Source organism: Chrysoperla carnea, chromosome 3 (genome assembly GCF_905475395.1).
Source record: "Chrysoperla carnea chromosome 3, inChrCarn1.1, whole genome shotgun sequence".
In the NCBI taxonomy this organism is placed as follows: domain Eukaryota; kingdom Metazoa; phylum Arthropoda; class Insecta; order Neuroptera; family Chrysopidae; genus Chrysoperla; species Chrysoperla carnea.
In genome coordinates, this window is record NC_058339.1 from 47,562,799 (window position 1) to 47,634,887 (window position 72,089).

General features: G+C 28.3%; 1 protein-coding gene across 1 annotated transcript; it reads right to left on the minus strand.

The window, feature by feature from the left end:
* Positions 1-35,780: 35,780 nt before the first annotated feature.
* Positions 35,781-40,209, minus strand: LOC123294763 (facilitated trehalose transporter Tret1-like). Its single transcript, XM_044875901.1, has 3 exons — positions 40,035-40,209; positions 37,602-37,863; positions 35,781-37,334 (listed from the first exon to the last, which is right to left on the minus strand). The coding sequence occupies exons 1-3, from the start codon at positions 40,180-40,182 to the stop codon at positions 36,266-36,268; spliced, it is 1,479 nt and encodes a 492-aa protein (XP_044731836.1). The 5' UTR covers positions 40,183-40,209; the 3' UTR covers positions 35,781-36,265.
* Positions 40,210-72,089: the final 31,880 nt, after the last annotated feature.

A 72,089-nucleotide genomic window follows, 5' to 3' on the forward strand; every position in this document is an offset into this window, starting at 1 on the left:
TTTAGGGTGATTTGAAATATCCTATACTTAAAATTTTAAATTAGTTTATAAATATTAGTTTGAAAACACAAAATAAAATCCGCACATTTTTAGTGATGATTCTCTTCGCCTTGTTGATGTCGCATGCGTGTTAATACTTTTCATTGTAACTGTGAGTCGGGTCGGGAACTGTAAGTGTTTGAACTCGAATTACAAGTTCACAGGAACAAAATTTCCTCAAATCAGTCTCAGGCTCTGAAAATAAATGCTTTCATGTGTACCGCCTGGACTGCCAACAAAACCTTAAAACAGACTGTAACCTAATTTTTAAGAGCAGTTGGGTAAAAATTGTGCAAAGAAGCAAATTTTTGATGTATACTTTTTTTAACCTAAAACTTAAAAGTTATTCATTGAAGTTAGATCAATAGTTTGAACTATTTATGAAACAGATTTTACTGCCTCAAACAGCTTAAATAATGACAATAATTTTAAAGCTAATATTTTCAACACAGCTTATAAAATGAATGTAACAATGAAAAGATATTGTCATCAATTTATTTCATCTTGATAGTTAAATTAACTATTATCCTAATGTAAGCGCATTAAAGGTATTAAATTTAGTAGAGATACTCTAAAACATTGAGATGGTACGTACTGGCATTTAGTGGCGGCTACTGCTTTGTGACATTTGACAACAACATTTAAATGTAAGCAACCAAAACTAAACTCCACTCTTTACTATTCTACAATTTCAACATCTGACGGTAAGTAAACTGGGCGCTTTATTTTCATTTCTTTTGTTAGACAAGAAAATTGTATATAATCGCATAAAATGCCGATTTTCAGATTTCAACAAAACTACACACATTTTGGCTACTTTAGTCGTCATGTCTGCAAGTTTAGTTATTTGAAATATATTTTCTTAAAAACTTTGAACCTCTGTTTTTAGAACTGGCTTAACATCTACACTTCGTACCTTTCTTTTGTATACCTTGCACAATTTTTCCTACTTGAAATCGAACGTCTTCATAAAAACAAATATGTATAATATTTTTTTTAAACGTAGTTCCCATGAAATTAAAAAAATTCATAAATTCAAATATTTCTTTCATTTTGAATTCATTAACAATAATAGACCGACAGATTTTGATATACAGCTTTTGAAACCCCTTCCTAGAATCGAACGAATCAATAAAATCAATTATAGCTCTTCCTTCTCAAAGTTCCACAATCTTTTAATGATTTATTTGTGATTTATGTATGACAGTAATCTCAAAATGTTAGTTAAGTCAAAATGAATGACTTAATTCATTTTGAAAATGAATCAAGTTCAGTAAGAGCCATTTTTATAAGTAAACTAGCTGACTTCGTGAACTTCGTTTCACCTATAATTAGTTCTATTTTATTATAACATTTGATCAGCGATTATTAATCTAAATATGCACCAACAGCTCTACTCATTCATTAATAGTTAATAGCCCGCCCGCTTGGCTCATCTGCCCGCTTAGCCCACCCGCTTGGCTCACCCTCGCTTAGACCTGTATAAGAAAATTCATTAAAATCCATCAAGCCGTTTCGAAGAAATTTAAATACAAGCACCGTGACACAGAATGAAGAAAATTCAAGCTAAAGCCCCTACTGTTAGATTTGAAATAGAGCATTATCTTTACAGAAAAGTGTTCAGCGTACTGTTTAACCCAAGACCCAGTACTCAAGCTATACAGCTAAGTAATACATTTAAAACTTCATATTCAGGTAATTTTGATGCTCCAATCACAAGCACCCATTGAAATATTTCTTACCACTTTATAAATAATGTTGTGGAGTTCCTATACAGTAGTATTATTGCAACTACCATCGTCATCATCAACTAGCTAACCATCCATCCAAGTAGTATCCATCCATACACTGAACTACTACAGTCCACTGTTAAGTGTATGTATGCATGTGTGTTGATGACTGTCTCAATGGACATTCACATAGAGGAGTTAAGTTGAGAACACCATTCAAATGACCACACACGCTGACCACAAATGGTCACTGATATAATACTGTAATTGTATTATACATTAAATTGTTGGTGCATGTATAGGTGTCTGTAGGTATACATATGTATGGTATGTATGTGAGTAGACATTTGGATAAATCATTTGGGATACGACCATAAATACAGGTGACTATATTTCTTAAAAGCCATAACTGATCTAACGAAAATAACATTTACGAAAATAATCCAGCAATAACCTCAATTGCAAGACAATGATAACTTAGTTCCTCCGCGACCGTCCAGTCAAAAAGTTTTGGACTAATACTATCATTCAGTGCATTAACTGTGCTATGACTATTATACATATACCATATATTATTTTCACAAGACTGTAGTTACTCACTAACAAATCTTCTATACGTATACACACACATACTATGATATATAACTTTACCATTAGTTATTATATCCTCTCCATAAAAAAATATCGCTAAAACGAGTTATTTATTTAAGTTTTTTATCGAAACTATATGGTAAATAATTTTTATTTTTATTTATATATTTTCTAAATATAGTATTCTACATTAAATTAGTTTTTCATAGAGATGGTGGACGTCATTCATTGGTAAATAAATATAATATTTGTAAATTTGTGTATTTTTATACACTTCTCCCATGTACACGTACAAATTGCGTCACTTTTAATTGCTAATATCTCATGTATGGCATGGTAAATCATCTTCTAATTTTAACAGCAAGTGTATTATGAATTAAATATTTTATATTCTGAGTTTTGAGAAATTCTTGGAATATCACTTTCGTGTAGGTACTACCTTAAACAGATATAAGGATGTATGGGCACGGTAGTGAAGGCACAACTTAAAAAAATATATATTTTCAATTTTGATGATAAATAATATTATAACTTGATGATATAAGACGAAAAGTAAGAATAAAATTTTTCGATATATGTTGTAATTTTCAAAATATCGAAAATTGAAAATTTTGTTTAATTATTCAGCTTTCGATATTTCGAAAACCAAGGAACATATGGAAAATTTTTATTCCTATTTTTGGTCTACATTCATGAAGTTATAAAAAAATTCATAATCAAAGTTTAAAATAAGATAAAAATAATTTCAATTCTAAGCCTACCCTGTTCTTACATCCCTTATATGGACGGAGATACTTGGTTTTTTTACCAACGCAATTTAACATTGAATATATCCATCATAAAAATTATTTTCGACTTTTTTGTCAATCTTTATAAAGCCTGTATTCTTATTGCTTTTAATTTTCAATTTAAATTTTAGATTAAAAACTATAGCCAGCCCATTAAAACAATTAGATTTCTTCTTGTGATTACTATCTTTCAATTTTCTATTGCGTATTCACATGAGAAAAATGCATTGTTGAAGGATCGTAATTTTGAAATGCGTCTGCAAAATAGATCGGTGAGCTATCTGCATGTGGGTGAAAAACTAATCTGCCAAATTTGAGTACACTAATAGATTAAGATCACGTTAAATAAAACGTTTTTTAAATCATTCTCTATACAAATATAGAATTGTATAAATCCATTAATATAATCATTTATCCAATCCAATCCAATTGTATGTAATATTCAGTTACAATATACATTGTTTGATCTGATTCATATGCATTACATATGTATATAAAGTGATCAAAGAAACACATATATTACAATTATTATTGTTGTTACATATATTATCAACAATTCGAAATTTTAGATTTTAGTGTTTTTTTATTATTATTATGGGATTTGTTGGAGTATACTTCTTAAGAATCGATTTTCATATAAGGAGTCCGGAATGAAAACAATATTAAGAGTGATAATCTAGTGATCGAATGAACTTGTTATGTTTTTAGTGCGCACCTATCACTTTTTAGTAATCCGTGTATATACCTTGTATAAGTGTGTGCTGTCGACAAAGCATCTATTGTTTGGAACTAACACTAACCAGACGGAAACAGCACACAGTGTAGCTGTTGCCCACTGAAACAGAATGACTACTTAGCTACTCAGCAAACGTAGAACGAACGTTTTCGAGTTAGCACCACCAAATGATTGCTAATGAACATATACAACATAGCATGCGTTGAAGGGTTTTATTTAGTTCCTTTCACTCACTCTGAGGCGCTGTTTTATGCCATCAATTTTATGTTACGCCATATAGATCTTCTATCTATATGATATATATTTATGACTGCATAGTACGTAAAATAAACAAAGCTTTCATATCAAAATAACCCGATGGGTCAGCCCACTATATAACATTTAACGAGTAAGATCCAATTGTGCGTCGGAGTTGACACACACATTTTTTTTAGCTAACACGCAAAAACAAAACGCAAACAAGCAGGTAGACAATAATTTAGCTTAATTCCTCTATATTTCTCGTATAATAAATAACTTTATTTGAGAAAGTGACTAGTGAAGTGAGTTTGCATTTGGATCCTCGAGACCCTTGAGTTATTTTATCAGGATGCCAAGATCTTACTTGTAATATGAGCAAATTTGACCGTAACCTTTATTAACCTATAATATATAATAAGTACGGGGTCATTTTTATAAACTCTGTATAAGTACCTGACATAGCACAACTTACTTGATTAGCTAGTTTCTGTGTAAAAACCCCGAAGTAAGAAATATAAAATATCGCCTTGAAATCAGTCGATAAGTTTGGGAGTAACTCTCACAGGTAGAACTTAACCAACTTATACTCATTCTTTTTGTCGGGATTTTATACCTACATAAATTTCATGTAACAAATTAGAAAAAATTAGAATAATATTTTTTTTTTTTTTTAAATAAATAAATGTAAATTTAAAATTGTTATCAATATCACTCACTTTACCTTTTAAATCTTTAATTTATTTCTTATTTCTTGAAAATAAAATAAATCTCATTCTTGGATTGTTAGAAATGAATAATTTAAGAAAAAATGTATTTTTATCTGCTCTTAAAGAAATGAGCTGCATTGCTTTTAAAATTAATTATTATCTTTTCAATAATCTTTAACGAAGGTGACTTTTTTTTTCTTGGTTTCTTATTTAAATACTTCATTTGAATATTTATAGATTTTTTTAAACATTTTGATTAATTTAACAATTTTAATTTCGTTTTTAAAAGTAATAGAAGCTTGAGGATAACAGGATTGAATCAACCAACAAAGAAGGATTTTTTTTCTTCTGAATGCATAAATTCAAGACCCTGAAAATTTATGAAGATAATTAGTAGCGAGAGGCAAATGTTAAAAAGTTAATTTGTTTTGTTTTTTTTTTTTTGCTTATAGCTAGTCTTGTTCTCGGCCTTGGTGTTTATACTTAATTAATACTGGGGAATTTGTTACATGCACCTATTCTACTTTTCAAGAACTTTGAAGAGAAACCAGTATATCAATTCAAGAAAAAATAAAGTTTAGTCTGCCACTTTAAAATTTTCAATTTTGGATTTTAAAAGCTATAGAATATGAGGAAGAAATTTCTATCTGTGAGTCAAATGGCTGTAATAAGCTATTTGTTTGTTCCTATAAAGTTATTGAAATGAAAATGTATATTTGTTAAATTTAAATAATTGGTAACGATCCTAGCTTTCAGACGATACCATCCAATTTTATTAAAAGATACAGGGGGTGGGGAGGGTATAAAAATAGAAGACGTACTCCGAAACTTCATAATATTATCCAATCGGAGTGTCGAATAAAAACAATAGTCTATTTTACTCTAAATTTTGACAGAAGTTCTGTGATCACTTTTAACGTAAAAAGAGAAAACATTTTGTGAAAAAAAATTTTCAAGAGGCTCGCAAGACTCTTGCAAATTAGTCTTGACCTTGTTCTTAATCCATATAAGTCTCAGTATTGCCCTTGGTTTTGGTTTTGCAAGACCTAAACTCCAAGACAGGGACTGATTTTGCTCACCACTACTTACTGGGTTTGATCGAGAAGCTTATAATATATGCTCTAATAAAAGTGCTAATTTTGTTGAAATATATTTCTAAGAATTCAATTAAGCATACACCATCACAGACTATTTATATAAGTAAAACATAGTTTTATAACTTATACGTTTACATACAGTGTTTCAAAATTAAAGCTTAATAATTCACTGACAAAGAGTTTTAGTAGGTTTACATTTTTATTTACGAAAACTTTGGAATAGTAGCATAATAAAACATAAAGTCGTTTAACTGACTTAGGTCTGAGAAAACGGCTCATGAAATATGTAGGCCAGTATGAAAATTTAATTTTACTCATATTGTGTTACTTATTATAACTGTGAAAAAATTAGCCGGTTATTCACAAATTTTCAAACCCCCGTTTATGTTGGGGGTGGAGGTCACACCAAACGGCCCAATATTTTTGTAGGCCCCTATTATTCTCTGTTATAATATTCATAAAAAAATAAATGTACATACTGGTCTAGATATTTCATCAGCCGTTTTCTCAGACCTACGCCTTAAACATGTCAGCTTAACAAATATATGTTTTACTATGCTAACGTCCCAATTTACAAAGTTTTGAAAATAAAAATATTGTAGGTTACACTAAAATGAAGCCACTCCCAAAGTTTCGTGACTGTGCTAATTACGAAGTTATACCCCCTCTGTACTGTAGACTAATGTAGACTAAATAAATTTCATTTTGGGCGGTTATTTTTTCAGAAGTAAAAGATATGGAAAATTTCACTATAAATCAAAGCATTTAAGTACTTTGGGTCCTTCATCAATAAAAGGAAACAAAGGAATATTGCAATCAATGTCAAGATAATCATACAATTAGCTTTTGCATGCCAGAAAAGACTGCCAGATCAAAAATCAGAAAATCACTCTCTTTGGTAACACTTTTATATGTTATTTGACTTATTTGTTCCATATTTATTAAATTTGCTCCAAAACTAGAAAAAGTAACCTGAAAGAGGTTGTAAAGTTCTTAATTTCGGTTACCATTTGGTTATCTAAACTTGATGGGTTGATGGTATAACTTTATTGATTGGAGGGAGCTTAAAGTTTAAAACAAGCTTCATATTAAAAAAACAAATTTATCCCAAGATTGTGATCAGTAGAAAATTAATGCAAATTCTTGCTATTGATCTTAGTACTTTGCACATCTTTTAAATAAATTATATTTCAGTCTTAAAGCGAATTTTTTTTTTCATGTTTTCAGAAGTTCATGATATGAACAATTAACTATCACGAAAGTCTTTTTTATCAAGTTTAAAATTTTTTCTCATTTGATAATTTTCTGCTCCCTCCGAGGTAAAAACGAGAAAATGATGGCAACTCAAATTTATCACTATCCTTTGGTAAATAAAAGTTGTCAAATTATTACATGCACACTTGTATTTATAATTTTTTGGACACTTGGTACTTATACATAAATACATGAATAATAAACTTTTTAAATATTCAATATTGATTATGACAAATAATATAATTTATTGAAAAACGATGAAGTGGTAACTTTTTTATCCACTTTATTCTTGTGTATGCTGCCTGTCTGTCTGTCTATTATAATAATAATATATGAAAGTAGACACTTGAGAGTGAAATAAAAAAATCTATCATTCGAGACACACAGTGGTTGCACAGTTCATTCAACAGGGGTGTGGTGGTGTGTGGTTAAGTTATAACTTTTTTTTAACATCGACATTATGTGTCTGTCTGCACACTTTGAATTGATATAACAATTGATTTCTAGTTTCTCTTCTCTATACACATACAGAATTCTATGTGTTAAAAAAGTGATGAATAGTTTAGGGATGATAATATTTGGGAATCTATTGTTAAATGTTACAATATGTAATAAATTTGTTCTGAACTTACACGAGGACTCTCCGTTCATATGCCATAATACATTATATATCTTCTTGCCAATAAAAAATAATAATTATTATATATGAAAAAAAAAAGTGTGGGAACTATTTGTATGGGTTACACACCTATTATTTTTTGTCACATACGCTTTTTTTTGGAAAAACTTTCATGTAATGCAAGCGGAGCGAAGATTTAAGTTTACATTACTATTATTGATATTTTTAACGTAACGTTCGGTGATCACAAAAATCCGATGACTTGGCAGCAAGATGGTAGTGATATCGTCGAAAAATAGCATAAGTTTATATTAAATTGAAGCCTTTTTCAATAAATTGAATTTCTCTCGCATAAGGAATGACATGGTTTTCAAAATGACGCTTGATAGTTCCACCATGACGTTTGAGAAAACAATGGAAAATTACGAAGATAATGGTATACGCTTTCCTAAAAAAACCGTTCCGGGAAAAATTGATTAAAATTACTTTAGTTAAAAATATCCATGAACACTTTTCGATAGAAAAACTAAGAAGGAGTGTTGAAAATTCAATAAATTTCAAAAAAAAAATCTCATCTATTTATTCTATGGGTGAGGATAAAAACTACAGCTTTATAGCCTCCACCTCTCTTGATCTCACTTTTGCCCTACCCATCGCACTCGAAGAAATTGTTTTACACAACTAAAATATTTGCACAATTTTCAATTTTTTTAAGTGTAAAATAGTCATAATTCATTGAGTATATCAGAAAACAAGGCCATAAATTGTTTGACATTTACTATTATAAATTTTTACAGAAATCAGTAGCAGTATAATGTCAGAATGAATTCAATTGTACAGTTTCATTCAAATACATTCGCCAGTTTTTGCGTGAAAGCGTAACAAACAAACAAACAACAAACATCCTTACACTCACATTGATAATATAAAGGGATAGATTTAAAGTCATATTGGAAAGTTAAAAGACTCAATCAAGTCACTCATTGCTTCTAATTTCCCAGTGATGATTTTTCCCATAATAAAACCTACGACCACTGAATTTGTAGCTTTATCCAGAAGGCTGCATTCACACTGGGAAATTTCCTTTTTGCTAAAATATATCTAACAGCTACTTTATGATCAGTAATGAAAATTTATAAATAGTCTTTTTATAAAGTTCTTGTATTCTGCCGACAGAGAGCACAAGAAGCGTCCTTTATTGAAAAATTAAGAAAAAATAAGGGACCATATCTTGTATTTCTTTTTCAAAACATGAAAGTTATATGATGATATTATCCCTTTTTTTTTTAAATATGTCACATGGGTTTTTTTTTTATAAAGATATTTTTGAATTATGAATTGACTTGAATCACGTGCGTTGTATACGTGTATTTTTTAGTATTATTAAATCTAGACACACAATACGACGTTAATATTATTACGATTTTAAATTTTTAACCATATACAGGATGTCCTTATACGAACAACCTATTGATCGTACCAGACAAAAATTTTTGGAAAGGAATGTTTTTATAAAATTTGTATTTTTACAATTATTATCAGTGGAAAGTTTAGGTGAAGTCATAATTACCTTTTTTTTTTAAATATAAACTCAAACTTTTTATAGGAAATGCATGTTTTTTGTAAAATGCCACAGTATGTCCGAAAAGGCATTACTTTCAAATTTAATCTCAACTTGGATTGGAACTCGATTTTGAAGGTCAGTTAAAAGAATAATCTATTTCAGTACAGGTAAGAGATAGAAAACAATCTTTAAATTAGAAAATTGTACCGCATAAAAAAAAAATATTTTGGTTTGAAGCATTTGTTTAGAAAAAAAAAAGGTTTGGCAGAGTTAAATGCTAAATTTTACCGGTCTCCGTTTGTCTCTAAATTTTACGACAGTTCGTGTATATTCTGCAAAATCTCCAATTAACCGAAATTAAAAAATTTAAATATGGAGAGTTAGTTTTAGTAGATTTTTACATATAATTTCTTTGTTCATGTTTAGTTCATTTTTTTATAACGAATAATAATTTGTAAAGTTAATGTTTTCTTCTATCTCTTACCAGTAATAAAATCAAATGTAGCTTTAAGTGGCAAACAAAGTCAAGGTTCAATCCAAAGTAGATATGCCCACTTTATCCAAGAAGAACTTTTGCTTGAAACATTCTTTTTTGCATCTGTAGAAACACTTAAAAGGTGGCTAATAAATTTTTGGAAAATTCGGTATATACTACCCTAATAATATAAAATCCACTTAAAGTATAATTAATACTTAGCTACAATTTGAAAAATTACAAAGTAATCAATGCACATGTGAAATTTATTTTTTCAAAAATATTTAACCCCTTAAATTAAATTCCAGGATTGTGTAGAATAGAACACTCTGTATGTTGATACTGTAATATGCTGGCTGCTACGGATTTTTGTATTGAATTTTTGTTATCGTTGTGATGCTATTGTTCAATAAATTTTTGTAATTTAATTCCTTTTATAATTTTGTTACGGTTTGCAAACATTTTTACATCAATCATATTATTTTACAATTGTACTATGTACGTAAAGTTTTATTTATATTTTTTTTATGTAGGGTACATTATCGATTTTAAATAGGCGCTCAATTATATAATCTGAAAGATTAATTCTTACCCAAGCATTTTATAGTTTTGTAAGGGTTTTGATTTCAATAAAACATGTCTAAATTTAAATTTAACTTGGTACTAGGTCTAGATGTAAAATCAATGTTTATTTACTGTAAGTGTTTTTACTTTTCCTTTTCTTATGCTATTTTATTGTTTTGATAATTTCAGTGAAATAGAAAATTGACAAGATACAATCATAACTTAATAAGCCACATAAGATTTTTTAAGTCAAATAACTCTTTTCGTTAGAAAAAATGTACTAGGTTTCTATTGAATAAAGCAAAATAGTTCTCTCCAATTACCGTGTAGTTTTTGATCGTATCATTAATAAAAACCAGTTTCATTTCAATTGAGTTTAAAGTAAAAAGCAAATGGATGATGAAGACGTAAGTCAAACAAACAGGAATTTGTTCTCGATATTCAAGTTCTAGGTTCTTTAAAATAAAACATTCCAAATTTTGTATATGTAAGTTTAATCTTTTTCTCGCTCAAATAGTAAAGATATTGACGTGTAAAGAAGTAGTTAATTACCTGAGTAACAATTAAGTTTTGCAAGAATGTTGCTGCACTACTAAGAACAGGCATAAAAAGCCAGACTGCCAGGCCAAAATTTAATGTGTAAGACCAAGACTTAAAGTGTTACGCTAAAACTCAGACCTTCAAATCTTGACCTCGGTCTTGGCTTGCTGATGACTATTGGAATAAGTTTTAAGTTATTTAATATCTTCTCATTTCAATTAACCAATTTCAAGTTTCTCGGATAAATTTTTTTGTGAACCCTTTTGCAAGAATCTTCTATCTTGATCATTTATCGTTTACCTGAATGAAAAGTTGGGTGTACCTACAAATATGTGAACTTGATACCTTTTGATATTAGTCAAAACAATTACCATTGAAAGATTAAAATTAATGTTTTTTACAAATATTTCCATGAAAGATTCGAAAATTTTCTGTACGACTTTCTTGACCAATGATCTCTAGATGTTCAATTTTGGCATTTTCTTTTAGTAAAAATATTCTTACCCAATTACATTTCAACAAATAAATTCGAATCGAAACGGAATAACATCCACTTCTGAACATATTTTTAATTTACAGTTTAAAAAAACTTCAAATCTCTAAAAAGATTTCTCATAATACTATTTCTATTCTCACCATCAACAGCGGATATTCAAATAATTGATGAAGGACCGATTTCCTTGGAATACTTAAAACTTTCCATCAATTAATAAAAACCTTTTGTTCAATTAATCAAATTGGTCACATACTCTATTAAATTCAATTAAAGTTATCCTTTATAGAACTTAGTAAAAATATGTAATTGAAACCATAGTTGAAATACAATTAATGCATCACATGAGTAAAGAATATAATCAGAAGACATGGGTAAGATAAATTGAATATAATTAATATAATAATTCATATTAAATATTATAATATGAAAACGTTTGATATGTGAGCAATATACAGCTAGTTGCAACTATAAAGTCGAAGGAACTTGATTATAAAAACTCTAATTTACAGATGAATTCTCAGATGATTTGGCATTTATAAGTTAAATGATAAAATTATTGGCGGACAGATCTGCTAAAAGGACAGACCGGTATATACCTACTTCTCTTAAGCAAAACTTCAGACCACAGATGATGTCCTCGTGAAAAACCTTATAATTTTGTTCTAAAAATCAAAATTATAACACATGATTAGGTCTATCATAATCATCTATAACAAAATACGAAAAGGTAATTTCATCAGTCATTTATTTTCAGTCATAATATTTTGTGAACCATGTGCTTCGAGCCCCATCAAATACAATATTCATAAGGACCTCATAGAAAACTTTAGACAATTGTAACAAATTCATGGCAAAAAATTAATTATAAAATAAAAAATAGAAACTTACCTGTCAGTCAAGGTCCGAACAATTAGGTATGAAAAACTGCTTATACTAAAATAATTTTATCTATTTTAAATTATTATAAAGAATGCACTGACTTTGAAAACTAACACACAACGTTAAAATGGTGGCGTATTTTTGGTGGGATTGCCTCTTTGTCTGTAATGGTTTTTATGCATTCTCACGAAATATGAAATAAATTAGTCATTGAATACATTTTTGAAATATGAAAATTTCAAACGACCTGAGTGGTGAACCGGTCAAGTACCATATGTTTTCTTATTAGATACGCCAGATGGAGTATCTCTTAGCTGGATTACCAATAAAAAATTCCAAAAGTTTGTCTAGCTTTAATCTACGTAAATTAAGTTTCCTTGACTGCCACTAAAATTATGCTCCTAAAATCATATGTACTTCACTTTTCCATAAAATAAGGCTGGAGAAATCATAATTTTTTATTTCAGAACAAAGGGAAATTATGGAAAACTTTCTCTAAACTACAATAAAATATAGCTTTAACAATATAAATGCAACAGTAGTCAATATTTACAACATTGTAATATTAATTTAGTAATTATATTACCATATGGGTTCATTTATACTATAAATACGCATACATTGTAAATGAAACAACTGACGACCATTTCTAATCTAATTATATAAAATCCTTTTTGTGAATGTTAATTAATAACCATAACAATTTTAGTATCAAACGCAGCCACCATTACCCCCATTCGACAGTTCACAGTATAAAAATTTTATTTTAAAAATTACCTGTCAAATATGTCTTTATACTAATAATACAAATATAATGTCATTATATGACAGTAGGTATAATTGCCATTTTGACCTGTCAATCTTATAAATGTGTAACAAAAAAAATTTTTTTTTCTTTCTCTAGTAAACTAAATATAATATTTTATTTTTCTTAACAAAAGAAATAAAAATTGTGCCTTATGTGTATTTGGGTTGTATATTCATATAGTTGAATAAGGAACTTCTATGCGCACGTCATTCATTGAATTATTATCATAAGTATGTATCCGTCATTTCATCTTTGTTGGTTTCTATACTCTTTTAAAACTACAGAGTGTCCTGATTTACTAACAAATTGATAGCCCGCAAGATGAGTCATAACGTTTGGTTGTTGAAAACAAATAAATAATAGGTTAATAAAACTAAAAACACGCTATTATAACTACCTGAATTAAAAAGTAAAGAATAATTTCTATAAGTTTAAAAACAAAATAGAGTGATTGAAAGAAATGATTTTATCATTAAAAAAAGCGTGGGGTGTTAGATTTCAATTATTTTAAATATTGTATTGACAGACATTGGCAAAAGTAAAGTCATTTTAAAATATCTTAAACGATATAATGATTTTTTTCTTAATCACTCTATTTTGCTTTTTAACTTATTGAAATTATTTCTTACTTTTTAGTTCAGCCTGTTACAAATCGGGTTTTCTTAGTTTTTTTAATCATTATTTATTTTCTATTTTTTAGTTCAGCAATGCATCCAATTAATGTAATCACGGTTAAGACATTATCAATTTTTTTATTAATTTTATAGGGCTATGTTGATAATATAGTTGCTTTCCTCGGGAAGAGTACTTGTTAAATTCTAATTTTCATATTGGTAATAAATAGGGTAATAAGTCAAATGATATACCTACTTTTCACTCAAACAAAAAGGATTTTTTGGTTTACATTACGTACGGTTTGAGTGACGAGAGGAAATAAATATGAAAGATCATTGCGTGGATATTTCAATACCAGTAAACTTTATCGTCTTATCTGAGTTGATATCGACTTAGATTCAATTTCGTAAATCCAATCCAGGGGGGGAGGGAATATTCACTCCAAAATTGAAAAAATTCCGAAGAGATTTTCAACATGGCTGCATCATGAATAGTGTACAGGCATATATCCTCTTCGAATAAACGTGGGTGGATCAAATTTGTTCGGGTTTTGCAATGATGCAATCATGTCGAAAATATTTGTCGGTATTGTTTCAATTAGGATGAAGAGGAGGAGTTCACACGATTTTCTTCTCGTGCATATTACAGATAATTTTCTATTAACATTTTGCTTTCGCTCGCACGGAAACTTGGTAAAAACGTGCCATGTTTTTGCATAACGTATTTTTGCAGTAATTAAAACCACACTGTACTAGTAAAGAAACTTTGACGTACAGTATCCACCTTCTTTCCCATTTTCTTGTTATATTATTCTTCAAAGAGTGTTCTTAGTGTTCATTCTTCTCGATTTTACTTCCGGTTGGTATTTGGTTACGTATACAATTTAATGGATATAATACCATTATAAGAATGATTCTCGAGTTCTTCTATACAAAACCATTGGGTAGTAGGTAGCTGTAGTATATAAGTAGAGCAGCTTTGCACTTTGTAAAATAGCTGTATTATTATTATAAAAACAGGCGTATTACCACTGACTCCCATATATACAAACGAACTGACTATCATGACAGACAGGCTAAATATAGCTATAACTTTTTATTCTTTAGGTTTAGATGATAATTAGAACAGAGATAGTTTCATATAAATTGTACATATTTTTTATCTTTTATTATTAAATAACATACTTTAAGGTCTACTGAATTATTATTTATTACAATTATTATTGTATGTTGTTAAATTTTATTATGAATGAAAGAAATATGAAATTTGCTTATAATTTTAAAGTTTTTTTCTAAGTTGAATTTCTTCTCTAAAGTTTTCAATTTTATTTATGAGTGATACTAAGAACAAATAAAATTAAAAAAAAAAAATTATATAAAATTATTTTCAATAGACTCTCTTGTACTACTTTTTTTTTGTCTAAAAATTTCGTACTTACATGAAAAGGAAACGACCATTAAAAAGTATTGAAACCCGATCTCATTCTTAGGAATCTCTTCACTTTCTTTATTCCTCGGCAACAATATTATATTATTCAAAAATTTTCATAAGACTAGTTACCACACTTGGTACGTTCCGTCTTCGTTCATGCATACAGTTTCATTTCCGTGAGCAATGAGGTGCGGGAGATAAGCATTTTTTTTACAAATGCTTAAAAACGGCTGATTATCCATTTTATTGTTACTACGCGGCTAAACATGATAGTATGAAAGGGAAACAAAGCGGCAAGTGAAATTATATCGTAAGATAGCGGTGGAAATTTTACTTAAAATGATAATAGCGTGTAATAAGACAGTACGTAGTATCTCGCATGAGTGCTGTAGAGGTTTTTTATCCTGGAAAAGCAATCCTCAAAAGTGGATAAAAAACTAAGCTGACTTCCACGTTTCAAGAATTGTAACGTAGATCAGCATCCATTGTTTTCATAGAGCCAGTAGGTATGATTCTAACGTAAATTAGTTTTTTTTTTTTTTGAATTTACAAAAATTAATTACAATTGAATAAATTGTGAGATAGATTAAAATTTTCTATGTGCTCTAATTAAAATCGATTAATTATCGAATAAATTTTTCCCATTCTTAATATTGAAATTTATTATTAATAACAAAAAAATGATTATTAGTTTTTAATTAAAGTATAACTGTTTTCCACGTTAAAATGTCGTGCCTAAAAATACTGTCAAAAAGTGCTTAAAAATATCTAAATAACTACATGTACAATAAAGTAACGTCAATATTTTGTAGAAGATTTTTTTTGACTATAATTGTGGATAAGACATTTAGTAAATTCCCCAGATACTATGATGCTAATTTATCAACATGCACTTACAATAATAAATAAAAGCACTCATCCCGTTGGGAAATTCTCGTTAAATATAGTAAGTTAATGTATTGATTAAAATGTCTTTTGTTTTTTATTTTTATACATTTTTTTGATAATTGAAAAATTGTGTATATAATGATATCGTAAATAATGAAGATTAAAAAATATGCGATAAAAAAACTCTCCTAGTTTCAAGTTATTTTACTTTTCAAATCAAATATTCATGAAAATTTTAATACTTTGTTATATCAGAATAAGAATTTAATGTAATGATGTATGTAGCAAACAATAAATTTTTAATGCGGATAAATGCATATAAATTGAAATCCACATTTTGCACGATGTGTCCCAAATTATACGATATTGTAGGGAAGTCAAACAAATAGAGACTCATCAATTCTTTCCCTAAAATTTTTATGCAAAGTAAAAGAGAATCGCTCAGCATAGACGTCAATTAAAGACTTGGGATTATGATTTATAATTAAAGTTTTAAATATAATTCTTTGCCCTTTCAGCCCATATCTCTATCTATTTCTTAAATATGGTTAACTACAATGCCAAGACACTTTTGAATGTAGGTGATTGTAGTATGCGTTGATTTGTCCCATAAATTCGCATTCGCAGAAAACAATAAAAAAGAACGTTTAATTTTAGTATAATATCATTGTATAATTTGGATGAGATACTTTAATTGTTCTCAAATTGAATCTATTTTCCAAAAAATAGATATACTTTGAGATTGTTCCATATAACTCTTCTATTCGATCGCGGTAGCTTAGAAACATTCTGTATTATACATCTCAAATGGATTATGATTATGTGATATCATGGATTATGCTTAATGAAAAGGTATTGATGTTGATTAGTATTACTCAAAGTTTGGTATTAAAATAGTTAAACTTTTAAACTCACGTAAACCAAAAAAAACAATTAAAATATTACTGATAGTTTTTCTTGCTCAAACTGGTAAAGCTAACAAAAAGCAAAAACTTAAAATAGTATACCATAACATAAAAATACTTTATGAACTTAAATAAACAAATCGTTAAAAGGTGTATAAAGTACGCTGACGATGATATATTCACTTGAGTGGCACATTCAAAGGTGATGATGATAATAAACCTGTGAATACAATTCATGCGACAATATTTGATGCTTTGAGTTTTCTATTTCATTCTTCGCAAACAATAATATAAGAAAAATCACTAAATTCTTAAATAAATACCTTGAATATATAAAATCAACTTTTTCGTTTATTTAATGAAAATTTAAATAAAAAAAAAACATAAGAATAATAAAAGATACAAAAATTCTCGTACATTGCCCTCTATTTAATACAATATTTCGTACTGAAAGTTATTTTACATTACCTAATGAACAATTTTTTTTATTGCAAATTTAATATCTTTGACTGCAAGCGAATGATTAAATTATTATCAAACTATGAACGAACTTCCACAAATTCAGAGAAAAATGTTTGTTTGTCTCATAGCCAATATGTAAAAATTATAGTTTAAGTTAATCTGGAACTGATCTCAAACTAGTTTTGCATTTTCGATTTTATGGTACGTGTTGTCTCAAATTAAGGATTTTGTTTTTTTTCCAAATTTGAAAAAATGTACCTTAAACAGACTCAACGATCAAATTCAATTCAAGAATAACTTTATTTATCAGATATATTGCCTCGCAAAACTTATCCGCTATACAGAAATTTGTTTCAGTTCAATAAAAAAATGGTCCACAGTTTTGATATAAATTTCAGCCAGAAATATTCGTATACAGCAATAGGCAGCCAATACGTAGTTTTAGACCTTACAACACTAAAGAGAAAGCGATCATTTTAGAAATTTTGAACTAAGAAACGAGCTTATCTAAACTTGACACCGAATAGTGTTAGTATAATTCCAATTTTTATTTTCTGGGTAATAAATATTCATTGATTTTGTTTTGACATTATTGTTAAAATAATCACTCAAACACTATTTTTATTAAATTGACAAATAAATTAAGAAAAATTCATGTATTTCAGTAAAACTTTAGACACAGCGATTTATTACCAGTAATTATTTAAATTTTGTTATAAACATGTTGAACACAGAATCATATTTTAGACCATGTTGACTTCATTAAAATTTATAAAAATATTTTTTTTAACTACAACATCTGTGAGGACACACACACTTATTTATACACGCTGTATAAGTTTGAAAAAAAGGAGTTCACGCCTTTTTTTCGTATGTCTATCATGTGCTATTTCTCAAATTACTAACTTAACACATGTATATTTGTGCTAAAAATGGTGTTTAATTATTACATTAGATCCAGAATAATTGGAAGTGTTTTGTATTATGTTTCAATTTAACAGTAAATAATTGGTAAAATATAAAATTTAGGTAATAATTTTTTTAAATACATAAATCTTAGCATAAACAAGAATCTACTCAAAATTTGTAGGTAATAAAGATTCTTAAACCAAAACGCGTTATATTTTGGATAATTAATTTGTTTAAGAAGACTTGATTTTTCTTACGAAAGTTACGTTTCTTACGACAGTTTGAACTTAAGGCTAAATTCTCTAGAAAATCTTACACTGTACGAATTCTTTATTGCTTTTCTCAAATGTGTATATACTTCAAAAAGTTGACATATGCTTGAGACTCGAAAAATATACGACATTAAACTTGACCCAGGTTTTGAAGCTAAATGAAAAGCCCACTGTACTCCATAACTGGTAATCGATAGGTGAACACTTTAAATAAGAAAGTTGTTAATGATAAAAAAGCAACATTTTTTATACATTTTTGCATCAAAGCAAAAACGGACTGAAGTCCGTGAGTCTTTGGGTTTTGTCCAAAATTGTTTTTTCGTATCAAAATTTTTATTTCGTATAATTGTTTCAGCGAAATCTAGACACTCTTGGAATAAAATTTTTCAATAAATTTAGTAAAAGTGGTGTTTTTCTATAAAAGACCTTTTTTGTTCAAATTGAATGAACAAACGCACAAAAAGCTAGATTTTTGGTATTAATTACAATCTGAACTTTTCGTTTTACACAAAAAATGTTTACGTATTTATAAAGAACAACTTTCTAATTTAAAGTGTTCATCTAATGTTTCATTCAGTTATGAATCAGAGTGAGGTCTTAATTGAACCTGAAAACTTAGATTGAATTCGAATTTTCCTCGATTAAATTTATTTATCGAGCTCCAAGCATATGTCAACTTAAAAAAGCCACCTTCTTAGGTTATTTCGGAAACTGCTCTCATTTATTTGAAATGTAACCATATTCCGTATTTTTAACACACTTTTACGTATGTTAGTGTGTTGGTATGTTTGTATGTTAGCATGAAAGTATTCAACGGAAACTTTGAACATTATTTTGGCCCCCTCAAAACGTCGGATAAATTTGGCATACTTATCCAGAACAATACAATAATTTAATAAGTTTATTTGATTATCCTGATCAGCATTTTCAGGAATAACGATTTCTATATCTAAAAAATATACATTTATTTGCGCTCCCACCATATTTATACTGAAATTTTGATAAATAAATAATCTAAAACTAAACTAAAAAACACAAAATAACTAATAGTTTTAAAAAAATAAAAAAACACGCTTTTGTAATTAACTGAACTAAAAGGGAGAAAATAATTGTTGTAAATTCAAAAAAATCATTTTATCGTAAAAAAAATCTGGCAGAACTCAAACTCTCTTTACAAAAGCCATAAGTTGGGAAACTGACAATATCCCGAGATCGGGATATTGTCAGTTTACCTTTTCTGTCTTTGAAACATCGTCTTTTTATACCATTCCAAGCACGTTTTCACTCTCCATTTTTCTTTTCAATTCTTTTGTTTCCCTTCCCGTTGACCTCAATCATCAAAAACTAATCAAATATCACTAATTTTTTGTGAGTGCTGGTGTGTTCCAATTTTTGAGTTTGATAGGAGTTTTTTATTGTTTCCCAGTTTCAGAGGGTAAAATCAATTAGAAGCAGTAAAAAAATCCTATGCAGTTTTTTAATTGCAGACCTGTGTATTAAACATTGTCAGTGATTTACCCCGATAAGACGATTTAATTATTTTAGATTCCATATATTAAACAATATTTTTTTAAATTCATATTGTAAATAATAAAAAAATTAAAAACTGCATTTAAGACTAAAATATCTATATGCAGAAATTTCTCAAGCAAAAAGTTGGATTAGTAAATTTTAAGGAACTTTCGAATTAACATTTCCTTGCGAACAGTCGGTTATAATTTTTTTTTTTTAACAAAAAGATTTAAAAACCCTTATTTTATTAAAAATACATGAAACATTATTTATTAACTTATTTTGGAAGGAAAATAAATAATTTTTATAAATTTATGTACACAAAAGAAAGTTTTTCATTATAAAATATTATATATCTACTATATTGTAAACAAAATTATTATTTTGAAGGGTTTTATGATTACTTTCACGTAAATGCTATTAAAATAGCGTGAAATTTAACAATATTTACAGTAAAATAATTATAAATAATTAATATACCTATCTAATAAAATGTGTGTAAGATGAGAGAAATTTAAGGTAGATACTACACATTATATACATAAATGATTGCAAATAAGTTGGGCACTAAAGATTATGTTCTCCTGTATCTAACCATAGGAGTATTTGTTTATTTCTCTAAAGAGTTACACCATGCATAAACTCGAATTTTTGATGAAAAAGATATGAATTCCAAATGTAATTAACAACGAGATAAGAAGCACATTTTTCATAATTATTTGTCAATTACTCTTAGATACTCTGAAGATCAATTTTTAAGTAACTTAAATGTTTAAATAATTTTTTCTTCTTGTTGATATCACTAGAATTATAATCTGAATCGTTCTCTTTTTCTGAAGTAAAATAAAATCTGTGAGGTTCAATGTTGGAGGGAAAAACAATTTTAATATTATAATTCAATATGCGAAGAGATTGTGGTCCCTTGAACTTTAACTTATCTTCAACTGTACCTGCATTCAAACTATGGTTGTTTAAAAGGTAATAGCAGTGAATCTTATCTGAACTGCTTTAAGCACTAGCGTTTTTCATTTACCTTCAAACTTCCACTAATAATTTATGAATAGTGCCCAAGTTTTTTTTTCAGATAATAAATATATATTGAAGAAATTTTACCCCACTATAATATTTTAATGACTACTATATCCACCAAATTCGTGTGTTTACTGCACACGCGTTCCTGACAGTTTGATGGACAGTGATTGATTGTGCAATTTAGTACCATATTGTCTATCTTTGTCATTTCTATATGAACACAATATGTGTGTGAATGGATATAATTTATTTACAGTGTATATAGTAGTAAGAAGTAGGTAGGTATGTATCTCATCTTATCTCTATCAGTATATACATACTCTTAAAATTTGACTGGAAATTTCAATTTAAGTTAACTGACTGTTGTTCAGTTGGATATTCAATCATAGAGTGTTACACATAATATTATATGTGGACTCGTGAAAAAACCCATTGAAGAACCAAACATAACGAGAACGTTGTTGAGAAGCGTAGCAAAATATCATTTCTTTTCTGTGGGTTAGTTTAGAGCTATCGCACTATAGATAATTTCTAACACATATCTTGTGTTTCTAATGCAATAATGCTATTAGCAATATAGCACATAAAATAGTTTCTTATGAACGGGAAATTTGATGGATAATTTTATAAATAATTCAAGGAAAAATATTCTCATATTTTGAGTTTCCTTCTTGTTTCGAGAAAAACACATTTTTCACTTTTTATTTCGATCAAAAGACTGCCGCTACTGGTGTTTATAATAATTTTTTAGGCAATGAAACATTTAATTTTCTACCAGCATGGCCGCTTAGCAGTGCTTTGACTGCTGATTAAGTTTTTTTTGTAAATACAGATTTAGGTAGATATTGTTCGGCTGAGAAGTTACCATTTAATTTTGTTTATTTTTAGGACGTTTTATAAAAAATATAATAATAATAATTATATAATTTAAGCCTATATCAGCCCAAGTCCTGGACAAAGGCCTTCCTCAGTGCTCTCTGTTCCTTTTTATTTGAGGTCAATCTACTCCATCGTCAACCCACGACAGCAACGATTTAATCTCTTCATCTGCAAGATGGTCGCCTTATTTTCCTCTTATTCCTGTAAGGTGTCCATAACTTACATCTTGAAGCTCAACGATCATTTTTAACTCTACCTACATGTCCCATCCATCTCCATTTCAGTTGTTTGATATTAATCACAACGTCTATAATGTTTGTTCTTGATCTAATGTTGTTACTATGTATTTTTTTTGGCTACTTTTAATGTTCAACGTGATTCTCTCTATGCTCCTTTGACATGTTCTTAGATTTAAGTCATAAGAGATGGTCAGGGACGAAGTTTGCGTACCGTAGGTTATTATTGGTAGAAAACACGCGTTTCATACTTTATGTTTATAGCACATGAGTATGTTACTCATAAAAACGTGTTTGAGAGATCAAAACCTTATCCAGAATCTATATGAATAGTTAATTTTCATGAAATACAAAATTCTAATGTTCATAATATCACTTTAAATTTATTGCTACATGCTTTGGGATGCAGCAAATCTTTCTCAGTACTTTATTTTTAATAATAAATATTTTCATTAAAATGCAATAGTATTTCTTTAAAATAATTTCCTCGGCTATACTTTCATCAACCCAATTTTAAGAACCCCAAGATTGTACTTATATTAAGAAACCCAATTTTATAGAACATTTTTTATGGTATATGACTTCAGTATCACTTAGATACTTTAATTGCGTTCATCAAAGCCTTAATTGATTTTCTTTCCTTAATTTATGATGAATATTTTAATTTTTTCCACTTGAAAGACTCAAGAGCTATGAATAGCCAAGTAATCGCTTATTCACAATCATTTCCAAATCAGCATCACAAAACACATTCTCAAATATTTATTAATTACTCCTTGCACCTCCGCCAATTTTATATTATTTGTACAAAAGCCATCTCTAAATTGTGACATTCTACAAATGTAATGGATGCTCGATGGTTTAAAGATGTTACATACCACAACAATATAATTCGTTGTTGGTTCATTTGATGGGTAGTACCAGTATACATAATACTTTCCTCAACACCGGATATTGCTTATTCATTGCAAATTCGTTTTAGTTCATGTGTATATTATAACAACTGTCTTTATAATTATTCATATTGGCTTATATAACATTTACATCACTTCTGTAAATGATCTTATTATTTATTATTTCATCTTATACGAAGATATAGTCCAGGAGCCAATAATAAATGAATCCTTCTATGAAAATAAGTTATACATTTACTTAAAATTATCTCAATCTTAAGATGAAAATACAATTTTTGACAGTTCAAAAAATTTATATAAAGAAAAATTAATTATATCAAAATAGTTGTCAAAACAAATTTTAAAATTAGTCAATTTTTTCTATTTTGTTAATATTTTTTTAAGTACAATGCTTATTATTCCGAATACACGTTTTGCCACCGGAAGAGTAAAAGTTTAAGTGCCCCACCTTATCAGGTAAAAGTAGGACCAAATGTTATGACATTTAAAAAAAAAGATATTTTTGAAAAATACGTAATTTACACTTTGGGTTCCAATATTATTTTTTAAATATTTCAAGACACAAGTAAACTCCATCAATAATAAATATTATATCACTGATAGGTGATGTATATACATCATCGAATATACCTAACTAACTCATTGATGTGACAGAAGGATATAAAAAAAGGACGTCTATTTGATTATGAATAATGACACACGTGGTGCTTATTTTGATTGACAATTTAATCGTTATAACTCCGCCAAATTTAAGGTAAAAAATAATTTATTACATAAAATTTATTTTGGCAACGTAATTAATTTATTTTAAATCTTTTAGACAATCATAAAAATTTTATTGTAAGTATATATATTTAAAAATAACCAAAGATTGAAACCAATTATTGTTCCGCAATTGTATTGCTCTATAATAAATTAATCTCTTAACATTTAAAATGCCTTTGGAAAAATAAAGTTATTTTTCTTTCCAACGAAGTCATGTTTCATTCCCAAATATTTATAGTTTCGTCTTTCGTCTGTATATAGGATTTTCGATTGGTTACATGAGAGACACGCGTCTCGCTAAATAAGGTATTCCATTCACTATTAGTTAATTAAATATTAAAATGTAACAAACCAGCTCAGCTGAAAAAAATCGCCTCTCACCCAGTCGTTGTTGAAAAACCATGTATAGACAGTGTTGATTAGTCTGCCACATTACACATACATACAAGTCACACACATATAACTGATATACTCATATAATACATACTATGCAATTTACGCATAATTTGCGCTCTCACGGGTAAACAGTGATATTTATGAAAAAATGTTTCAAACAAAAGTGGTTTATTTTTTTATAAGGAACATTTTTAACTTTTGCTCTACCTCTAAAGGTTTGCAAGATGGGTCCTACGGATCCAAGACCCAATTGAACTATGTTGCTCATTTACGCTCTCGACCCCACTTTTTTCGTCCTCAGCACTCTATAAAAATTTCAGCTTGATATCTCTTATCGTTTTTGAGTAATCGTGATGACAGGCGGACAGACAGGCAGACAACCGGAAATGGACTAATTAGGTGATTTTATGAACATCTATACCAAATTTTTGTTCATAGTATCAATAGTTTTAAGCGTTAAAAACTTGGTACTTAACTTAGTATACCTTGGTATATTTCATATACAGGGTATAATAATGATTAAAAGATAAAGAATAAAAACAAATAAATGCAGCCAAATTGCGCATTTTATGGATTTTAGTTTAAGGCAGAGTATTGAACAATGATCTAAATTTAAGAGACTCCTAAACTATTTAGAGCACACTTGAGTTTTGATTTAAATAGCATACAGATTAAAAACTAAAATTCCAACTGCTGTAAACATGAGAGAAAATTTTAGGAACACACAATAATTGTAATTTCATGAAATTCAAACAAATAATTTAAGTGATTTCCCGACAGGAGCCCCATTCCTGTTTTTTGGTTAATATACGATCAATTTTATAGCACGAGAGTGTCCATGTGACCTTCAACAATATGCATTGCGTTAATATTAATAATTATTATAATTATAATAATACAATTTGTTGTTGGTACGGAATACTAGAAATGAAAATTAATCACAAATAGCATATTTTTGTAATAAAATATAATATGTTTGCATAAGTTAAAAAATCAATACTAAAAAGCAGTCACTTCCTCTAATGTAGTAAAACGTTAATAATTGTGCAATTTAGCAACATGAAAAATAAATTAATGACAGATAATCAATATTAAACGTATTACATATATACATACATAAATAAACTATATTATATGTTACCAATATATACAGGTGATTTATTTGTTGAAACCTTTAGTTGCATTAGCTCCTTCACAAGAAAAGCACGACCTACATTATTATTTTAAGAAGTAACATACAATTGAGAAGATAAAAAGAAATATTTAAGAATTTTTTTTAACAACATTTTATTGAACAACCAATACTTTCATTTTAAAAAATGAAATTTTATCTACTTAGTGAGAAAATTTGGTTAAAAAATTTAAAACGATAAACAATTTATTGTTGTTTTCTTCAAAATTGTGCTTCACAATTTGTAACAAAAATTTCTTCGAAACAACTTGGCGGATTGAAATCTAGTTGGACATAGTTATCCTTCAAACAATAATCTAGTAGTTATTGACCTATCTTTTCGATACTTGGTATAGCTTTTTTGTATTGTTGAACAATTTTGAGACGTAAATCGCCTTCTTTAGCCCCCGAAATAAAAAAAGGGGGTGTTATTAGTTTGTGTTCTGCCTGTCTCTCTGTGACATCGTAGCTACTAAACAGATAAACCGATTTTGATTTTTTTGACTTTGATTGAAATCTAATTTAATGGTTCCAATTGCCATTTTTTGGTTCCGTGCCCAAAACAAATAGAAAAGAGGCAATGATCTTAAAAAACGGTTCAATTTGGAGAAGGTTATAAGGAGAAGGGTAAATTAATGAAGAGTGTTCTTAGCTGCGCTTTAAGTGCGAGTTTAGAGTTCCGCATCCAAAACCTTTGTCGGGGTTTTTTTAATTTTGTAAATTTCACTTGTTTATTAAAGTGAGTTATTATATCAAAGCTAATAAATGAGAATATTATCAAAGATAATAACCTCTATGAATGATGTTTCATATTTAATTTCGATATTTGCCCTCAATTTCATACATCAAATTTTGTATTATATTAATATGTATGAATTAGCTAATCGTAATTAGTCGAATAGTGTATGGTACTCGTTGCTAATTTGGTGATGGTTTACTAAACATCAGTCACCGTTCTTCATTTCTACCTAGGTTCAATAAGGGATGAACTATCTGAAATTTAGCAAAATGATAATAAACTCTCGAAAACGTTTCCAGTTCTCCTATCGTTTATTTTAGTGTAACAAGTATTCAAAATAATCGTACTATATGTAATAAAACATATATCATCAGTATATAAATTTGTTGAAAAATATTTACGTTTAGCCTTTAGCGTGTATAGTATAATAATAGTAGTTTTTTCATTTTTCAGCAATAATAAGGCATCCAACATATTGCTAGTTTAATAGCTGCTGCCTGTCTATATTCATATTTGCATTGGAACACAACAACAGCGAATCAACAAAAAGTATAACAAACATGCAATGAGTAAACAAGAAAAACTATAAAACATATGAAATTTTTATCATCATATCCTATGTATCCATGCGTGTGTATTGAACCGTCATGGTTGTTAGGGTTCCTAAGTTCATGTTTTTCTTAAATACTTTGGAAAAAGTTCAAATCATTCAAGGAGATTTCTTTATTTTTCTTGTTTTGATCTGACAAAAGATTTATTAATTGAATTTTCCAGAATATCTTATGGTTATTCTTCCTCTCTAGTGATGGACAAATTCAATCTAGGCCTCACAAAACTTGAAATACAATAAACTCAAAAGCAAAACTGCTCAGAAGAACTTTGGTCACGCCTTTTTAACACATATTTTTATGAAAGTGATCAAAACAATAAAACATTTTGTTAAAATGGTTATTTCTTTTAATTGCACTTATATTCTAAATTAAAAACTGTTACCTTACACTGAAAAAACATTCAAATTTTATTCTTACCATACACAAAGGTGGAGGTTAGTTGTTGAAGTTCTCTGATCGGGTTATATACTCATCGGCACTAAATTTCGTCCAAATAAAATAATAAATAAATAAACGTAATTTCAGAAATCAGTATGTATCGTTACGAAAAATTATTATCTTGACCGTTAAAACTCTTTCAAAAGTGTGCACATCCAACTTTTCAAAAATTTTATCACTCTCTATAGGTTTGCGCTGAAGGTTAATTTAATGGTACAATATTCAAACATTACTACCGAGTGCAAAAATTAGTTCATATGAAAACTGAAAATTCCAAGCCAGTTTTCAAATTCCCATTTTTAAAGAACAGGTATATTAAAAACAGCGAAAAGTATTCTATGTTTACATAGAAATTGTACAATTTATTTGCGGCCAACAGTAAGAAGAGCTTTAAAAATAAATGATTAAATCATTGAATTATTCATCAGAGTAAATTTTATATTTATTTTGACCAAACATTATTGTAGATTGAATTATCTACAAAATCTTTTGACTTAGCTTTTCAATTGAAAGGAAACATTATAGAAAATTAACCATCAAACGTCAAGATATTTGATTTATGTTTTCCCCTTTATGTAAGAAACTCTATATGTTAATTTTAAATGTGTTTATGTAGAATTGATTAACAAATAAGATTGGAATCTTTGTACTGTTTTAAATAGTAAACTTAATAAGAAACCGAAAATAATTACTTTATAAAAAACCGAAAATAATCACTTTATAAATTTTATTGTTTAATAAAAATCTATGTGATGTTATGCTGCTAAAAATCTTATCAAAGTTTGAGGTATTCTATGCATAAAAAAAAGCCATGTCGTTACAGTTATTTACGGTGCAAGTGGGTTAATATACAGAATGTTCGATTTACATCCAGGCATATAAATATCACAAGTATGACAGAAAGCATGCGTTAAGCAATGCATCTAAGTTAGAGGTATTATACACATATGTTGAAGATTCGATATGCGTTGAGATAGTTGTAAGACGCTTGGAGAGTGGGAGTTTCTTAGTTGAATAGATAAATAGATGAACTACAACAGATAAGCCACGATACAAGTCACTTTAAATCAGGTACTCTGTCATACTAGTGATATTTAAATGCCTAGATGTATATCGAACATTCTGTATATATAAGTTAATACATATCATCGCTGTGCAATGGTAGAAATAACTTTATATACGCCTCTAAAATTTGAAAATAAACGGTTATTATAATTTAATTTTTTATTGAGAATACTGGAATATTAAAAAAGTTTTTATAGTAAATTGTTTTTATTTATAATTTTGACAGTAATTTGGGTCATTTGATTGGTTAAAAATTCATCTAGTAATTCATAATTTATCGTACGCAAAATTAGGAGGTTCAGTAGTTCTTATCTCACGGACGAAGATAGAAAATATTAAACACATTTGCATTATTACTATAATTAAATCCTAGACAAATCGGCCTCCATTTTTACCTTTGAATGATTTTCACTTACTAATAATTGTCAAAAAATACCAAGAAAATGCAAGATGAACTACATTTAAGTAATAATTTAGCAGAGTTTTTAAAACTTCGTAAATACTTGTCCTAGTTTTCCAAGAATAGAAACAAGCTATGAATTGTCCAATGTTTCGCTAAAAATAACAGTCATTTCTCAAAAATAGAAATAGTTCGGTTATGGGTTTTTACTTTCGTTATTTTCAAAGACAACATTATTTCCACAAAAAATGGGGTATAAAAATTAAATGCAGGTACATCAAAATTTTTATTTTATTTATTTTAATGGCCGATGAGAACTATATAACTTTTATGGAAACTTTCGCATTAAAAGTTTGAAAGTAATTTAAAAATACGGAACCAGTGTCCAATTGTAATCAACAAAATAAACCTATGTAGAATTAGAAATTATATAATTGAAAGTAATCTAAAAAATAAAATGAAAAATAAAAAAATTCAAGCCACAATTTAATTAAGCACAAAATATGTATATTCATGTAATTAAATTATAAAATGAAATATAAATATTAATAATTTTGTGTAGCGGAAAAACAAATATATATACAAAAAAAAGGCACAGAAATTCGAATAAATACAAATTATGTGTCCTGTTATGAAAAGAGATAGAGTTAAATTAGTTAAAGGTACCTGTTTCCAACGTGGAAAAAACAATAGAGAAATGTTGTCGAGGTGGATCCCGCATGTCAAGGTCAGCTATGGATTTTTAAAATTTGTTTATGACGCTTCAATGTTATCCGAAAAAGTTTTTTATTCATTTAGACGTACCGACAAATAATTCAAGGACCTCGTACTTTCCGCGTCTTTTCGGTATTACCCAATCAAAAACTGAATAAATCTATGTAAAAAAATACTGAAACCTCTGAAAATATGTTAAGAGTTGCATCCAAATTGTAAGTTATTTTCGAGCTACAAGCGGCAGGAATTCGACTTCTTATGTTCTAATCGTATAAGAAACGAGGTTGGTTAAGTTTATAAAGTAGAGAGAGGTATCATAAGTTCTAGATGTTTGATACTCGCTACTTTTTCGGTCTTTCTGCTCGAAACTCCTTTTTAGTTTGTTTTTAGTTATCAGCATTGGTTACCATTGTTTTTTTGAGCTTTTTCTTTCAGATTACTAATTCACTACTCCGAATTATGGTATATAAAAAAATAAGGTGACATTGCACAAAAAATAAGGTGACATTTTTTTTATTTTGAAAATTCTTTATTTATTCTTCCAAAATAATTTCATCCCCTTCAAAGTAATCCCCTCTCGATGCAATGCACTTATGCCAATTTTCCGATCTTCGAAACACTGGTTGTAGTCACTTTCCGGGATTGCCTTCAGTTCCGTCTTCGCTGCGGCTTGAATCTCCTCTTACGTATGAAAACGGTGTCCCAGGAGCGGGATTTTGAGCTAGTTGAACAGCCAGAAGTCACACGGTGCCAGATCAAGGGAATACGGTGGTTGCGGAACAATATGGGTTGAGTTTTTGCATTGTTGCATTATCGTGGTGTAAAAACCATGAATTGTCCTTCCACAATTCAGGCCTTTTTAGGCGGATAGCGTTACGAAAATGACGCATAACGTTCAAATAATATTCCTTGTTGACTGTTTGGCCGGGCGGAAGGAATTCATAATGCACAACGAACGGCTAGCTTAGTTTGTTGTTTCGTCTAGCTATGATACTAGTCATGATAATGTAAACCACATGGGCATCGCATAGCTATGATCCGGTCGAAAGAGTAACTGTGTTAAACATAGATCGTTAGGTCAATGTAGTTTATAAAAAAGTTAAAAGTTAAAAAATGAATTATCCTTACAATATCCATAAATTATTGCAATCTTCATTAAATTCATTTTATAAATTTAATACAATCGTAAAATGAATTATAATTCGTTAAAAGTAACTACCGTAGATTCCAACCAACATAGATTGGAACATATCTGGGGTAACGTTGACAAAAAGTGAAATAGATATATAGTTATTTTTCACTTACAAATATCTCTCAAATATTGTATAAACTGTTATATTCCATTACAGCTATCTATCTAACAGTATATAAACCGTATGTTCGTTTATTCTCTTCCTCCATTGTTTGTAGGTTCTACATGTACTAGTGATGTTACAAACATTTATTTTGATACGTTCTTTACGCTGTTTTAACGAAAGATATACGGCACCGTATATCCTGTGCCCGCAATCGAACGTCTTTTGGGTATTACCAAATCAAAAAGTAAATAAAGCTACACCAAAATACTGAAACCCTTCTGAAACCTCCCATTAAAGTTTCAATTAAATAATATAAAAATGTTGAGTATTAAAAGAACCTATTTATAATAGAACTGCTCTAAGTGACTTATATACAAGCTGTGTTATTTTAATCTATACACTTGAATATCTCGTTTTGTAGTTATCCAATCACAAAATAACTTTAACAAAAGTTGCTGAGTTTGATGACGAACATCATGTTCTGATATCAGATTGAACCTTGTTCTAAGATTTTTTTATTAGCCAATTTAGATCCTAGATGGTAGGAGATATAATAACACGTTAAATTAAAAACTAACAATTTTTGTTCAAAACAGTTTTTCGAAAAACGTTAGCTTTCGCAGGAATATGCGTCTTAAAAATATGCCATTATTGCATTTTATCGAAAGGAACAGTAAACTATTTCTGCAAAACTAATTTCAACTAGTAATGATTCAGAATGTTGCAGTAAAGACAAGTTTATATCTAGCTCATATCTATCGACTTCTTGGAGTATTTCCTCGAAGACGATCAAAAATCTAATCAATAAATAAGATATCATTAAATAAATTTTTATAATGGGAAAAGGATTTTTCTATCAAGAATATTTGTGTTATTTAACTAATTTGAATTTTATCAGGTACATATAAGTATATCTAATACAAATGGCTTATTCGTAAATTTCTTGTTAAGCATATTGTGTGTTGGAGGATGGATATTTTTGCAAAATTTCCCAAAAACAAAAAATTCCCACTCCTGAACATTATGTAATGAACCATTCAATTTTATATAGGTTTGAGAAAATAATCATGAAACTTCTGTGAAATGAAAGCTGTATTTCAGTTTTAGTAATAGAGTTTCTTTAATTCTGTTCATTTTTTAAACTTACAATGTAGACAACAAAAATCAATAAACCTTCCTGTTATGTACTAAGCCGTTACGTCACTATATCACATACAATTCTATATATATTCTAGAGAGTCGAGTCGCAGGTGTTTCTAGCCGAGTAATTCGTTATAAATCATGAACTCAGTGACACTTAAAAAGCTTTTGAGTTTTTTACATGCATATATGTATATTATTACAGAGTAGGTACATATAGAATTGTTGGTTATATGCACATACATAACTAAAAAATTGTCAAGTCTTGTGCAAAACCATGTTGCATGAGTATTAACAAAGAACTCAGGAGAGTAATTTTAAAATGTCCATCGGTCCCAAGAAAAAAATTTTTTTAATGAATTCTGGTATGTGATTGTAATTTAAGAGGACTTGGAATTGGAAAGTAATATATCATTCGCAACTCAATAAAAAGTTAAGACAGATCAAAGATCAAGATCGTGGAATTTTAAATTTCTTGCAAATTCAGCATATCGAAATTATTCGTAGTTCTTTATCAATCCACTCAGTGAACCAAAATGACTTAGTCAATAGTCATTTTATTCAAGCTCTTTGTAATTACATAAGCTCACTCTCTAAGCACCTAGACCTGCAGAGTGGTTTTGTTGGGGGAAGGAACTCACATTATTGGCTTCCAGTATATGAGAAACGGTAATACCTAAATAAATAATATTTTTCTTAATCATGTCTATTTAATTGACATTATTAGTCCTTACGCTGGTAGCGACTGAAATTGGAGAGCAATAACATTTTTATCAGTGCTGTCAGCGTCGCCATACATACCGCATTGAAAACGACGCTTCTCGTCCGATCACTGAAATTAACAACATTGAGCAGACTTGAAGCACACTATTTTAAGGATGGGTTAACGCTTGAAAACATTGTGTGTTGTTACTTTTTTTTATTTATAATAGTTATTTATTTTAATTTACAAATTATGAAATTTTAATTATTTGTGCCTATAATTAATTAAAAAATTTCAAAAAAAGAACCATGACTGACTATCTGTTTTTTTTTCTTACATACAAGTTACGTAAATAGATGAAAAGCTACGTAAAATGTAAGAAATGTTTTTTTCTCACCTCACTGATTTTTATTTCAATTTGATTCTTGTTTTTTTCGTGCAGGACCGTTAAATGGAAATTTAATAGAAATTGGTTAAAGGTGTAAAGTAGTCAGTCGGATAGCAGCACAGTTTTTACTACATTGACTGTCGGGACTGTATATAATATTTGTTATAGGTGTGACCGCAAGTGTGTTTTCATTTAACATATATGATAAAATTTTGAATTTAATTTTAATTACTTTTTTTTTTTTACAGTTTCATACATTTAAAAAAATTAATTACATAAGTATCGTACATTATTTATTATTTATATAATATATTATCACTCTTGGGATTTTAGATAGATCATTGTATCTTGATGATTCAACAGATCCAATATAAATAAATCTTTTATCTATGGACAGATCTTTGTAGCAGCAGAGTTTAGTCCTCTTCCGCAGCCAAATCTAATATATAGACGGATCCAATGTGGAAATCAGAGCAGGTTCAAGATTAAGATCTGAGCTATCGAGAACATACACCTACGTAAGTTTTAAGCAAATATATAAAAAAACACCGAAAACCTTCAACAAAACCACAAGAGTGAGACAATATATATATATTCTATCAAACTGTTCTTTGATCTCTAAATTCATCTCAAATAAACTCCAAAACTGTTTTTCAGTGTACTGAATCACTAAAAAATTCTGATAAACCCTACAAAGTACTTTTTGGCTGGGTACTGAACATCCAATAATCGATATAAACAAGGAGACTAGGCAAATTAGACAAATTGGTGTAGGTATTCTACAAAACGGTCTCAGGCCATTTATAAAAGGACCGAAAAGGGCGATAAAAATGAAAAGTAAATAATGGTAGAGAGCCGAATCACTTTTTGGAAAACTAACATGACCAAGACCATGCAAAATGTCTTATAAAATCATCATTGAAAAAGACTTCAGAGCGTTTGCAACTAGGGAAAGATCACTTGAAAATACTTACTACCAGTTTCCTCGAAGACCAACTTCGTGAATAAGCTAATAAATAAGACTAAGCAAAAGTATTGAACAACAATTTGTCTGCTTCCAAGAATGAACGAAGAAAACCCGATATTATATGCCTGTTTATTGACGAGTTATTTTTATAATTTATTTTATTAGACTTATTCAAAACGTTGACATTTTTCTAAATCTTGAAAATCCGAAATTAAAAAAAATTAACAATGTACACTCACTGTCAAAAAAAGTGCCACAGTTAAAACATTCTAAGCGTACTCATCATATGTTATGTTATAATAGTAACACTTAGAATGTTTTAAAACGAGCATTTTTTTGTGACATTGAGTATACGTTCAATCTGTATTTAATATACGTTTATTTTTTATATCCTGAAATTTTCATTTATAAAAAAATTTGAAAGTAAATATTCATATCACGCAACAATAAAAATTGAAAAACGTTATGCTTGAGTAAAAATAATGTGATTGAAAAAATATAAGGCTTTTTATGCGAACATAGAACTTTTATTTTAAACTTGAAGGAAACTTTTTAGAAAACATTCTATAGCTAAAAGTAAATAAAAAGATTTAACACACACAAGTTATAGTGATAGAGCCCATCGGGATGTGATCTCATTTATAAGTACACCTTAAGAAATCCGTTTGTGGATTAAGTATGCTAAGTTTTACAAACTTTTTCCTTTAAGATAATTATTGTAAGTGGTCTTTCTCTTTCAAGAAACCTGAAAAGTTGGTACTATCGCAGTGACGCTTAGAATTGACAAATATCCGTTTTTTTTATTCTATTATTATTCTATAATATAAATTTCAAAGCTAGCGTTAACAAGTTTAATGAATTAATCTCTAAAATTAATCATGCTAACGCAACATTATACTATTATGAAGGGGCATATTATCCTAATACATTGTCCAAAACTATGTCACCTGAAACATTTTTCCTTTACCTCAGACTTTTCAAGTTATTAGAGGATAACTGATTTTTAAAATTTTCCGATTTTCCCAAATAAAACGTGATGACAACTCTCACCTGCACATCGTTGCAAATACCCAGACATATTTTCAGCGAATCGAAAATAAATTACCCCGTGAAGAGGTTGATTTTGATATTCTAATAAACTACACTTTATCAAGGATCTTTGAAAATAAAAATTTTTCAAGCAACCGTGGAAGCCCCTTATGAACAATAATTTTTGAAGGAAAATAACATCATTTCAGGTAGGCACAATTAAGAAAGTATGAGTAGAGAAGATTATGGAAGACTATTGTAACAACCCTCTCTCCTCCAATATTGAGAATGCATTTAAAAGTATTTAAACTACAAAATTTCATGCTTTTTACTGAAAATTGCTTACCTGCTTGTATTATCTTAAGCGTTGTAGAGAAACTTGTAGAGAAATAACGACGGGAACCGGGATTATTATAAAACTGCATGAAAATAAGTAACACATTTTAGTTTTTTTATATTTTTTATTTTTCACTTCGTTATGAAAAACAGTTCAGTTAATAGTTCAAGTATTTAATATTTACATTTTAACTTTAAAATTTTTCTTACAAACATAAATTACGAACTAATTTAAACACTAATCAGTTTTAAATACTATACGTAAGCGTCATCACAGTTTAAAAGATAATAAATAAATATTTATATATACAAAAAACATATCTTAAATTATAATTAGTTTGTAAATATTGATGTTGTCAGTTGTTGAGGATTATTTTAGAAATAGTTATTTTATTTTTAGTTCTTTTTATAAGACAAGTTTTAAAAATTTAAGTTGGGAATATGAGTTAATAGACTTTGAAAAAAATGAATTTTACACGAAAACATAATTAGCTTAACAGATCTAAACACGACTTTAGAAAAAACGCAAATGAGAAAATTTTCAAACATATTTATATCAAAAAACATATTCAAAAAATCCAATTTCTGTACATTATTAATTGTTCCTCGCTATAAGTCAAAAATGTGAGAATAAAACACTTTTCAATTATTCTACCCAACTCAATCAACCGTCCTGCTATTTTTTTTCCAATTGTATATCCTCCATTCGCTTTAAGTCAATTTACGTTTATATTTTGACTTGAAAAAATTCTGATTAACAATATAAGCGTTAATAATTGTTTTTAAATCAGAAAAATTCAGTAATCGTAGTAATGCTTAAGTTTAAAACACATGCACAGAAAAACATTTTCTGTTATCGTGTCTTAAATTGTGGAGGCATCAATTTCGCTTTATTTATTACACAATCGCCTCAAATTAACAATTTAAATAAAAGCTAATTGTACATTCTTCTTTGATATTTTTCCTTTATTCAACCATACTTGAATTTCTTCCAAAGATTTGCCTTTTGTTTCCGGAACATAAATTAAAATGAAAATTAAACTTAAGAATGTACATGCAGAGAATATTAAGAAAACTGAATAATATCCACCCGCAGCTGTTGTTATGATTTCAAAAATTTTCGTTACAATCGCTTCTAACAATAACATAGATAAATTCGCTGTACAAACTGCAACCGCTTTGATATTTGTTGGAAATAGTTCACCGAGCATTACGTATGTTTGACTACTTAAACCGATGTTTACAAGAATCATGTATAATAAAATTGTTGCTATTGTCCAATCCGCATAACTAGATGTATCGAACTCAAGAACTTCTGACAAGAAAAATATTGATCCGGTTGCTGCTAAACATATTGCTGATCCAAGTGATGATATTATTAACAAAATACGTCGTCCGAAATTATCAGCAACAAGTGCTGCAAAAATACATGCACCTAATTGAGTTACTCCTACACCAATGGTGGAAATTTTGGGGTCAATGACACCACCAGTTTTTACAAATATTTGTTCTGTGTAGCTGAGTAACGCACCAATACCGCTGAATTGTTGGGCCATCATTAATCCAAATATAATTATTACTGCTTTACGATTACCATATTTGGTAAACAGTTTTATATAACTTTGACGCTCAGCAACTTCTTGTGCGACAACATCATTTAATGTGATCAATTCTTTTTCAACATCTTTTTTCCCACGTAAGGTTTGTAATGATCGTTTTGCACCATCCCAATTATTTTTCATCAAATAAAAATATGGAGATTCTGGTATTAATGGACAACATATCAAATTTACTAATGGAACAATTAATGATATTGCAGCTAACAATTTAAATGAAATGTATGGACCAACACAATATTCGAATAATATGCCAACACTTAAAAGTAAATCTAATAACGATCCCATTGCACCTCTTATTGCATCGTCAGATATTTCGCCGATGTACATTGGTAATACGCAATATGCGCCACCCACACTCAAACCACCTATGAATCTGAAAAGTAAAAACCTCTTTTAAAATCATTATCAAAAGATAACAAATTTAAATCGGGACCGTACTTTATGTTCCAATCACTGTTCCCATCACAGCAAAACCAAAATAGGATTTTGGATCATCTTCAAATCCGCAATGTACGAATAATTTTAAAATTAGGCAAAAAAGTTTTTGGCAGTTTAACTTGATCAGATTACCAGTCACCAAATGGCAGTGTCAGTATGATATAATAAATATCTTGATTGATAATGAAAAATATCAAATTACCTTGCTGCGTATAACCAATAAACATGCTCCTCAGCAAAAATTATCATACTCCATGATATAATATATGGTATGGTCGTTAATATAATTGTCCATTTACGACCAATTCGATCAATTAGAGCAATTGTTAGAAGGCATCCAAATATTCCACCTATCATTAATATTGATGCTATCCAAGACTTTTCACTATCTGTCATATCTACTTTAAGCAATGCAGGTGAAGCCCATCCATACATCATACCAGTAGAGGCTATGCACAAATTGGCTGTAAAAAAGAAAAAAACCTTTTTAAAACTTCAATTTATATTAGGATGTTATTAGTTATACTAAAGTTTTACAAATAAGAATGCTTGGTTCAAGTTTTTTCCCTACGGACATGAAAAAGATTTCAACAATTTGACATTCGGATTAAAAAAAAGAATTATTTCAAAGTATTAGGTACTTATAAGGTTTATCCAAAAGAAGGCGAGAGGTCTGCACTGAACACCATTCATGGCGCTTAATTATCGATTGGTATCAGATTTATTTTAAAGGTGACAATTATTTATATAATTTCTTTTCCAAAAAAACCCAAAAGTGGGTTTCCATAGATTTATAAACCAAAAAAAGTATTTTAACAACTCGTTGTCAAATTAAAAAACTTATTTAAATTTCAGAATTAAACAAACGAGATCATTTCGCGACATAGGATGATTCGTAAAGTTTTAATTCACAAATATGATAATAGTAGGTAAATAATTTGGGCTAATATCTGTTTTCATGTTTTATGATTTTCCATTCCGTTTTCAAAATATAAGGGTGGAAAGTTTTTATAAAATCACTTGTTTAATTTAATACGTAAATAGATAGTAACTTTAGCGTAACTATATTTTTTTCAACAAATATTTTATCGAAGTTATTGAATAGATAATGATCATTTACCTTGAAATATGGATGGATATGTTCATTAAAATAAAAATATAAATTTATTGATTAATAAATAAATAGTTCAAAAATACGCAAGTATTTTCTCTTTACTTTAAGAAATTTGTATTTTGTTTTTGTCAATATTAGTGTAAAAACTTTCTTATCAATAATCGATTAATTTTATTGTATTTTTTATACAATTGTTTTTTATGCACGTGCTAGATTGGCTACTTAATTATAAGCCATGTGTTTTTCTTACTTAAAAGTATCCCCAAATTCATTTCTACAAAGTTGATTATAAAGTAAAACGTTCGTTCAATTGTAATAATTTTTTATTTATACAGGATGATTTGTTTAAAAACAATATCTTAATACAATAAGAATTTGTGTTATATTCTTTTAGACCCGGTAAAATTCGTCAGTGAGCATGAATAATTTTCGAATGAAAAATTTTTTAAGGATTTTTAAGAATTTAATAATAACTAACTAATTTTTTTTAAACAAATAAATAACATTAACCGAATCGTTTCGGAAAAAATTTTATCATATAATTGGGGTCAAAATTTACAAAAGCGTCTTTAGACATTTTTCTCAAAGCCCTCCAGTTTTCAAGTAAAAAATTTGTAAAAGTTGAAAAAGCCCGATTTTTTCGATTTTCATTAGTCAAAAAGTGTATGCAAAAATCAAACGGTCATAGTGCCTACAAGAAGGAGTGCGTTCTAATATTTACCTTTAAGAGTGTATTTTTGTATTTATCATTATGAAATTTGGAAATAAGCTAAATTTTATTCCTCTAATAAGTAAAAAGATTGAATTTTTGCATATATCTGTAATGTAACAGAATCCAAACAAATGCATTGTTCTTACATTTTTACGCTTAAGCCGCTGATCCAATTGATGGAAATTACAGAAAATTTGCATTATGGACAAAGTTTCTACGGATGTGAAATTCTTTTAAATCGAACAAAGGTTGCTTTTGTTTAATGAAAACAATTTGAACCAGTTACAATTGATTTATATTATCTTATCGATCCTACCTTTGGAAAAAAACAAAGTATAAAAATAAGATCTTAAATTAATTTTTAATCAGTTTTTAATACTAAGAAATTAATATGCAATAATATTTTTTTCAAATACAGAATAAGCTTTAAAGATTAAGATAATTTTGTTAGGATTTTTTTTTATCAGTACAGAATCTTTGTTGCCAATGGATGATTATGAATTACTTAAATTAGAAAATAACATTGCAACTCTAATTAATAAGTTAGAGGGCTAAAGGCAAAATTAAAAAACTTGAACAAGTTATTCTGACCAGCCACGAGTTAATTGCAGAATTTGAAATATAGGCCGAGCAGACAGATTCTTTCCTGTTTGCCATAAACCTCGTAATCTCTAATAAGCCACACATCTGCGTTTAAACACATTTCATTATATTTATAAAAAAAATACGTGTATCTGATTTTTATATTTTCTAATTTTCATCAAATCCACTCTTAATTTAGCAAATGGGATAGTTAAAAAAAAACATACCAGCAAATGCTGCATAATATTGAGCTGTTCTTTTATTTCCATTGCCCATCAACTTTCCACTTTCGCTATGATTTCCGTTTGTAATCGCAGATACTAAACTATTATCTGAATTTGTTCTTGTAGTAGTACCAGAACTATTTTTATCCATTTTTAAAAAAAATTAAAGAATTTCTATTAAAATATTAAAATGAAATTAATTTCACATATCAAGTACAAATTTAATTTTTTTCAAATGTTATTTTTTATCAATATTGTAAACAAATAATTTTTATTTTATCAATAATTTATCAAATAATTGAAATAATTTTGATTTGTACAAATTTGTGTTGTGTAGACCGTTTCGCAATGAAATTATAAATGATGATGAATTTAATCAAGTATTTATATAAAAAAACGATATGAGATTGTCTGGTGAGTAAACGGAACTTTTACTATTACATAGGTATAGGTAAACACTAATATATTTTGTTAATCATTTTAGAGCGCTATATAAATGATAAGAAAAACAAGTGAAAGCAAACAATTGATTGAGTTGATTGTTGAAATCCCTTTCATTGAAAGTGTTCAAGTATTCAGTACTTGCATTATTTTTTTTATAAATTAGAAGAGTTTAAAAAGCAAACACAATTATGGCAGCCTTTCGGTCGCCATTTTTTTAGTTTTCGAAAATTTTAGAAATTATTTTATAAAATTTTAGTTTGTTTTTCAAAAATGGTTAACAAGACCACTAATTGAAGAAATCTTTAAATTTTTAACTCAATATCTATTATAGTGAGACAATGGACAATGATGTTAACGAAAAAATGAATCAAACAAAAGTTGTTTATTTTTTTATAAGAAATGTTTTTTATACATAAACTTGAATTCTATCTCGTACGGTTAAAGTTCTACCAACCCAAAATCCAATTGACCAATGCTGCTCATAGCGCAGTTTTTACGCCCTGAGCACGCTATATATCTGTCAGTTTGATATTTCTTTTCATTTTTGATTTATTTGATGATTTTATGAACATTTACGCCCTGCTGAGCACGCTATAAAACTGTCGACTTGATATCTCTTTTCATTTTTGAGTTGATGATTTTATGAACATATATACCAAAATTTTGTTCGTATCATCAATATTTCTAAGCGTTACAAACTAAAGACTGAAATTAATATACTTTGATATATATTTCATATATACATGGTATAAGAAGAATTTATTATTAGCAATATTTTTATAATTTTATAAAATAAGACTACTTGCCACTGTTATCTGTGAACATATTTTAATTATAACTAATAAAAAAATGTTTATCTTTGTAATTAAATAAAATGATCGATTCTTAGTATCGGAGGACTCGAATTTTTAAAATTAGCTTTGAATCTATCTTAATTAAGGAATAATAAATGCCATAAACTTAAAGGAATAAATGTCAAGTTCGGATCAGGAAATTTTCTCGTTTCTACAATAACTTATAGATGAATTAAATTTCAAACAAAATTATGTAGACAGACATTGTAGAAACAGGAAAAAATCCTGACCCGATTGTAGCCTATTGTAGCCTATCCTGACCTAATTGCTCTGGAATGGTTAATATGAAATAAATAAATGTAAATATGCTAGGACCTATGTTGCTCATTTAAGAACTCACATCTCTAAAAATATAAGGCTGAAATATTTTTTCGTTTTCGAGTTATCGTGTCCACAGGCAGATAGACGGTCGGACACACAACTGAAAATGGACTAATTAGGTGATTTTATGAACATCTGAAAATTTGTGAAATCAAATCGTTCGTTCTTACAAAATATTTTGATTAGTTTGAAAATCTTCATAAAAGGAGAGGCAATTTTTTTAGAACATTTATTTTGTATAGGTACTATAGATAAGACATTTAACTGTATCAATTAACAATTAGGTAGATACAGTTTCTATTTTTCTGTAAGTAATCCTTTAATACGTAAATTTAATATCCACTTGACAGTTTTTTCCACTTCAAGTAATTTTTTCCATAGTTTCAAGATAATGATTCTCTGTTATATAACCGAAATACCAGTTGGCCAGATCAAACTCTGTTTTTTGAACGCTGTTTTTTATAGTCATAGATCGATCAGTCGTAAGCGTAGCCAAAATATTAGGATAGAATTTTTGTTCACATCGTGTTGAACATGTAATACATGACAATGTATGCTGCAACTCGCAAAGGTGGTCGGTTAATTTTTTACTTTTTTTTTCAAATTCTAGGCTTACATTATTTTAGCGCCAATTGAATTTTTAGATTAACGACCTTACACATTTTTATTTTGTTACAGTTAACCGTTTTCAGGAAATAAGTTTATAATATATCATATAATATGATTTATTCATATAGTTACTTTTCTATCAAAAAGAGTTATTAATAGATTCTAATCCTAATGCAATGCTATTAATTTTCGGCAATTTTTTATTACCCTAAATTAATATTCAATCATAAAAACATTTCTAAACAACTGGAATCTTTTAAAAGTGACAAAAATATTTTATCAGTTCTCATGTGTAATGTCTAATCTGCTCAGACGTATTTATTTACAATCCAAATCTATTTTTATAATTGGAATTAAATTTAGAAAAATCACTGAAAATTATGCTGATTGTCTATTTAAACATTGTGCAATGTTGATATTAAACAAGGCCATTTTCATATTTCTGCAACCGGAGATATATTAGATTAATTTAAGTTCTTAGAATTATTCTAAGTCCTATGTAAACAATAATTGTAAATAGTCAGAAATATCTTAAGTTATTTTGCATATCATAACTTTTCACAGTTTTATCAAAATTATTATTTGTTAAAATCGTTTTTTAAGTGTCTCTAAGCAAGACCGAGGTAACTCAATGAAAATTATATGAAGATTTAGAGATATTAATAAAAAAAATAAGTATGAGAGGTGCAGTGGGATACCTGATAGGAATTATGTCCCTTTCGTTGTAAGTTATGTTACAATTGAATAACAAGCACACTATTGAATAACAAAATAAGAAGAAGTAAAAATAATACAACTATTTAATAAGCAACACCTCCAGCTTTACTCATCTGCTTACACCTGACTGCAGGTATCCGTATTAATCTCCTGGCATAGTTACATTCCTGAGTCAGAAATCCTGAATTGTTTGTATTGTAATAAAATTATGCATTACTATTTTCATTAATCAACTAATGAGGGTATATTTTTGTAATGTCGGATCTCAGACCACACGATTCAGTTGCTAATCGCATTTTACTTATGGCCCATGGCTTTGTTTGTGAATTCTCCAATAAACACTTGTAGAGAATGTAGAGTGGTAACCGTAGGGACTTTATCCTTTTCAAATTCATATTTTTACCTGGAATGTTATCTTTGAGAAAGTTTCTCTCAACATATGATAAAAAATTAAATGGACATGCATATAATCTCTGACACTTTTAACTTCTTGATATATAAAATTGTTTTATTACTTCAATAAGAATATAAGATATGTATGACTTCTAAATATAATTTTTAATGTTAAAAAAAGATTTAATCACATCAAATGAGTATTTTTAGTTCGTCAAATATTATGATTTAAGATATATTTACTTAGTCACATGCTGATTATAAAAGAAAAACGTAACAATTTATTGTTATAAATATATTTATTTAATCTCTTTTATGAACTTTGCTTAAAGAATAATGTAGAATTTTCATTTATATATACAAGCAGCAAATTTTTGATGACTATTTTGTATGATATTATTTTAAGAAACATTTCGTCAGCTAAAATATACTAGGCACATAAAACTTGTTTGTTAATGATAAATAACAAAATTAAAAAACAGCGGGCTTTTAATGAAATATTTTGTTTTAAAAATTGTAATTTTTGCATGTAAGTAAATGGTGATTATTCCAGGTGCGTCTTCGGTTAAGAATTCAATATGACAATAATAATATAACAATCGTAAAAAAATTCCAGTGAAGAAAGCTTTCAGTGAAAACGTGGTTTTCCACGAATTACGGAAACATTGGATATTTTTTATGAAAAGAAATACATAAATCACCTGGTACTTCGATACTTTCCTCCTTTATTTCGTATTTTTAAAATATTATTTGATAAACTAGCCCAATCATGATGATCCCCTTTAATAGATTTTAGTTTCGACTATTACCTGAAATAAAGCTAATTTTTTCATTAAAATCGAATAAAAATTTTAACTGCTTGATATATAGAATTACGTGAAAATATTTTACTTTGTGAAGAACAAACATAATTTAAGCCTAGATATATTTAGAATGATATGTATGACTACTAAATATAATTTTTGATGTTAAAAAAAGATTTAATAACATCAAATAAGCATTTTTATTTCGCCAAATATTATTATTTAAGACATATTTAAATAGTCACATGCTGATCATAAAAGAAACACGACACAATTAATTGTTATAAATATACTTAGTTAATCTCATTTATGAACTTTGCTTATAAAGAACAATGTACAATTTTTATTTGTTTAAACAAGAAGCGTATTTTTAGGCTTTTTAATTATTATAAGATTTTAAGAAACATTCCGTCAGCTAAAATACTTGATCTTATACGCTCTTTCAAGTAATTTTAGTTGTCAGAATAATATCAGAAATAAAGCATATTTCTCATGAAAAATATTTACGAAAACCGAATACTGTCATGTAAAAATAATAAAGAATTGTAGATACAAACACTTAAAATGCTATAGACCATTTCTGATTACCCAAGATATAAGAGTACATGTTTAAGGAATATACTTCAAATTATAGGTTTTGTTCGCAAACTGCAGGATTATTTCTATAAAATATTTAAATTTCTTCAAAAAGTAAATTTGCTTGTTAAGCCTCACTGTGATTCATTAATACTGTGAAATTTGAAAGATTCAGATTGTGGGAAATTTATGAGAATATCCATATTAGTGATCAGAAAATATATAAATATACCAAGAAACTTTGAAACAGAAATAAATATTCGTTGAAAACATCTTTATTCCAATTACCTTCATCGTCCGCCTACTAAGATTTGGAGTGTAGCTACACATATCGTTAAGTTTGGTCGGCAGTTAGAAAATTGGATGGAGCTAAAAACTAAACCGTGGCTCCACGAAGTAGTGTGAAGCCACAGTAACTACATAAGGTAGTAAGTGAAAGAATGAAACTCGATTTCGATAGGTTTTACGAATCAAATCTTTTTCTATCGGCAAGGTAATTTACGCTCATTATTTCGATACAAATTGTAATATTCGTTAAATTCTTATTTTTGTAACAGTAGTGTGAATCAAATCTAAATCAAATGCTATTTATATTTTTTCATAATAAGTACGGTATTATTCTCAAAAGGAAGATGTGATAATTATCAAATTTGGGATATTTGGTGGTAGCAAATTTTGTAAAAATGAAAAAAAAATCAATGAATCTTGTTGCGCACGATTGATAATGTAAAACTGTTACTCAGTTTGTGCGGTTTTTAATCTGGATAAAAGAAAGATGAAGTGTCTATGTGATATAACTTTTGCAATTTTTATGTGCTGAAAAACGCTTCTGTCACATTTTTCTAGACATCATATTTTTACGATCTTTATTTCTATATTTCACCAATTTGAACTTGTCGACTAGAATATTATAGCAATTAAATAAGTTGTTGATACTGGGATACAAATTCGTAAGTCTTCAGCTTTAAACATAGAAGCTTTTCGAGAGAGAGAAAAATACTGCATTTACGGATAAAATAAATATAAAATTTAATGACCGAGATGGTTCGTTTACAGACATTTTGGCACAAATATACTAATCAAAATGTAACCTCAAGGGATTTCCGTTGCCGAATAAAAATATTTAAATGAAAGAATTTAATTAAAAATATTCCAAATTTTGTTTCATGTGACTTTATTATTTATTATGATTAATCATTCCCTGTCATTCGTTGCTTTTTATATCAAAACCACTGGGATGTGCTATACATTGGTCAATTCAACTAATTTAAGAGGTGTATTTATAATGTCATACAGAAACCAATATTGGGAGTACGACCGCGACGTTCTCTATCGGATATGTGTTCATCTATGTAATGGAATCCGTGTGTACTATGAGTCAAACTCTACAAAGTTATACGTATCAATGTGCATGTTACATGTTATGTTGTTATTCAAATTAAAAGTACAATTGGTAGTGTGCATAACCGCATTAAAGATGATACTCATTGAAAATTAATGTTATGATAAAATTGTTAAATATATCTTCATCAAAAATAATATTATAGTAGTATAGGTTAGGTAAGGTTAGATTAGAGTGGCTGTCATGAGATGGGACACACTTAGACCATAGAGTCCGTTATGATACCGAAAAAGGGTCGGCCCATCTCCGGCCACTACTTCATAAACCATTTTGAGCTGTTAAGGAATAGCAGGAGTGATTTCAAGTTAAAAAAACAGTCATACTTAGCGTAAGAAATGTTACTCACTTATTCCTTGCAGGGAATTACCATTTTGCTAGCCCTAAATGCCTCGTCTAAAGTCATGTTTTTGAAAAACATGAACAACGATAAGGTAGTGTGCATCATTGCTAAATTTTTTGAAGTTTTTCAGATGCTGTTTCCAGGCATTTGGTCATAGTTTATTTATAGATGACGATAAGGCAAGTAACATCGTTCATTCAACAAAATAATACTTATGATATTTTATATAAAGCTACCCATATAAATACATATAGGTTACATGTATGTTCCAACCAAATGTTTACATGCATCCCACATTTATCAAGGTAGGAATATTCCATTTTGCATTAATTAACTGATCTATTTGCATTAATTTGATTGTGAAGTAATTTAACGAAATTTTTTATGTACAATTTTACCATAATATTTGAATATAAATAGATATACACCAATCTAGTACCATTTATTTAGTAACATAGTAACAAAAATACAGAGCAACTTCATTATGTCTAATTACACATACCGGAAAAAATTGAATGATGGAAAAACACTTCCTAAATCTATCGAACCATAAATAAGTCGTTTTGTTTTCAGAGAATCAACGAATAAATTTTATGATTTTAGAATTTTTTTTTTGTTATTGTATGTTAAATATTACCAGCTAACTTCTGCTAAGCGAGAAATTCCAAAGTCGTGTTGTTGAAAATTTATTTTATTTTACCTAGTATACATATAAATAATTTATCAGATTTTATATTAATGAACACCAAGCTTGTAAAACGGAAGGAATTTATAATTTGTGGCTGTTTATAAAATACGTGATGAATTTTCTAGAAATAACTGATCTAGTAAAGGTAAACAAATAAAATTACCAGCCATTAACTCTTTAACCAAGTATAAATAAATAAAATTAGCAGCAGCATAAAAGAGCATTATCATTTCCGAAAGAATAAACTAATATTCTACCAAAATTCTTTGGAAGCCTTAGCTAAGACGTCGACAAAATTTCTCGAAAATTACATAAATAGGTTTTCCTGTAATTTGCATACTCAAATGTTTTCATGTTCCATAAAGTCGTGTTATTAACTTCTATTCCCGTTTTTTTACTGTTTTCCATTGATATAGGTACTCATTTTGAAATATTACTACAAACCTTGCAGTTCAACAACGTATAAACGTTTGGGGAAAAATATTAGTCTCTATTGTATCACTGTTTTATTAGGAGAATGATTTTGCTACATTATTTTATATTAAATTTTTCTTGTCGGACAAACAAATTAATATCTAATTTTTTTGAGCCTCACAAGGAAAAATGTAAGTGAGAATCGCCTTCTAGTTGAATTAATATTTGGAAAGAAATGAAATAGAAATTAAAGTTTATTAATAAAATTCTTCCAAGATCATAAACATAAAAACCCAGTTTTCAAACAGTTTTCAAAGTAACGATTTGTGGAAATTAAAAGCAATAAATTAACTGTTACAACTTTCTATTATCACAAGGGTCAAATACAGGCAAAAATATGAGTAACAACATGAAAAAGAAGTTATTGAAATTTCACTTTGCAAAAACATGGGATGAAATTGGCAAAAGTATTGAAAAATGAGGACTCTTCTAAAATAATTATTTTGCCATTTTTTACCTATATTATCCCGGAACTGCAACAATCCACACGTGTATTTAATACTCAATACATCCAAATATGAAATCGAAGTGTCAAATACGATTTTATAAGTTTTTAATCCGTTTTAAGAGAATCATGCTGAAAGGACCTTAGTTTCTGACTATTGAATAAACATTCGTACTTTCAACTACCAATTAACTCAGAAAGGTATATTTTGATAATAAATAATACATAATCAGTGATCACATATTTACATGCATGCAGCTGTTGATCAGGTACCATTTGTATAATAATCGTGAAGTTATTGTTGTAAGTAATATTTGAATTGTTTCAGCCATGTCATAACACTCTATGAATAATAATAATCATCATAATCATAATCATAATAATTGTACTTGGTAATTGGAATCAATCCAACATACATTTTACATATAGTCATAGCACCAAAGCCGCTTGTCATCATTAATACTAGTTAATTTATAGTTATAAATTCATCAATATCTCAAGATGTATTTTTTCCACATAGATTTCCTTAGTTTTACGGACTATAAAGAATCTCAATCTCACCACGAGCCTTCCCAGCGTTACTGTCTTTATTTCTTTTCCAGTTCCTGGCTGATTTTGAGAATGTACATCCTGTGTAAAATCAATCGACTGCCGCATTAGTCTGTCTACTTGATTAATCTTTCTGGGATATCACCGTTTATCTTCCTCGTGCTACTTTCACTTGCCATTAATTCTAAGAGTTTAAATATAAGCAGTCTGTTTTGCTTCACTTCACCGAAACTTTCTTAGCGCGTAAGTAGATTTGGAAGATTGGGGTGAGTACTTATCTTCCGTCAACTACTGCAACGTTTGGGCCTACTAATTTTTCGTATTATTTTCAAATCCTAATATTCAAGCCAGTTTATCCGTTTTTTAAATTTGTTTATCCACGTCCCTTAGGCTTGAGCAGATTTATACACCAACTTTAATCAGCGAAACCAAATATGTGTACCTACTAACAAGGAAATTTTTAATAAAAGCTGTAAAGCTTATCGTTTTTGTCAGTCGTAAACCCAACCTACTATTGCGGTAGTTGTTGTTTCACCAAAATTGTTCGCTATCTTCGAAAGTATAGTTCAATATTTCCTTTACTGTGGAGGAGATGGGGTAAGAATATTTCTCTCAGTTGAAAGATTGGTTGAAAATGATTAGGAGATTTATTAAAGCCATATATTATATTTAGCAGTAGTCATCCTACACGCTATCTAATTAATCGCTGAGCAAAGCCTATTGTCAGTGGAAGAACTGGGTGTCGGTCTATGCTATATAAATATTAATTTTACAGCTTCTGAACTTCAAGTAATTTTTTAACTCATAGTGCATTTTTGTGATTGCTTAGTAATTTTAAAGTTAGTTTTTGAACGATAAATACAAACATGTCCTTACAGGTAAAATGATTCCTTTGTTAGGATTAAAATGTTTTGTCATAATGTGCCCGAGATTACTAATCATTGATGCAAAGTAATGAAAAAAATTAATATTTTAAATTAACTATTTGATGAGAAAATGAAGTGAGACACCATTTTATTCATGTATTTTTGCTAAATAAATAAAATGGTTCCGTTTCAAGAAGTATTGACATACCACTTTTACAGTACTTAAATTATGAAATCAAGACTATTTCGACGTAGTGCATATCTTGAAAAGGTTTTACTTAAGGTGATCATTTACATACAATCTCCCACACTGAAGGCGTTCAAAAACTTTTCTATCTGAATGATATTTGATAACCACGTCAATGTATCTAGCTTGAATCAATCTAGAAATAGAATACTAATTTTGCCTTTGACCATATAGAGTCAACTTATTTACAGATATGGGTAGAGCATTATTATTCACTAGGTTTCTATACATAGATAGGTAGCTACTCGTATACATAACAGTTATTAATATCGGATAATCATTTTAATTGTTTATTAAGCCTTTATCTAATAGATTTACCTGTGTTTGAACCAATCATATCAATGTCAATCAATGTATAATCCCATATCATATATGTAATATTCAATATTTATTAATATGTATAAAGCGTTTTGATAATTACTTTTATATATTGTTATTAAGGGTATTGATATTGAATGAATGATATAAACAAATTAAAATTAATAATAATTATTACTATTTATTTATATTACTTACAATTATAAATAAAAGTACTTATACACAGGGTTACCAGTTTTTAACGGTCCGCCATCAGTTTTTTTATTGAAGAAAAAAATAAAATAATCCTGTCTTATCGTTCTTAATTTAGTTTATTTTAAGTTAGACACTTTTCTTGTCGATCTTAGGGAATACATCAATACAAGGCTAATTTTATTGTTACATAATAAAGTAAACCTTTAAAAACATTTCATCATAGGAGTTATATGTTACAAACGCAAACTTTTACAGCTCAAATCTATAAATTTTACACCGTTAGGAGTATTAATTTACCTGCTTATAAAGGTGATCTTAAGAAAACGTGATTTTTTGGGAACGATTTTTTACACCGTAAGGGGTATTTCTTTACCTGCTCATAAAGATGATCTTAACAGAGCGTGATTTTTTGGGAATGACCTTAAGTATGGAAGTTGATAACATCCTTAAGTATGGATAAGAAATTTCGTATGAAGTTGATTAGGAACTCAATTCAATGATCAAATCAATCTTCCAACAGACTCAAATGGACTATTTCTTGTAGATGTCTCAAAAGGTTGGCTATATAAGATTAAGAAGAACTATCAAAAGCTTTTCTAAATCTTGACGTGGCTCTGTTCTTAATAGGGACTACCAATGCTAGCCCACGCGCGGGTGGAGCGTTAAAAACTGGCCACCTTGTATACTGTTTTAATTGCATTAGTGATAATATTTGCTTAATATATTCTCAAAACTAATGCACCAATAATTTATTTGTTATCAGCCCATTAATACGACGATTTGATATTAATCGATTATGTATTAATAAAATCTTATTCAAAAAACAAATGTAATCCAAATTAGTTCAAAACCTTTCGATTTTATTAAAAAACAATTGAAAACAATTGACTGAATTAATTGCTGAAATACTATGTATAGATAGCGGCCTCACGGGTAAACAGTGATGTTTGCAAAAAAAAAAAATGTTTCAAACAAAAGTTGTTTTCTTATAGCAAACATTTTTTACATTTAACTTTTTTTCTATCTCTAACCTTAACAAGACCTTAACCTATGTTGTTCATTTACGAACTCGACCTCACTTATTACGTCATTAGCACGCTATAAAATTTCAGCTTGATAAATCTTTTTGTTTTTGAGTTATCGAGTTGTCAGACGTGCAGACGGACAGACAGAGAGGCAGCCGGAAAAAGACTAATTAGGTGATTTTATGACCACCGATACTAAAACTTTTTCGTAGCATCAATATTTTAAAGCGTTACAAACTTGGGACTAAACTTAGTATACCTTGATATATATTACATATATACATGGTATAATGATTAAAAAACTTAAAACAAAAGTACTTAAATCTAATCACTTGACTTAAATTAGGTTATCTTACTTTAGAATATTTAATGTGAATCCCAAAGTACCCCAATTACGAACCCAGCCCGATCCATGTCCAATCTTGGCTGACTAGTTTAACCAAGCATTTAATATATTTATGTAAAGTAATACTATACTTACTATACCGGCTTATAGTGTATGCTAAGATACGAATTTTAGAGCAATAATAAAGTGTCCAAGAAACAGCTCTCCTAGAGCTACGGACCTCAGAATTTATTTAAAATATGCACCTTTGTTTCGTTGTTGATATTTTTATACCATGTATATATGAAATATACATAGTATATTAAGTTTAGTCCCAAGTTTGTAACGCTTAAAAATAATGATGCTAGGAAAAAAATTTGGTCATAGGTGTTCATAAAATCACCTAATTAGTCCCTTTCCGGTTGTCCGTCCGTCCGTCTGTGGACACGATAACTCAAAAAAAAAGATATCGAGCTGAAATTTTTACAGCGTACTTAGGACGTAAAAACTGAGGTCAAGTTTGTAAATGAGCATCATAGGTCAATTGGGTCTTCCTACGGACCCATCTTGTAAACCGTTAGAGATAGAACAAAAGTGTAAAGTTCATGTAAAAAATGTTCCTTATCAAAAATTAAACAACTTTTGTTTGAAACATTTTTTCGTAAACATCACTGTTTACCCGTGAGGGCGCCAATTAGGTGGAAATTTTATAATATGTACTATACTTGATTATCAGTTATGTATGTGTCACATGTTTGCATGTGTTATGTGATAAAGAAATCAACACTGACTATGCATGGTATTTCAACAATTAACTCAGTCAATTGTTTGTTTTCACTTGTTATTAATAGAATTTATTCAATTTAGGAGTGTTTGATTTGACATTTAAACAAACTACCTCTATCGAGATTAGAGCCCAAAATCTTATCGTTTGACCACTTCGTACACTTTCATAGTAAAAAACCATAAAAATTATTTTTATATGGTAAAATCATTGTATTTTATTATGGCAAAGACGGAAAAACTATTGTTGTTCTGAGAGATATCAACATTTACATTATCAATATTACACATTAAAAACTATGAATTTGTTTTTGAATGCAATAAAATTTATGACTATTATCACTTTAAAATTATATAACTCATAAATAATCCGGCTAATGGACAGTCATGTTTATCAAATTTATATAACCCGTGAATGTATAAACTATTGGACGACAGTTTTTGTACTGTCTATTTATGAAAATATTAAATAATGAAAAACATTTAATTTTATTTCAACATCCCGATATGAATTTTTAATTTTATTAAAAAAGAACAAAAGGTGGAAATAAGGAATATTAATATTCGAATTATTTACATATAATAATAATAATAATAATACATTTTATTTATTAAAAATTAAAAAGAATGAGATTTATATAAATAACACGTTACTCTTTTTAAAAAAACAAGAAATAAAAAAATAAACAAAAAAACGTGTTTTATACGTACAAAATGTTCTTTTAAAATATATTGTATTGTTTTAAAACAGATGCTGCCTTGGATTGAGTGTTTTAAAATAAGACGGCGGAAGTAGTTGGAGAAATGTACTTTTATGTCAATGTATTTGTTTCCATTTAAGCTCAAACGACGTAATATATCTCAGAATTATATCTTTGAGTTCATTCGAAACTCATTTTGAGATGCCGCACTTAAACTTCTATTCAAATAAACGATCTAAATGCTTTTAGAGAAATCGAAGAACTAAAAAATATTTTTTTGAGAAAAAAAATAAGAATTTAGATCCTCTTGAAGTTTTCGGAGGAAATACGACCTAAAAATACATCATTGCATTTAATCGAAAAAAATGCGCTTAAAGTTTAACAATAATTGTATTCGCCCAATCCGCTATTTTTCTTGACAGCATTTGGCTAAAGAGTTCTTCTGAAGCTAGCGAGTTTTCTTTCGATTAAATACAATAATATCATATTTTTAAATCACATTTCCTCCAAAAGCTAGAAAAGACTATTTTCGAAAAATGATTTAGATGAAAAATATTAGTTTTTTTTATGAAGATCAACTTTCCAATTTAAAGTGTAATTCTATTTCTTTCCGTTTAGAATCTATATTGGGTATGAACGAAACCTGAAGGACTAGGTTCAATCTGATGTCCTCCATCAAGCTCTACAACTTTGATTAAAGCCTACTAAGACTTAGGTTGCAGGTTCGAATCCAGGTAGCGGTGTGTGAACAAACAGTGTGAACAATTACATTATAATTAATAGGGGCGGTAGAATTGATTACATTGTCGTCACTTGGATAAGAACGAAGTAACCGACTGCACTTACATCAAAAGTGTAATTGTAAATATGGATGTAGTTAAATAAATAAAGATTGACAAATAATAATGTGGGTGGCCTCTGTTATAGGCCTCCATGTCAGAGAAACGGAGGTTAAATCCCTTTTTTATCGATTAACTACAAAAGGAGCTTTTAGCCATTATAGATTCAAATGGACCTGTATATTATAGTTTTTTAATAAACCTCTTAATTTACTAAAGTAAACATTATTTGCATAAATTGAGATTAAATTATAAATGTTTAGGAAAATCAAACTGTTTTTTCCTTGGAAATTATTAGCGTATCCATATACATTGAGGTATATGGATATTGTAGACGTAAATACAAAATTTTTGCATAGAATAAGCTATTTAACTTATAATTGAAAAGCTTAGTTAGTTATTACAATAAACGTTAACGTCTAAATCAAGCTTTTGGTGAAACCTAACTGCTGATATATTGGCTGTTTATTTTAATTTAAGATATAAAATACTTGAACGGTTGGTGTATACTCAATTCCAGCATGTACCTTTCTTCTTTGAACAATTGTTATATGAATGCATATGTTTATATAAGTAATATTCTATCAAATATTATTGATACATGTTACATTGTTTATATAAACAAAAAAACAATTGATAAATTCGGAAACAAAATACAATAGATTTTGTGTATTTGTTTTTTGTCAAAAAAATACAAAAAGTATAATGTACATATACACGTTTTTGTATTATACATACTATTTGGAACATACTGTCAAAAACAAATAAAGACAGTTTTTTTATAAAGATTTTCGTTTTTGATATATACTGTGTGTAGTTTGATACAAACTGTTTTAATATAACTCTATGGTAGTATTGTTTTTAGGGCTTTTTGCCGAGAAAACCTCATTGTTCTCTTGTAGTGACGAGTATCAAATTCATAGAAATGAAACATAACAACGACGAAATTCTATCGATATTAATAATTTTAAAACAAAATTTTTCCATTTCTTAGTAAATCACTTATTAATCTATATATAGTAAAAAAGGAAAATGGTTCATCTGTTTATCCACTAGCTTCTCCTAAATCACGAAACAGATTTTGCACGGTTTTTATCCACATGTACCTAGATAATTTTTCCGAAATGTTCATATATATTCATCCTAATTGAAAGAGTATGAAGCCGCACCGGGTCAGTAATTATAAAACATTGCTAGCCCACAGTAAATCATTTACGAAAATACTTATCGAAATTTTAGTTTTTGCATAAACTTTCATACAATATATGCAGATTATCTCGTAATGAATGCATCCAGACGGCACAGATACGAAGAACAAAATTTTAAAACAGAATAATTCTTCGTTTACTTTAATAAATTTTCAGCCCGCTGAGAAAACTATCAACTCAATTTTTTTTGGGAAAATGAAGATTTGGGATAATAATTCCTTTTTATGATCTTAAAAATAAAATTCGGTATCATTCAAGCAAAAAATAAAAATGATTTTATTATTGTTGAAATTTATATAATATACTAAATTAATTAAACCAAACCAAAATCAAACTGGTCCTAAGTAAAATATCACCTTAAGCCCAGAGGTAAAATTCTGAATATTGCAAATATTAAGCACTTAAGTAACCAAAGTATTTTCCTTCCAAGCGTTTTGTGTTCTCACACCTTTTCTCATTTTTCAAATGCAAGTGTACTTATTCATAACTTGAGGTTAGCAAGATTAAGCGAGATTAAAAAGAATACGTTTTTCTTTTTGCTGAACAACATTTCACATAGTTAATACTTTTCAGTAGATTTGAACGTGCAAAGTTTTATATTTTTAATTGGAATGGGTGATATCCAGGCTTCACTGGATTCTTATAAACGACTGATGTATTTGTAAATAAAATTCAGGTTCAGGTTTAGAATTAAATTTTGAAATGGCTCACGAAATTTAATTAGTTATAATCTTAGTATTTACTCCAGACCTTCTTTCATTTATCTCAATCTAAGGTTTGGTTTTGGAAACTATACTTTGAGAGTTTTTTTTATTAAGACTAGGGTCGAAGGATTTGGTAAGATTGAGCTAGAATACTTGTCCTACAATTCAAACACACACTCGGACGCCTATTGAAGGGGTAGGGTCATGAAACCCAAATTTAAGTAAACATATGCAATGGTAAATTATTGATTAATTATCTTGTTGGCCTAGAAAAGAACAGAGGTGATGGATTCGATTTCCGACAAGATGTCATTATTTTCTTTCTAATATTTTTTAAAGATATTAAACATATTACGCCTTTTATATTGAGTTTTGATTTATTTCTCAAGATATTATGCTATTGTCAACCTCTATTTTTTATTTGAATTTATCTAAAGCTACATTGCATTGAAAACAAACTATATTTAATAATTGATAAAAGTACATTGAATCAATTTATAAATATTTACTTAATAATAAAGAAGCTAATATGGATTAAAATAAAATTCCCACAGTTTTTTCAATGCACCAAATTAATTTTTAATGAAATATGAATTTGCAATAATCACAGAAACGTAATAATCTATAAATACTAAGTAGGTAAATTTATCATTAAAAGAAAGCACTCTTGGTTCGAAGTGATAAAAACTGATAGCGGCTTTTCATTTGAAACTTACCTAGTTTTTGAATAATCTTTTCCACAGATGGACGGACAGACTAATTTTTTGAAAAAGACTAATTTACTAATTAACTTTTTTTTCTCCACCAAGTTCTTAAAATATTATCATAAAATGAATGCGAAGGTATATTTAATTGTAGACAATATAAAAATTATCTTAAGAATTTGTATAGATAAATATGTTTGTGAATGTGCCACATAACCGCTATGCATAGATTTTTGAATGAAAAGATCGAATCAGAATTCAATATGAAACATGAACAAGTAACAAGACTTTAGCATTCAAGGTAGTATATAGACGTGACGATGTGGAATATTTTTTAACAATTAATGATTCAAGAAATTTTATAATCAAATTAATTACACAATTTTATATTTTGTAACAAGTTTAGTAAAAATTAATAAAAGTCATCAAAAATTAAATGACTAAAATTTATATGGAAATACACTGATCAACTATTGTTTAGATTCATAAATAGCAAAAAAATTTCTTAAGGATGTATGAGCACGGTAGTGGGGACACAAATTTAAAAATTGATATTTTCAACTTGACGATATTAGATGAAAAGTAAGAATACAATTTTTCGAATCTGGCGTATTTTTCAAAATATTGAAAATTTTGTTTAATTATTCAGCTTTTGATATTTGGTAAACCAAGGCAGATCGAACAATTTTATGCATATTTTTCGTCTACATTCATAAAGATATACTAAAATTCATTATCAAAGTTGAAATAAGATAAAAATAATTTCAACCATAAATCTACCCTGCTCGTATATCCCTTATATGGATGGAGACACTTGGTTTTTTCTTTTCTATGTCATTGCTAAATCGTTTACTTTCTATTAAAAAGTTTTTTTTTTAAATCTGTTTTCATTCGTTCCAAGTGAAAATTATCAAAAACTTTCAACATATGTCTTTTTTTGAGATTTCTTCATAAGAGCAATGTATTTTATATCGATTTACAATGATATTTTTCTTAAAAATTTGCATTTATACCTAAACTGAAATTTTAACCGCATATTCTTTGAGTAAAAGTCTACCTATAAAAAAATTTTGAGCCTTTAAATCAATTATTGTTTCCATGCTCATACATTTAAAACTTAATTTTAATTCATATTTACTTTTATAATTTGGGTTGCTTATTTTAATCATGTGTACAGTATTTATTTACCGTCAAAGTCTCTTGATTATCATTGCACTCTGTGTCTAACATAACAGCCCGGGTATTTTTCCATAACTTTACTTTATTATATCTTTTAAGCAATATGGTCTTATAATCTTTGAAATAAGGAGGGTTTTTACCTTTGTGTCTACCAAACTGCCTTATCTGAACTATAATGCCTGTTTATATCGTAAAACTAAATATCGGCAGATGTAATAACAATAGGTCGTGATTGAATATCTATTTAATTTTTAGGTCAATATTGGGCTCAAGCACTCTTTAAAATTTGAAGATGTAATGCACTTCACTTATTGAGATTATTTTTTAAGTATCATTCTAAAATTTATAAGTTCATCATTCGAGCTAACAAAATTAAAATCGAAATTTGAATTAGTTTAATATATAGTACTATAGTATTTATATAGAGGTATGATTAAATCACTTACTTGGATGTTATTGATTGATTTTTGTCAATTACATATTCTTTCTATATTATCAATTTTAAAACGATAACAATACACTATTATCAAGCCGTTGTGGATTAGACCTTTAGAGGCCACATCAGTAAATTAATTCTAATTAAGTAAATTATTAGTAATCCTAGTAGCTCAATTGGCTAGGGTAGCGGATTCAATTCACGCCGTCCCAACATTGCATTAATCTAATGTTGGCTCAGTGTAATCAGTCTCTCAAGATAACTAAGGAGGTGATAAATGAAATTAATAGCCAAAAACGTGATAATACACATATATAATATTACAATGGGTCCCTGTGGTCTTAAGTGTGTCTCTCGTGGACAGCTAATATAACCTAAACTAAATAAATAATTGCCTTTTGGTGTCGTTGTTCATTAATAATTGAGATTCAAGCCTATACTTGGGGATGATACACGTACATTGACATTTTTCTCAAGATTATTTTGTCGATTCTACCTATATGGTTTCCGTTTAACTTATCGTATAGTTCAAGCTCGAAATATAAGATTTATTGAAAACATGCTTCAAACAAAAAATGAGTTCAGAGTAAATAAAACGGGTTCATAATTAGTTTATACGTATGAAATTTATACCGCAGGTATTAAACTCAACAATGAAAAAAATACTTTCGGAACTGGTAAGAGATAGAAGAATACTTTAAATTAGAAAGGTATTCTTTATCATAAGGCCAACTTTATTTAGAAAAATCTAATTAGAGAATCTAACAGAGGGCAAACAATAATCAATTTATGTAAAACTTCTGCCAAAATATGCAGTTTTCGAAAAAAGGTTTCCAACAAAAAATGCTACCTTTTTAATAAGAAACAACATTCTAATTTAAAGTGTTCTTTTAACTGTTATCAGCTATAAAACACACTGAGCTTATTTTTGAACTTGAAAGTCCAGGTGGTTGAAAACAATGTTTCCGAAAGATGAGAGCCTTTGCCTATGACGATTTTTCGTTTCAACCTTGTTTCTCGATAATACTTTTTTTTCGATTTTCAAGCATATGCTAAGTTAAAAAAACAGCTGGTGAAGTTTGTAAATGAGCCGTTTTACTGTAAAGAGATTCTTAATGATGTCTGTTCGCCATAAATTAGTCTTAATTTAAGCAAAGTGAAAATATCACCTGAGTAATTTATCTTTCTGGATACGAAAATGAAAAGAATTCCTACAATTAGCTAATGCACACTGATAGCGTCTTTATTGTGGATGATAGATGTGTTTATAATACAAAAATTGATCTAGGTAACTTGAAATTTTATGGTTTATGGTTTTAATAATTTGTTTTATTAATTTATCTGTGGTTGTGAAAAATATATTTCTGTTTTACTACTATTAACTCCACAAATTTTTTTGCTATGCCTTGTTTTAAAAGTTAATTCCCGGTTGAATTTCACAGTTAAAAGCTCCGCCAACAGTTTTGACTTTATCGGGAAATTTGATAATATATGTTCTCTCATTTTTTTAAAAATATTCTTTTCTCATTTTAAACACGATAACTAATAAAATAAAGTTGCCATAAAATTTGTTATTTCAATTTTTGAGTGAAGATTTTTCTATAAAAAGGTAAAACAATTTATGAAATAAAAAATAGTTAATGATTTTAAATTATATTAGATAAGTAGTAGGGAGTAGCATCATTGTACAACATAATAACCAACAACGTTTTAAATTAAATAGCTGAGCATTAATGTTACTTTAAAGTTTAAATATCTAAAACAATGCAATAATGCATATTATTTTCATTAATAAAGTGAAAATACTTACATGGTTCAACTGAATGTATACTCATTGTGTAGATATAGCATGTGAGAGAAAATATCACATAGTTCTTAATTCTGCAGCTTTTAACAAGTACCATACAAGCTGATTACGTTAGTGTGAAACAAATCGTGCGAATGAGGTCCACACACATTATTTTATATGAAGTAGGACTAAGTCCAAATCAATACTGAAAATTTTAGGGACGGTGAGAGGTATGCCCAAGGTTTGCCCAATTATTTAAACAAATAAATGATTTCAAAAGTAGGAATATTTAACGTTGGTCTGATGGAAAAACGGTAGATTAGTAGATTAAAGATATGCTTTCATAGATTTCTCCTAAACTTAGTCGATGGAATAATAAATTATTGAAAACAAAACAAAAAAGTGAGGACACTTTAAAAAATATATACTTTCAATTTTGATGGTGAATTATGTTGACCATCTGAGACGAAAAGCAAGACTAAAATTTTTCGATATCTGGACTACTTTTCAAAATATCGAAAATTGAAAATTTTGTCTAATTATTTAGCTTTCGATATTTCGAAAACCAAGGCAGATATCGAAAAATTTTATTCTTATTTTTCGTCTGCATTCGTGAAGTTATAACAAAATTGATCATTAAAATTGAAAATAAGTTACAAATAACTAACGTCTAAATTAACCTTGGCGCTTGTACTACCTTAACTAAGTATCAAAATTTCCTTTTAATATTATCAGAAAATTTTTCTACAGTGTTTTTCATGATAAATTTCATCCTAAATTCTACCGTAAATTAAAGCATAAAACAGCAAACAATTTGCTAGTAACCGCACATCCTACATTAAGTAAATAAGACATTTTATTGAGCTAGAATCAAGCGGTTGAAATGGCTGTAACCACAGTCCTTTATTAATTTTTAACTCTTCAAATGAATGGCTGCTGTTACAGAATGAATTGAATTACGAGTTGCTCAGAAGAGTTAAAGATTGAATTACCAGTAATTTTTTCGATAATCGGGCCCTCAAAAAAAAATTTGGAAAAAATTAACACCACATAAAACTTTATCAAATCGTAAGTGATTTTAAAAATCAAATATTTTAACTATAAATAAAAACAAGTGAAATCAAATAATTGACTGAGTTAATTGTTGAAATACCATGTATAGACAGTATTGATTACTCTATCACATTACACATACATACATGGCACACACATATAACTGATATACCCATATAAAACTACAATTTGAGCATGACATGCGCTCTCACGGGTAGACAGTGATATTTACGAAAATATGTTTCAAACAAAAGTTGTGTTTTTTTTTATAAGGAACATTTCACATTTAAACTTTTGTTCTATCTCTAATGGTTTACAAGATGGGTTCTACAGATCCAAGACCCAATTGGCCTATGTTGCTTATTTACGAACTCGACCTCACTTTTTACGTTTTCAGCACGCTTAAAAATTTCAGCTTGCTTAAAAATTTCAGCTTGATATCTCATTTTGTTTTTGAGTAATCGTGATGACAGACGGACAGGCAGAAGACAGACAGGCAGACAACCGGAAATGGACTTATTAGTTGATTTTATAAACACCTTTACCAAAATTTTGTTCATCGTATCAAAATTTTTAATCGTTACAAACCTGGAACTAAACTTAGTATACCCTGGTATATTTCATATACATGGTATAAAAATTACAACTCACTGAAAAGAACTTTCCAAAAATCATGTACTAATTTTACAAACAGGGTTTAAATTATTGCATTCAGAAAACGAAGGCGATTTTTTAGTCACATTATGGTTAGAGAACATTTTTGCATAGAAGTTTTTCCATTGTCTTATGTGATTATGTAACATTTAAACATATTATCAATCATTGTTTAATGTACGTATGTATGCATGAGATCTATACATGAAATGCTAATGGATGTAGGTAAATGCACATTAGATGCATAATATTTGTAATATGTAATAGTATAAGTGTGTTATTAGTTGCAAACAACAAAAGTAGGGTACTTAGATGTGCCACCATTGTATTATATTATAGTCTTCTTATATTTAGGTTAATTGGTTTTGTTAACAATAACAACATAATATTAAGTAGTTATGTATATTTGTGTCATGTTGTCTTTGGGCTTTGTTCATATGAAACAAGATACACTACAAGTGTGCATAAGTTGTCCATCCGTTCATCTTTATGTACCTACCTTTTACAAGTTTTTATTTCGTTGAAAATATGGCATGGCTAATCTCTCTTTTAAAAGAAAAACCAAATTTAATACATTTCTTCTAAATGTTTTTTAATTAATTTGAGAATCAGTTTAACAAAAAACAAATAAAAAATCTCATAATTTAGAACAGCAATTGGTCACAAAAATATTCAAATATTCAAATTTTCTAAGACTCGATTATTTGTCTTTGAAACAGACCATCGCATTATAAGAAATAACAACTCGTATTATTCAAATATTATGCCAATCATGACACTAATAATGTCTAAAACTAAAGCCTTTTTTATTTCAAATTTGAAAAAAATGAATTGAGCTAAACTTTTTGGGCGTTTAATGAACGATTTTTCACTAATGAAAAAATGACAAAAAAGGTTTTTTTGTTTGTTGGAGTCCCCAAATATTTATACTGTAAAACCAAGCTTGTAATTTTTGATAATAATAACTTCTAGCTGTACAAAATTTATGCAAAGTAAATCATATCGATTCTTTCTGTACGGCTTAGGAGAAATTACCTATCAAAGTCAATGTTTCTAATAAAAAAAAATTTTATTTTCATGAACAGTTCTTTTTGGTATGATTTAAGGGTAAAACTTGAGGAATATTGATGACAGTTTTTTATGTAAATGGTCAAATATTTTTTTAATCTCTTATTGAATAAAAACCCAACATTTATTAAGATTTCTTTATATATATCACCATGTAAAAAGGGCTGTTTTTTGTAATTAATTTATCATAACCCGACATAGAATCTACTTGAAATTTATACAAAAGACGTATTAAATAAATTAACACACAAAATTTCAGTTTTTTGGCAACACTTTTGTTTTGGTATCGAAATACCTTAAATAATTTCCAAAGATTTTTATACAGGGTATTTCAACAATTCACTCAGTCAGTTGTTTGTTTTCACTTGTATTTTTTTTTTTCAAATTTACTCTACCAATAAGAGAAATACGTAAAATTTTAAAGTACATGAATGATAATTTTAAATCTGTTTACGGATTATTAAGCAGTACCCTCGCTAAATCCTCGTTAATTCAAAGAAGTACATACACCACGAGACTATTACCTACCCATATAAATGCAAGCAAATATAATGAGACAATTGTCATTCATGTCTTGTACATTAGCTACATAGAATTGCAATCGCAGTATGAACACCTTTAGTAATACCTAATGGTAAGTACTTAGTTTTAAGTTTTCCATTTTGCACACAACTATCATCAAGAATGAGCCACTATATAGGTGTAGGTAAAACGTAAGTGTAGGTGAATATTATTGGCATCAGACGCCGACACATAATATAACATACTGTTTTGCCATTTTAGACATAAATGACAATACGTGACAATCGGTATAACTTTTTAAAACGTTTAATTTTTTTTTTTTTTTTTGTGTGTGTTTAATACAATGTTCTGTTGGTATATTGTTTTTAAGGATGTTTTACAGACATCTACGGCGGATGTAAAAAAATGTACTTGTAAATATAATATGCTTACTACGACTGATCAATAATATTATATTTATCGATAAAAAAAATGCCTTAACACATATTTTTATTAACAATATTTTTTTTTTTTTTTGTTCTGGAAGGAATTTTTTTTACTGACATATCAAAAATTTTCTCATGGAACATTATTTGTTGACTCTTACTTCCGTATATTTATGCATATTTAATCATTTGTAGGGGATATTCATAAATTAATGTAATTTCCAGAAGTTTTAAAAAATTGTATTTATCAATTGTTTAAAGGTTCTATGATGATAACCCCCTACACTCATGTTTCTCTAAAACAGAAATCGGCAATCTCAAAATGGATAACTATAAGCTGGGAATTGTTGATTGACAACTCATTTGGCAACTTATATCGTGTCTGTTTAACGTGTGTAGTAGTCTAGAAAAGTCTAGGTTTAGAGTTTCGTTTAAAGGTCTGATCTCATCAAATTAAACCTTACTTCCGTATATTTATGTATATTTAATCATTTTTTGGGGGTATTCGTAAATTAATGTAATTTCTAGACGTTTTTAAAAATTGTATTTATCAATTGTTTAAAGGTTCTACGATGCCCCCCCCCTTCAAGACTCATGTTTCTCTAAAACAGAAATTGGCAATCTCAAAATAGATAACTAGTAGCTGGGAATTATTGCTTGACAACTGATTTAGCAACTTATCTCATGTCTGTTTAACGTGTATAAGTCTATAAAAGTCTAGATTTATAGTTTCGGTTAAAGGTCTCATATCATCAAACTAAACTCATTTCTATGTTTCCAAATGTAAGATAGATACATAACACATATTTTTTTAAATAGAAACTCTAGAAAGCTGGGTTCTCAAGATTTCTCAAACTTGCAATGTATCTTACTATGTTTGTTTGGATGGAATCTTGTAACTCAATTTTGAAGCAGTTTTCCTCAACCAATTGAGTTGAAACTTGGCATAAATGTTTTGTTTGGATGACAATGCTGGGTAAGGTGCGTCTTGATTTTCCCATCGCTTCTACCATATTTAATATATACATATATAATACTTTTTTAGTTTTAAATTTTTTAAAGGAAAGCTTTTGTTGCACTTAAAAGTAGAAAATAATTTTGTAGTTACTTATACATGACGATTGTAAAAGCTTGAGGCGCTTAATATAAAATAATAATACACAATAACGACTTACACATTTTATATAATTCGAAAACAAATTAGGAGTACTTTATTAAATTAATGACATCCTGTTCTTAAAATCGATAAAAAATATGATAACTTGAAAAGAATACTTTCGTGATTAGTTAGTAGTTATTTGATTATATGAGAATACATAAAGGATATGTGAAGTTTCGAAACCATATTTTTCGTTTATAAATTATATGTATATTATATATGTATGTAGTGATGATTGTAGTAAAAATATATTTCTCAAGAAAGATGATAATCTCGTTTCGAAAGAAAGCCATGTAGGTATTTGCATTTTTATAATTTCATAATAATCGTTCATATCAATTTGTTTGATGAATACCTAACTTATATTTTTCTGTTAGTTAGCTTATCGGTTTTATTTCTAAGTTATTTTCATTAATAAAAATACTTTCCAAGAGTCAAGTCCTAGGGCTAGAATTATTTATCATGCATTATTATCAGCTCTAATAAGAAACATTCATTCAAAGAAAAGCTTCCTTTAGAATATTAATTTCAAAGTTGAATGTACAATTTTGTCTAGTAATATTGCCTGTCAAATTTTATTTTTCGTCAATATTATAACCATAAATATTTGTATGTGCCCTTAAACAGTTTTAAGTCAAACACTAAATTTAAAAACAAAAATTATTTAACATTCCAAATTCCCAAGAAGACTTTTTCATAATCGTCAAGTGGCCAAGTCTTGAATGCCATAAACTTTATTATAATTTAACCGTAAATTAAATGATGACTGGGCTGCCTTTTGTAGATTTCATGTTTCTACTATAAATAATTATTTTTAAGTAAATTTTATTTTGACTTTATGACTTTTCGATTCCAATTACGGTAATAACATATACTGATTATACAACAGGGTAATTTACAGTACCGCATACCATAATTCATTCTATATTTTCTATCTATGAAATAGCAAGTCTACGATTTAGTTTACGTACTACGCAAGCAGCCGAGAGACTTATTATCCATATACCTTTGTAAGCAAGTAAAGCAGAAGAATTTTTAAGTTTTTCAAATAACGAAATTTGGTTTTATTGTTCATTTATTTACTAATTGATTGTCATGTTTTGTGTTCTAAACCACAGTATTTAAACATAACGAAAATGCTGTGGAGGTAAGTTTGAAAAGACACACAATTATGTACCTTGAATCAAACAACGTACCGTACCATTATCACATGACTATGTTTTACTTTGGTATTTTACTGGTCGTTCAAAAAGAGGATGCCTGTAAGAGATACTTGTAGCATTTTAATTTTTCCACTTACAAATATTTGATAATGTTCTTTATAGCGGTTCTTTAGTGGATTGCATGTTGAAAAGCGCTCCCTCAGCTATAATTGTTGGAGGTAATTCTAGGTACGTTTTGCAGTGATCATGGTGCATCATGACCTTGCACCATGAATAACGAGTCATATATCATGCTCTTCTATAACTTCTATATAAATTATTTTCTATATAAATCTATAACTACTTATCTATTTGAATTCTCCAAAAAAAAAACATGTGAAGGAAAAAGCGCTTTAAAAAGTAATTTCTATACCATGTATATGAAATATACCATGGTATACTAAGTTTAGTCCCAAGTTTGTAACGATTAAAAACATTGATGCTATGAACAAAATTTTGGTATAGGTGTTCATAAAATCACCTAATTAGTCTAACTTCTGGTTGTCTGCCTGTCCGTCTGTCATCACGATTACTCAAAAAACGAAAAGATATATCAAGCTGAAGTTATTATAGCGCGCTGAGGACGTAAAAAGTGAGGGCAAGGTCGTAAATGAGCAACACAAGTAAATAGGGTCTTGGGTCCGTAGGACCCATCTAGTAAGCTGTTGGGGATGGAACAAAAAATTAAGTATAAAAAATCTTCCTTATAAAAAAATAAAAAACTTTTGTTTGAAACATTTTTTCGTAAACATCACTGTTTACCCATGAGAGAGCATATTATGCACAAATTGTATAGTATGTATTATATGAGTATATCAGTTATATGTGTGTGATATGTATGTATGTGTAATGTGACAGAGTATCAACACTGTCTAAACATGGTATTTCAACAATTAACTCAGTCAATTGTTTGTTTTCACTTGTTATTGTTAAATTTAAGTCATCACAGATTATTATTTTAGAACACATCAAAAGTGTTTACTTTAAATTATTTTATATTTCTATAAAACAATAACAGATTTAAATACTCGATTTTCAATAAAAATGATTCATTTATTTTTGACAGAGACAATACAGAAAGTTGATTTAAAACACATAATCTATGCAGATATTACGAATAATGATATTTTGCATACTGTCAAATGGCTCATTTTAATCCCTGGTACTATACTTTCCCCTACAATAAATTATTTATCATATATATAATTTGTCTAAAAGTATATATAGATAATTTATGAATATTTAATACGTAGTAGAAAAAGTCAATAAAAATACAAAAAAAAGAAAACAAAACAAAAAAATAAACGCCTATGGCTGGGTAAATCCTATATACAACAACACAAAACATATTTATTGGTAGCTAGCTAACTCTCTCTATATTTACCTAATAATAATAATAATAATAATAATAATAATAATAATAATAATAATAATACATAAAAATGAAAATATAACAACAATTTTCATGATAATAAATAATCCAATATTTTATTGTTAGGAATATATTGTAGGTGTACATAGCTCCTACAAAAAGCTAAAACGAGTAAAAAAAAATACACACCAAATACATCCATATACAAATTTAATCCGAATTATGGGTTAAGGTCTCTCATTGAAGGTTTTTACATCATTCTTGTTTTATTCAGGTAAATGTAAAAACTCTTGCTTTCAGAAAAAAAAAATTGAATACTTATACACTGTAAAAAAAACCTAGTTTCAAGAAGTCGCGTGTACCTGACTGTTGATGTTCTTATATCAAGTTGAAGAAATAAGTATTTGACTGTTTCAAAATTTTTTCTCTAATTTTGCTTACTTCTTTATTTTTAAGCCCCGAACTTAAAAAAAAAGGAGTCTTATAAAAGGATGAACCGATTTTAATTATTTAAATTTGGTTTGAAAGATAATTTAATGGAAAGTGTTCTTATCTATGTTTCAAGTGCGAATATAGGGTTCCGTAAGCAAAAAAAAATCGGCTCAGTTTGGCAAAGGCTTTAAGGAAAAATTCAATTTAATGGAGAATGTTCTTAGATATGTTTAAAATGCGAGTTTAGGGTTCCATACCCACAAAATTTGTCCCGAGTTTTTAAAATTTTGTAAATTTCACTTAAAAATCAAGTAAAAAAGTATAGGCTTGAGTAATTCCATTTAATTGGTGACTCAAATACTTCTACACCCAGTCTTTGGCATCATGTATGCCTAAGCTCTTAGCAGGTACAAACCTTTTTTGATATAATTTTAAGATATTTCATAGGTGAACCCATTGGACTACCATCAATGTACAGACTCTTAATAATAGTAATAGTAAAGAACTCTTGAACCAAAAACATATTCCTTACTAGTTGTATTTTTGTTTCAGTATAATTTACCATAATTTTCAAAATACGATTAAGCATTAAACATACACGAGCCTCAACGTTATAATAAATAATAACTTTTAATAAATAATAACTGCAGGTGTTTTTGAAAAACATTTTTCAAAAAATTGGCGGCAAAATTCAAAAGTTAAATCTAGAAGCATTGTAGATTAAGAAAATAGATGTAAGAAGCTCTTTCCAAAGACCATTTTTGTTTAAAAAGGTAGAAATAAACTAACATTACTTATACATTATTCATTACTTATACTTCGTGCACAATTTTCGAATTTGACTATGCAATCAGATATATGAAACTTTAATTCTGCTTCTTAGTGGAAGCAGTAAATTAAATTAGTAGACAGAAGTTGAGTTGATTTATCAATATTATCGAAAAGTTTTTTTCACTACTTTAGACATCCAAAAAATTATGAATCAAATAACTCTAATAATAATAATTTTCACCATACTAGCTAAACTTGTTTAGGTTCCATCAATTAGAAAATCAACAACAATAATCAAAACAATAGATCCCACTTTATTAAGGTCATTAAACAGATGGTGCTTGAAATGATGGGGCTCCGAATGCTTATGTTCCGATAATTATAAAATTGCTTACAATTTTTATAGAAAATAATCGAAATGAAAGATTCCATTTTTTAGAAAAATGATAATTTCTATGTAGGACATTATGGTTTTGACTGATTTTTCTATAAATTGTATTTTATTAAAAAGTAAAAGGTCTCAAAATCTATTTAGATTCCAAACAATTAGAAACTCTTACAACTCCTACATAATATAATAGAATCTAGACAGAAACTGAACATAGAAGTACTAAGGTGATTTTTCTCATACAGTAAATACAACCTAAAGTTAGAGAGAGAAAGTCGACGGCATGTTATAATGTATTGTAAAGGTAATATAGGAAAATCGCCTCGTTCGTCATCATAGGTGAGCCCATTGTGTTAAGAGAGTTCACTATACATACATACGTACATACAAACATACACATATATGCCTTGAACTAGCAGAACACGCTATGAACTAATTACTAGTTAGCACGTTATGAACGAAAGTCCTTCTTTTATGAGAAATAGTATCATAACTGGTTGTTGTGTATATGATGGTATAACTTTGTTGTAATTTTATTTTATTTTTTTTTCACAATTGTTTGTTCGGTTATATGTGTGTGTATGTGTGCATGTATGTACGTATGTGTGTGTACACATATTATAGACACGCCATTTTCCAACTAGAACTGTCAAAATGAAAATATATATTTTCTGATGTAATTAGATATACATATTTATCTACATAGAGGTTCCTTTTTTTTTCGTGTCAAGTCCGTAGATAACTTATTGTTTAATGCAATAAATTTATTCCAAATTTTTCGATTTTTCACAGTTTTTTTTTTTCAAATCTTTTAATAATTTCTGCACAAACAAGTGAAGGTAGCAGAAAGCGTTGACTACTCTAGTGGATAGTAGACAATTAACAAAAGCTACACACATCATGATTTATTTTAAATATTGCATTCTACAATTTTTCGTATAACGATAAATGTCTAATTGCTCGTTCAGATCAAAAAATTTATTCGTTGCCATCAAACTACAAGTTACGCGTGACAAGTTAATTAGCCCTCCCCGCATTGGGACCTTTTCTGTATCCCTTAGCCAAAATAACGTACTTTTTGACAGCATTTGATTTCAGAAAAAACAACTTTTGTGGCTTGATATTTTTGTAGAAACAATTCGGTCCCATTACAATAACTTCCTATACTAGGAAGTTAAGAAATTAATTATCTGAGTAACTATTAGCTGTACTGTAAAGTATTTTTAAATAGTTCTGCAGTTTTGCACATCATTTGATCACTCACATCACTTTGCAAGCGCAAAGTTGAATTTGGAATTTTTTTAAATCAATATTATAATGTTACAATCCATGGTAACATTGTTATTACAGCAAACGTGATATTTTTTGTTTGTATTAAAATAATTTTTAAAGTAATGTTAATAAAAACTTTCAATCGTTATTTTAATGATTGTTATACCGTTCTTTCGGCTAGAGGATACAGAAAACTAGTATACAACCCCCACCCAGAATTTTGGATGCTATGTGTGATGTAAGATCTTAGCTTAACCTCGGCCTTAGTCCAACTTTCTGGTCTAGGATCGTAATATACTAATATTACACTTTTAGAAATTGACTTGTGGCAACCTAGTTTCTAACAAACTATTCAATCTAAACCTTCTCATGGGTAGCAACGTAAACGCGAAAGTTAACGTTTAAAAGCGTGTGTACTTTTTTAATTAATTTTTCATGTCAGTTTCTTAAAACATAAACATATCAGAACAAATTGATCAAGACGAATCAACATCACGCCAAATTATTACATCAAATTGTAACACATTTCAATAAATATGGTTACTATGGAAATCATGTTAAATTTTCCATATCTACAGTCATATCAAAAACGTTTTTCTAGAAAAAACCTACCACAACCGAGTACAATACCAGAGCCATGTTGTTTATATTAATTGGTAATTTTATCAGAACCAAAGTTTTTAAGCACTTTATGTAATAAGTGTACATTTAAGTGTAAATACACTTCCGATCGTCAAGTAATCACGTATGCAAATTTTAGATAAAGTTTACTAAGTGCACGTCAAGTAATCACAGCTATATTATTTTGAAATTTACAGGTAATTTAGCAGTTGTAATTTCATTTTTAATTTTCCATTACAAGACCCCTAATGAACTGTTGTACCAAACACTTGACGATAATTTTTGTTAAATAATTGGTATAAAAGTAAGGAAAAGAAATCACGTACTTTGTATGTACACTACCTTTATTTATTTTGAGTAGTTAACAAAATTATAAAAGGAAATTAAAATAATTAACTAAATTATAATTTTCTTCAATTATGTCTATATATAATTTATATAATATAATGTTAAATTCCAAGTATTCGAACTCGAAAATAGAATTTGATAAATTATTATTTGTAATGATAAAAGTTACTTGACCTTATTTCATATTTTAATTTTATACAAAAGAACTCAAACCAAAGTGTTTTTTTTTATCACTATATAAATAAGTTAAAAATTAAAATCAAATTTATAGCAGTAGAATTATTAAACTCAAATTTACAAGGTTTGATTCGAAAGTATTTTCAAATCTTTCAATTAAAATGCAGCCAAAATGGATTATAACGATGAATTATCTCGTTTTAGTCAGTACTAACTGTTTTCAGCAGCATCAGTATAAATTAACGACCTAAAAACAAAACCCAGAAACCTTTATTAATTGTTGTTCAATTTCAGAAAATAGGCAGCATTGATTGTTAAAACTTACCTGCGCCAACACCAAAAATACAATATTTTTGCTAAACCTGTAAGAAGAAAAAATTCTTCATAAATAAACTGTTATTTCTAAAATGGAATCTCCAAGTCAAGGGTATCATGTGTAGATAGGAGATCGAAAGATAAGCTTCCATAAAAAAACATCTTTTTCTAGCTAATATTTATTCACAACAACAAAAATTCCATCCCCATAACCATAACCAACAAGAAACTTTAATAATATTTGCAATAAATTCTAGAAAATGTCAACAAAACGAAAATGTTCCTGAATGTTGCTTTCGAAGTGAACTTGCAATAAGTTTTCTTCGTGGGCTTACAATAATTCTT

Bases quoted from the DNA above. Each gene is read 5' to 3' on its own strand.
- LOC123294763 (XM_044875901.1), bottom strand. From the start codon at position 40,182: ATGGATAAAAATAGTTCTGGTACTACTACAAGAACAAATTCAGATAAT. The intron at 37,864-40,034 runs GTATGTTTTTTT...TCTTTTTTACAG, and splicing joins ATATTATGCAGCATTTGCTG to CCAATTTGTGCATAGCCTCT. The intron at 37,335-37,601 runs GTAATTTGATAT...TTTACTTTTCAG, and splicing joins TATTGGTTATACGCAGCAAG to ATTCATAGGTGGTTTGAGTG.